General features: G+C 32.9%; 3 protein-coding genes and 1 pseudogene across 3 annotated transcripts; 1 reads left to right on the top strand and 3 right to left on the bottom strand.

Annotated features, from left to right (window-relative positions):
- Positions 1–5,964: 5,964 nt before the first annotated feature.
- Positions 5,965–24,348, bottom strand: LOC123662475 (glucoside xylosyltransferase 1-like). Its single transcript, XM_045597317.1, has 6 exons — positions 24,272–24,348; positions 18,377–18,683; positions 14,100–14,292; positions 7,734–7,849; positions 6,983–7,165; positions 5,965–6,555 (listed from the first exon to the last, which is right to left on the bottom strand). The coding sequence occupies exons 1-6, from the start codon at positions 24,346–24,348 to the stop codon at positions 6,379–6,381; spliced, it is 1,053 nt and encodes a 350-aa protein (XP_045453273.1). The 3' UTR covers positions 5,965–6,378.
- A 10,421-nt stretch (positions 24,349–34,769) lies between these two features.
- On the top strand, positions 34,770–37,704 carry LOC123662544 (optic atrophy 3 protein homolog). Its single transcript, XM_045597386.1, has 4 exons — positions 34,770–35,121; positions 35,210–35,378; positions 35,628–35,770; positions 37,190–37,704. The coding sequence occupies exons 1-4, from the start codon at positions 34,980–34,982 to the stop codon at positions 37,534–37,536; spliced, it is 801 nt and encodes a 266-aa protein (XP_045453342.1). The 5' UTR covers positions 34,770–34,979; the 3' UTR covers positions 37,537–37,704.
- Positions 37,705–39,235: 1,531 nt separating this feature from the next.
- LOC123662025 (probable DNA-directed RNA polymerase III subunit RPC6) lies at positions 39,236–45,104 on the bottom strand. Its single transcript, XM_045596916.1, has 4 exons — positions 44,629–45,104; positions 44,160–44,364; positions 43,557–43,808; positions 39,236–39,525 (listed from the first exon to the last, which is right to left on the bottom strand). The coding sequence occupies exons 1-4, from the start codon at positions 44,826–44,828 to the stop codon at positions 39,286–39,288; spliced, it is 897 nt and encodes a 298-aa protein (XP_045452872.1). The 5' UTR covers positions 44,829–45,104; the 3' UTR covers positions 39,236–39,285.
- A 244-nt stretch (positions 45,105–45,348) lies between these two features.
- LOC123662349 lies at positions 45,349–46,008 on the bottom strand (annotated as a pseudogene).
- Positions 46,009–51,302: the final 5,294 nt, after the last annotated feature.

Genomic DNA, 51,302 nt, shown 5'->3' with positions numbered 1-51,302 from the left:
GGTCGGCAAACAATAATCGTTAGGCTTGCCTGGTGGTTAGAGATTAAAGTAGTCTATAGACTCCTGTAATACCAGAAGCATCGTAAGCGCGTTGCCAACCCGACTTCCAATCGCCCCCAGGAATTCTAGGCACCTTACTTATCACAGGAACACAACACTGCTTGAAATCAGCATTTCATCATCAATTTCCCTAGTCGGGCTACTCCAGAATGTGCCTCAGTTAAATAATATGACTCCCAACTCAAATTGACTGAATCTTAATTAGATTCCTTCGACCAGCAAGTCCGTAAACTAGAGAATAGGGCGAATACATCACCTTCCGTTATTCCTGACATTATACATACCACAAATATTATCGACGTGGCTTTTCAAATGCATGCCTTCCTTCACCTTCACCGGTTAACAATTTTTTTATATATATATATATTAAGTTTATATTTTATAATATAAAATTTATTTATTATTTATACCTTTTGTAGAAATATATTTAACAACTATTCTGGTGTAGGGGTGTGCACAAGTGTAAGCACAGGTGGTTTGCGGGTTCGATTCCCGCTCGGGACAAATATTTATAGTGGTATATATTATACAATATATCTTTCTTTCTTTCTTTATAATATTAATAAAGAAAGAAAACGCTTCACACTCAACGGCCCCCACTAGGATTTAGTCCTGAGTCAGGAGTCACGGGTCATATTCGATATACATCGATACATCGAAAACATCGAATCGATCCGATGTTTTGAAAAGCTATCGATAAGATATTATATATAATATTTATGTGTCGAGGATACGTAAAATATGTATAGTTTGCTTTCAAAAAAATATCCTACTTTCTCGCGCTCTTTGGATGTTATCGCCCAAAAAATATTGTTTTTAGTTTTATCGTTGCGTTGTTCATCTTCAATACTAATTTTAATTAGTTTTTCTAAATGAACCATAAGGTACAAACCCCCATACCTACGTTAAGTGCTTTACAAGGTGTAATTGAAATGTCGTGTTTCGAGCGTTCGCAATCTAGACCACCTATTTTCAAATATAAAAAAGAAACTTTGCTGTAACATAATATATTTCTTTTGCTGTAAGAGCTAGATAGATACTATTGGGAAACAGAATAAGTAGAATCAACGAAAAATGTATCATAATACCATATTTTTTCGATACAAACATACTCGACATGCTTAAAATAAAACGCATAATAAGATAATAAATTTTATTGACAATATATTGTAATATCTAAAATATTTCTAAGCGTGTAAAAAATGAGGCAGATTACAGTAGTAATAATACTTAAATAATATAATTCAGGATTAAATGTAAATTTGTCAAAAATGGGTATGCTAAAAAGTCATGCGGAACTACAAATCATTAATAAGTATCATTTCCACCAGTAACGAAACTTGTTTCCAACCTTATACCATATCCATACAAATAAGTTCCTAAGCCGTTATCTGTCAGAGATTCGATAGTTTTGATAAGATTTTAGTAAGGCCCTTTTCGACGCATTCTTATACTCTTAGACTTTTTCCTAAAGTATGAACAATTGATGAAACCAATGGCTTCACTGTTTGCAATAAACACATGTTTCAGCAGAATGTTTCCCGTTTTTCTATCTTGCAAATCCTCATATCCAATATGCATATTAAAAAAAAATACAGTCGAATTGAGAACATCCCCCTTTTTTGGAAGTCGGTTAAAAACGTTATAAAAAGTCTACGGCTTAGGGACATATAAGGACATTCCATATTCACATAATCCTCTAAAATTGATACCTAAATAATTTTTCAGTTGTGCGTTATTTTATACCATAGAGAAGCATTACTTAAACGTTTGTTAACTAACAGATTTTATTGAAATTATAAAATAAAAATTATTTCAACATATAAAATTAAACATAATAATAATACTTCCCTAAATGAGATTTCTGACATTAGTTACAACAAATTATCGCATCTTTATTGAGTATTGAGGTAAAATATTATATGTCAATAAAAACTAACAAACATGAAATAAATTATGTATACAGGAATAATAATAGATCGAATAATTATAATCGTATTTGCAGGCAAACGAAGAAAAACCAACTTCAATTATATCAACAAGTAATACAACGTAGGTAGGCGAAAAAATAGTCAAGTTAATACGCATTATCAAAGATCCAAAAGTTTTAATCAGATTTCGACGAAATTTATGTTACCACATGATAAACATCGGCTTTCGATTAAATTAAAAATCATTAAAATCGGTACACCCAGTAAAACGTTATGCAGATTTTCGAGAGTTTCCTTCGATTTCTCTGGAATTCCATCATCAGATTCTGGTATATATATATATATATATATATACACGGTCGAATTGAGTAACCTCCTATTTTTGAAGTCGGTTAATAGAATAGAGAATAAATGTTACGACATTCAAGCGTGATTGACGAAATTTATAATTACAGGCAATATTTCTTTTTTTGCAATGTTTGTCTGTAATTCTCAGAAGTTTAGCACGACTTATGAAAAATCTATCCTATCTGAACTATAAAAATGTATTCATATTAATACTACAAAAATAAATGTTAAAAACATTACAGTAACTTGTATTGGAAATCTTAAATACCCATTGAGGGGAGGTAACAAAAAAAGGATGTAGTTCATGGGTTTTTGGCTTTACTATTCTTTAAAGTAGTTCTTTTAAGATCTTCAATATTTATAAAAAGGTGTCATTTAATTAAAAGTATTATACAGTACATTAACTCTATACTATTTCTTATTTAAAACATAATATAATGTCAAATACTTGAAACAGATTAAAAACGACTTTACAAATACAGTAACATAAACTTTAAACGAGAAAAAACTTAAATTCCAGATGATAACAGAATATTAGTACAGTTTAACTTCCGAAATTAATATCGTCATTTTTTTTGCTCATTGGACTACGATTATGCGATTTAATTTGTATAAAGAGCTAAATCTAGGTACTTGTGTGACCATTTTTTACACACACTATATACTTTACTCTTAATGGTCCCCAGTAGGATAAAAATCGACGAAAGTGGGGGAACACGTGATAAATAGACAAACACGACACAAATTCTAACACGAGGCAATCACAGACGTATAGACCACAACAAACATCTGTATAGTCTGTAGATATATTTGTCATGGGCACTGTCTTATACACAGGTCGTACAAAAACAGTAGTGGGGATACGTCGGCCTAATGGTTGCGTTTTACTTTTCAATTTACGGCCGCCAGAGGCATGACGATATATTGTTTTCAAATTTACCGAATTACAATGAAACGTCTCTCAATATAACCAATTACAATGAAACGTCACTCAATATAACCAATTACAATGAAACGTCACTCAATATAACCAATTACAATGAAACGTCACTCAATATAACCAATTACAATGAAACATTACTCGACCGGCGTGCGCAGTGCGCAGTGCGCACTAGCAGTGAAGTACAGCGGCGTTGACACGAACGAAAAGTTATGACACTATCATACTAATCTCTCACCATTGAAATTGGGTTTCGTTGCATGACCTGTATATAAGACTGTGGTCATGGGTCGCGCTGACACAGACGCCGGTACTGTGCCAACCAGTCGTTATTTCTCAAGAATATTACCCATACCCTGTTTTTTTTTTCGCTACGGACTAAATTGACACATGCAAATGTCAATTTTCGAAATAATGATACCAGCTTTTTTGTAATAGTATTGTACTACGATACTGGTTTTATGAATCGTAACTTTTTACTTTGTCAACATAATTTTATTATTATTATTTGACGAATCTTTAAAAAAAATCATGGTAACTATGGAGCACGACAGATAAAGAAAATATTTTTCAATTTTAATTACTCATTATATGGACTAAATATAAAAATTATTTATTTGTTGTTGAAGAATACGCAATAACAAGTTAAAAATTGGTCGCAAGACTGTAAGTAATGCCATAAAAAACGAAAACACGGCGCCATTTTGAATACATGGCATTCGTCCTTAGTGTTCGAATGTGCCCGTTGTCGTATGCGTGTTATTTGTTTCCTATTCGTTGAATTTGTTTGTTTGTTTTGTTTTTTTTTTTTTTTGAAGTGAAACTTCGCTAGGTTACGCGTCTAATTTGTCGGTTACGCGTCACATTTTTCCGTTAGCGCCATCTTTTTCTTGTCCCTACCAGGGTTGATTCGAATGGAGTTTTTACTCGGTTACTAAATCTTGTGGAATGTAAACAATATATTTCATATTTCAGTTACTATAAGCCATTAATAACAAAAATATATAATAGCGATAACAATGATAGTAAAATTCTATTACAATTAATGAAATGCTGTAATAATCTTAGTAGTAATAAAGTAAAATGAAATAATTGTATTATTTGTATTCAAGTCTATGGTAATAAAAGCCTTTTGTTAAACTTTATCTAATTTAACTTTAATAACCAATTTCTGTAAAGTTGCATATAGTAGATCATTTTTCGAAACAGAAGGTCGTAAAGAAGTTTCACTTCTTACGTGTGTACACTAGTACACACACGTAAAGAAGTTTCTCTTCTTACGTGTGTACACTAGTACACGCACACATTTTTTTTTTGTTACGTTGTTTGTTTTTGTTAAGATTTGTTATTTTATTTGAGCCATATATAATGGACGCTCAGCCCTCAACTTTGTCGCGTAAACGCGATGAAGAAAACTTTTCGCAAAGAAAAAGACATAAGCATATTTCTTTCACCGAAAGTGAAAGAAAAAACATGATAATGAACGCGTACAAATATACAACACCGAAAAGAGAACAGAATCTCCAACCGAAACGCCGAAGAAAAACGAATGTGTTTTAAAAACTGTTGAAATTTTAAACTAGCCAGGAGTTCGGTATACAAAGTACTCAAGGAGCACAAGGAGAATGAGAATTTGAGCGCTCCAAAAGTTGCACATAAGGCAAATTATAAAGAGAAACTGGTACCTCCGGTATCACTACCACCTTTCGGAACCCCATGGTTATGCAGATATTATGGAGATATCCATGGTTAAAGCTTTGAGATTAGAAGAAGAATTCCGCAGCTTTCACACGTTTATTTCACATTTCACATGTTATTTTCGAACAGGAGTACGTAAAACTGATCTCGACTGCAAGATCAACAAACGATACGAACTGACATAAACGACAAAGACAACATAGACTGAGATAGATAGATCTCCATAATATCTCCATAAGCATTGGTTTCCGAATGATGGCTCTGTTACCTAGTGTAGCTCCCTCTCCACCCTCCACCCTCCATCCCCCAAAACCCCATAATTCTTAATCTAAAGCATAGGCTTAATTTGCATGTGATTACTAAGATTAATAAATATTTAAAAAATAAGTGTGTTTCATTTATATCTATACATTAGCCATACAGGTACATATATATAGATATGCCTATAGGTACATTATGGTTGTCACCACATTCTAATGTTTTAAAGATACATTTATGTAATTATTGCTGAAAAACGATACTAGATTGTAAATTACGTATAGGTACGGTAGTGGCATATCACTATTAATGATTCGCAAAAAACTAGCAACACAGCTTAGCGAAAAAAAAAACAGACTAATCATAATGGGAATTTCCATTTTGTTGCTTTTAATATTTTTATTGGTTTGAATAGTTAAGTATTTATGTTAAATATGAAATTTGTTTTGGATAATATTTTATCACAACTTATTTTTTTAATATCATATAAATAATCGACCGTTCCAGCGGGGAACGAACCTGCATCTCCGACTAACCGTGTCGATGCTTTAGATAAATAATTAAGCTATGGAACGATTTACCCGTTAGATCGAAATTTTTGATATCATATCAAAAATCAACCGCTCCAACGTTTCTTCACAACTTGTATAAAAGCTAAATATTTCAATAAGTCAATAGTATGAGAGTAGTAGAAAATTTAAGAACCTTATATTTAATACACGTTATAAATATAAGTAATGGTTTACTCAATTAACAGTTGAATTGAAGAACTTAAACTTAAAGATGTTGATACTTATATTTTATGTATTTTTGTTCAGTTTTTAAAGATATTGTAAACAAATTAATTAATAATGTAAATACAGTAGTAATAAATAACAATTTGTACGTCATTTACAATTAATGAATAGTGACAATTAAAATAACATTGGTTTTTAATATGTTTCCATTTTTCTATGTTATTATTTTAAAAAATTTGATCATAATAAAACGATTAAACCTAATATTTGGTAAAAATTACTATTGATAACTATGTTTTAAGTAAATACATAATTTGTCTTTATGTCACATTATCTTAAACTACTATTGGAACGAGAAAATTTTACAATGTCATAGAGTTTGAGTTTTAATATAAATAAATTTATATTATGTATCAGATATTGTATGCTTAGGTTTTAAAATCTGTTTAGGTACTTTAAGAAAGGCATCTTTTAAATTACCGCAATGAGATTGTGGTCCTTTGTTCAAATATTTCTCCATGTTTGTAAACACATTTACTGGGTCTGTTCCGATTTCATACTCATCAATGGCTTTGTATACTGCCTGAAATTGTTATTAAAAAGTACATTAATTTATAGATTGAATATATAAATAACAGAATTTTATTTACCATTTATACCTATAAATTGGCATTGTAAGAAAATGAGAAATCTAACCATTTTCGTTAATATTTATTGTATTTAAAACATAAATTTATAAAATCCTGCATGCATGGTTGCATTAGCATATGCAGCTCTAGTTCAAAAGGAGTATAAACAAAAAATTATATAACACTAATGCATACATCATATAGCTTCACTGTTCATTAAGACTGTATAGTTTTATATTTTTTTCTGAAAACTATATTTGACATTGTATTAGTAAATGCAAAGGTGAGTAAATCTACTACATATACTAACAACTTACAACCACCTTAATTTACATTAAGTACATTTTTTTATGTTTAATACTAGTATATATTAATATTTACCTCTAAGGCTGGTTGTTTATGGTTGTGAAAAGCTTTCCGACTGCCGTGTAGTACAAATACACCTTTTTTTGTAGCATCTGCACACGCATCTCCATACATGCATTGATCTGAACGGTAATTATAACGACAAGACAACACATACACAGCACTCTCGTGATAGTGGAATATAATGTTTATTATATCCTAGAAAAAAGAACATCTAATATATAAAATTCTCGTAAAATTCGTCGGTAAAATTGTTTGTAGTTAAACTCCTCAGAAACAGCTCAACCGATTCTCTTGAAATTTTGTGTGCATATTGGGTAGGTCTGAGAATCAAACAACATTTATTTTTCATTCCCTTAAATGTTAAGGGTAGTCCACCCCTATTTTTTTTTTTTTTTTTAGATAAATTATTTATTTTTTATTTTATTATGATTTAGCGTTGAAAAATACATACAACCCTAAATTTTCACCCTTCTACGGCCAACCCCTATTTTTAAATAGCGTTTAGTGGCAAGACAACGTTTGCTGAGTCAGCTAGTAATCTATATAAATAAAAATGAAGAGCTGAAATGAATGTTGTAACTTCCTAGTATTCCTTTTCTTGTAATTGTTAGGATTGTCTTCCTTGTTTCTTATTGTTAGGACAGGGTTTTTATTAAAGAAAATTTAAAAAAAGTTGATGCAGTCACAAAAAAAAATGTTACAATAAATATACACAATCTAAGTAAGAGATGGTAAATTCTTTTACAGAATTAAAATTCCTTACTTGATCTCCCCAAGGAATATAAAGTTTCCACCTTAACATTATCGGTGTGACATAATCGACCCATCCAAAATCTCTCATCCTTGTTAAATTCATTAGCATCACTCCAGAGTTAAGACCTGGAAGTCAAAATAATTAATTAATTAAAATATTTGGAAATTACAAGTACACTGTATCTCTTCTATTGTATTGCATCCATGATACAATTATATAAAATTCTTATAACAAATTTTAATAATTACCCTAATCTATACGAATAAATAAAATTGGAGTGTCTATTTGTCATATTAAAATAACCACTTTTTAACCGACTTCCAAAAAAGGAGGAGGTTCCCAATTCGACTTTATTTTTTTTTATGTATGTTACATCAGAACTTTTGACCGTGTGGACCGATTTCGACAATTTTTTTTTAATCGAAAGGTGGTGTGTGCCAATTGGTCCCATTTAAATTTATTTGAGATCTAACAACTACTTTTCGAGTTATATCTAATAATGCGTTTTTACTTGACGCTTTTTTCGTTGACCTACGTTGTATTACACCGCATGACTTTCTACTGGATGTACCGATTTTGATAATTCTTTTTTTGTTGGAAAGCAGATATCCCTAGTTTAGTACCATGATAAGGAAACCAGGATCTGATGATAGGATCCCAGAAAAATCGAGGGAAACTCTTGAAAATCCGCAATAACTTTTTACTGGGTGTACCGATTTTAATAATTTTTAATTTAATCGAAAGCTGGTGTTTGCCATGTGGTCACATATAAATTTTATTGAGATCTGATAACTACTTTTTCAGTAATCCTTGATAACGCTTAGTTACTTGACTATTTTTTCGTCGATCTACGTTGTATTACTCGTCGATGTAATTGAAGTCGGTTTTTTTTTTCGTTTGCGAGCAAACACAATTATTACTAAATGCATATGGATGTATACACGGTACATAGAACAGATATAATCTCTGAAACAGGTGGAACGATTGTGACGGGACTTTCACTGGCAGATAGCTGATGTAATAAATTTTTTGTTAAATTACACGCGGAAAAAGTCGCGGATACAGCAGAAAATAAAAGTACTGCTCTTATAAACATACTTAATAACAAATCCACCTAACAAACAAAATTTTAACTGTTACCAGAAACTGAAAAAAATTTTTTCTTACAAACATAGATGAAGTAAAAAAAAAAGTAGATAAAGCGCGGCCTTTGTTGTTACCACGGGGGGTACACTCTATGTAATTGATCCAAACGGCATCTGGTGTTTGTTTAGTGTAGATTTGTGGTTAGCTCGACGAGTAAAACAGTTCTGTAACTAAGCATTGTTTTTATAGATATCGCTTTAACTTGTATCAAATTGTTGATAAATATAGATGTTGCCACTTGTTATAGTATATTACGCTTAAGGGTGTTTATAAAACTACCTTTACTGGGCCTACCGATACAAATTTAAAATTTAATCCTTTTTAAATACATTTGAAATGAATCGATGTTTCAAAAAATCAATTATACGCTATAAATGTAATTTGCGGTCCTTTCAACTAAATAAATACAAAATATGTGGGAAATAAAAATAATAATCTAGCAACATTACAAAACTAACACGAAGTTTTTTACATTTAAAAAGTGAAAAGAAAACGGTTTTCAAGTTGGTAATCCGATGAGTTCTCGTTTTGAATTTCAATTCATTTTTAAGTTTTTGTTTGATATTGTTGAGTTTTTGTTAAGTTTTTGTGTTTTTTTTTTTACGTTTTTATTTTATTATTTGTTGTTAGTTTCTGTTTTTGTCACTTTTTTTGTTACTGAAGCAATGGCGCGTTCAGCACATAATTGTGTTTTCGGATGTAAAACATTCGGTAAATTAACATTGTTTTATTACATACATATGTTTGCTACGTAATTTCTGTACGTTTTATGATGTATTTTAATAAATATTTGTTTATCATATTGGGCTACTTATGCCGAGGGTTACAGGGCTCACAATAGATATGTTGTACCTACTAGGAGCCCTATGATTTCCTGGTATACTTACTATACTCTGTGCCCTACTGCTACTGCTACTGCTACTGCTACTACTACTACTACTACTACTTCTACTTCTACTTCTACGACGAGTCTACGACTACTTCAAGCCGTTGACTGCATAGTAACCTACAGTCTGCTCTGTACATACATGGAATCGCTCTAGCAGTTGCGTAATTTAGGTACTATTAAGTCGTAGCTTGAAGTAGTCCATGACTGCTGTGTGCAGTAAAGCAAAGAGCACTTTTATTCAATTTCTGTTGATCATATGAGAATCCAGCTATAAAAATGTAAATATGATCGAATATTAATTGACTTTTATTTTTATTATTTTAGGTGTTTATATTCACCGATTTCCACACCCAGAGAAGAAACCTCAGCTTTTTCAAGCCTGGGTGGTGAAAGTTAGCACTCATCTGAATGAGACAGACCCTATAATAATTTATAAAAACAAACGAGTGTGTGATCGTCATTTCAAACCTGAACACAAGACTTCTGGGCATCGTTTACTTCACAACGCTGAACCTATTATAAATTTAGGAAGTTAGTATCATCATCTTGCTCTTAAAGTTATTACTTATTTATGTTTATTATACTACTTTTTTATGTTTTGAGATAATATTTGAATATTTTGAAGGATATCTGCTGAATGATGTTCCTATAAAATTAGAGTCTATATATATTTTTGTGTTAGTTGCATTTATATTCTTTTTTCAGAAATTTGTACATCACTACTAACAATAACTGGTCCTCACCTTACCTTCAAAGAAATCACTAAAAATATTGCTGTCACGCATAAGTATAAAATGTGGAATTAATAGAATGGTTTTTGATGAACTTAAAAATACAGTAGCAAATTTAAGTACTGAAGAGAGATTATGTACGCTCATATTTGATGAAATGGCAATTCTCCCACAAATTCAGTACAATGCTCAAAGAGATGATTTAATTGGCTATGAGTGTTATGGAGACCAGAAGAAAAATAAAATTGCTGACCATACCTTAGTATTTATGGTAAAAGGTGTTAAAGCAAATTTTGAACAGCCTGTTGCTTACTATTTTACACATGCCATGAAAACCATTCAGTTAAAGGAGATTGTTAAAGACGTTATAACAAACATCCAAAACACAGGGCTTGAAATAATTTCCACTGTTTGTGATCAAAGTATGTTGAATGTTAATACAATAAATTCCCTAGTACAAGAGACAAAAGCAATTTTTTGAGAAAAGGAAAAGAGTGGAAAAAACAAATGTTTATCATAAATCGCAAAGAAATCATACCCCTTTATGATGTTCCCCACTTGATCAAGGGGGTAAGAAATAATCTGCTAAATAAAGAGATGGAGTATTTTGATGAAAGAGACAAAAATACTAAATTAGTAAAGTGGGATTTTTTTTTCGTTTGGTGTATGAAACAGACAAATCATATGGCGAACTAAGATATCTCCAGAAAATCACCGATGAACATATATATGTCCAGAAAATGAGAAAAATGAAGGTAAAGCTAGCAGCTCAAATATTAAGTCATAGCTTTCCAGTGGCCGCGGAACATATGTCATCGAAAGGTGATGCATCAAGCGAATGCAAGAATATAGTTTCATTTGTGTTGATGATGGACAAAATTTTTGATTCTTTAAATTCTTTGACTTTTGTTATACCTAATGGTAAAATTTATAAAGGGGTAGTAAAAAGTAAGTCACCACATTACCTTTGGATAGATGCAATAAAAATGCTTAAATCCATAAAATTTTTCATAATAAATCAAAAAGGTGAGAGAATTGAAAGGTCTGTACCGACTATTCGCAATTTCATTAGTACCATTGAAGGGTTCCAGTCTCTTTGGCAAATTTTGCACAAAAAACATGGTTTTGATGCAATGCTGACACGCAATTTCAATCAAGATCCAATTGAAATTTTTTTTGGTAATATACGGGGTATGGGCTTCAGAAATAATAATCCTAATTGTATTGGATTTGAAAGTGCATATAAAACATTACTCCTGAATAATTTTAGCAGCCCACATTCTGTAGGGTCCAATTATGAGCAAGATTCAAACTCTTGCTTACAATCTTATCACTTTTTATTAAAATATGCAAATAAAAATGAAGCCAAGCCCCCACAAAATACTGTAATAGATTTTAGACCTTTGAATATAATAATTGAAGACAATTCTGATGTTCTCAACAAAGACATTTTGTTTGTGGTTGGGTCCTTAAAATTATTTACAAAATGTATCGAAATCGTGTCAGCAATGCAGAAGAAACTTGTGCGGAAGCAGTAATTCTATTGATAACTCTTTTATACGTGCCAAAGAATACAATAAAGCCAAAAAATGGCTGTGTTATCCTTCAGATGAACTAAGTAAAACATTTAAAGATGTACAGATCATTACTATAAATTTCTTGAAGTCAAATCCTCATCATATAAAAATAAAAGAAAGAATAAATTATTTTGTTGATTGCCTGGTAGATTTTAAGTTTGATTGCAGTAATCATAAAGATAAATTAAAAAAATACTTCACAGATATAACAATCAATCTGATTATTAATAGTTGGTGCAGATCTGTCAATAGAATTCTCTCTGGAAAAATTAGATATGATGGTGATGTCCTACAAAGACTGCTGCCAATGAATATTATCATAAGCATAAAAACTATAAAAATAAATTATATTAAGTTTTAATCAATTGTTTTATTTTAAACTGTTTCTTACCTTTTCTTTAATATGTAAATATCATCTAATCTATCATCAGGTTTGCTAAACATAAAATCCATTACATAAATCACTCCTTTTGCAGGACTGATTTTTAATAGATTTTATTACTTTAGCAAACCTGATTCGATACAAGAAAACTAATTGAATAAGGTACGTAGTAGGTTATGGCTTCGCAGTTTGCCGTAAACATCCGCTAGAGGCGCCACTTTCCGTACTTGCAAAAGAAATGGCGGAGTTGGCTCTCTTATCCCGGTATACTTACTGTACTCTGTGGTTGTTACTGAAGCCACAAAACTCGGCTCCTTCAAGTAAACACACGCGCTCACGCACACATATGCATCAAACTACGCTCATTTTCGTTAGTATCTCACGGGGCCTCGTACAGTAACTTTGCCTATAAAATGCCGTTCTTTTGTAATTAAATGGTGCAAAAACAATACCAAAGTGAACAAAAAGTCTGAAGAAATATCGTTTCACACGTAAGTACATACAAAACTTTATATTTTTAGTTATTCCAAAATAATATTCAGGTTATTCGGAACTTATAATTTCCATGCCCCGAAATAACGTACCGAGGGAGTGTTACCAGTAATTCTTATTTCCATTAGCTCAAAATACGGGTAAATAAATTGTAGGCAATCATAGAAAAATAATTAAGTAGAAAGTGGACATCATTATTGTGTTTTTTTTTTATCGTGTGATTTTATGTTTTACCTAAATTGAAGTCAATATGAATTTTTAACTCGTTTGTGTCTGTTTACATTTGTAAATTAACTACTCCTATTTTACTACTAAATATCATGATTTTAGGTTTCCAAAGAATATTTTAATAGGAGATGATAGAATAGGTAGCTGCTGTACGACTGAGCCGAAATGAACTATAACGACAGCCATCCTCATCTAATGTGGTTTGTTCAAACCATTTTGATAAGGCTGACATGTACGGTACAAAACGTGGACTTCACAGAGTACCATCACGTATATATTACTATTTACTACTACGTATTTTAATGTTGTACTTTTTGTTCTAGGACCTACCGGATGAGTCTAAAATCAGTCGATAACCAAGATTCAATCTTTGATACACCTAGAAAACATAAACTAAGAGAAAAGTTAAAAAAACAGGAACTTTATTTTAAAAAAAAAATGTAAAAAAATTAAATCATTACAGCAAAGAGTTAGACGTCTTTAAAACAGGATCTTGCCCTTCAGAGGAATCATCAATTACTTAAAAACACAATTTTCATTGACACAGATTTGTATAATTCATTAAATCAAAACATGGCTGCAATAGATTTATTTAACAATTTGAAGCGAGAAAAGGAGTAAATATATTTAAAACTATAAACATATTTTTATTTTCGCATACCCATTTTACCTATATTAAATTAATTGTGTTTAATCCCACTTTTTTTAAAAAGTGTCAACACTTCACTCACTCACACATATTTAAAAAAAGTGGCTTCACTTTTTTGTTCTAAGTGCGTTATCTATTTTTTTTTTACTTGATCTATGCTTACAAACTGTTACTTCAGAAATATAAAGTTACCATATATAACATTTCTCATCAAAATTTAATTACAATTAAGTCAGTCATAATTTTTTGTGAGGAATATAAAGTTATATACAAATTCTTACCATATTTTCCATAAAAAGGATGCTTGGCAAATCTTGGGTACCATGAAACATTAGGATTATCATCTTCAAGTGTCATAGCTGATATTTGTGATTCATTAAACTTTCCAAAGGCATCCCAAAGCTCATCTACAGGTCCCAAAAATAAGGTATCTGTGTCCACATATATCATGGAATCAATATGGGGTATTAATTTCTGTAAGAAATAAAAAATATACTAAAATGTGATTGATAAGTTAATGAAAATATACAGCACTTCGACATTAACAATTTATACTAAGCCAACTAGAATTTTTGATGATGTTTTTTTAAATGCGAACCGGATAAAATGTGTTTTTATATGCAATAAAAAAAATTTGGGAAATTGCAATGAATAAATTAACTATTAAAGATACGAAATCTTATATATAAAAATGAATCGTAAAATGTGTTCGTAAGTAGTCTTGGGTGGCACATGTACGATGTACTAAAAGGTTACGTTACTTAGTAAGGTACGAAATGTAATAGTACCAAACGTCAATCGCTATTCGGACCAAATCGTACACTGTGACAGTACTATCAACTATCACAGTTCACCGCGATCCGACGAGTTTATATTGTACGTCTATGGGTCCGAGTATCACACTGTCCGACTGTTCGATTGCTGCCCGACTGTTCGATTGCTGCCCGACTGTCCGACTGTCCGAGATGATGTTATTCGTACGGCGTTCGTTAGCTCTGAAATCATCATCATTATCATCATCATCATAATTTCAGCCTATCACAGTCCATTGTTGGACACAGGCCTCCACAAGTTCGTGTTAAAAATAGCGCGAACACATGTGTGTTACCCATAGTCACCACGTTGGGCAGGCGGGTTGGTGACCGCAGAGCTGGCTTTGTCGCGCCGATGACGCTGCTGCCCGTCTTCGGCCTGTGTATTTCAAAACCAACAGTTTGATGGTCATCCCGCCATCGGTCGGCTTTTCAAGTTCCAAGGTGGTAGTGGAACTGTGTTATCCCTTAGTCGCCTATTACGACACCCACGGGGAGAGAGGGAGGGGGTGACTATATTCTTTACTACCGTAGCCACACAATAGAAAGTAGCTCTGAAATGAAACAGAGCTATACAGCAGAACGGTACGAACCAACGATTAATGTTGAATTTGGTAAGACCGTACATAGTTACATCGCGTAGCGCATTCTATTCATTTCGCGTTTTAATGTCCCCTTTTTAATCAGTTTTATGAACATACATAAACTAATTCCTATTACGTAAAAGTATTTTTGTTTTGTTATAGTTTTTGTTTAGCGTAGGTAAGTAAGAATTGAGAATTTTAGTGATTTAAAAAACCTTTTAAATACACTTTCACGTAAGAGGAATTTGTTTACGTTATATTTATGGAAATCAAATAATGTGTATTTCACAATCGTATCTTTGGTTCTAAAAGACAAAAAAATATATCAAAATAATGAAAAAAAAAAGTATTTCGACCTGTACACTGTTTTGTAGCCAGGTATTATAAGTACTATTAGTACTAATAAGGTTTACTAGTACAGTTTTCGAATTGTACGAATAGAGTGCGCACCTGACAACGTCCGATTAAGCCCAAGACTATTCGTAAGCGTATAACTCAACAACGCCTGGACCAATTTTACCAATTTTTTTTTTTAAATGTTCGGTGAGTCCAAGGATGGCTTTTACGGCGAAAAAAATTCGAATAATTCCAGTGTAAACCCTAAAAACAGCCCTTTTCTTTATCCCATACAAACATTTTCTAACCAAAATGTAGAGTCAATTTGAACTTTATTCATATGCAATAAAGTTCATATTAAATAATATATTAGGGCAAATTTTACGTAAATTATTAATGAATAAATTTATCTTATTCGTAGACGGCATTTTAATTTAATTTACATACAGTAAAAATGGTATTAACTAGCAATTTCACATTACTTATTATATTGAAAATTCCCGTTTTTAAACTATCGACCCCAAATTTGATAAGGATTACGGGGGTGGGCGTTAAGAATGAAAATTCTAAATGTATTTAACTCTGAAACTACGGAACCAATATTTATCAAATTTTTTAAGTATCTGTAATTTGGTCCAACTTGGGAGGTTGGATAGTTTTTATCTCAATTGGACCCGATAGGTGGCGCTGCTATTGGTATGTAACTCCGATACTGCTGAACCAATTTTAATCAAATTTTGTAAGCATCTGTAATTTTGTCTAACTTGGAAGATATGGTAATTTTTATCTCAATTGGACCCGGTAGGTGGCGCTGCTATCGGTATGTAAGCTATCAAATTTGGTAGCTGTTTTCCGGGCAGGACAACGTCTGCCGGGTCCGCTAGTTGCAAATAAGTTTCTTAACATGTTGAACGCCATGGGGGCCTCACGAGGCGACATCGACATTGTTTGACACCAGTTGGGCCTCACTTGTCCACTTTAAAAGTCCTTATTTACAAAATTTTTATGATAAGTTTTTATTGTACCACCATACTCATATCTTACTTATTTTTCCTTACACTATATGACATATTTTTCTAAGACATATTTTTTAAGTTGACTGGCTCGGTGTCATGTGGCCACCCACGGCACCAACGAAAAAATCATGTGTGTCAACTACATGGTGTCTCCTATGGCCCAAACAAAAAAATGAATAATCAAGGCGGTTTAACATGTTAATTAATATAAAAGGTATCACGTTTTTTCCTTTTATAAGCCTCTATTGTACTGTTCACTTTTATGAGTTATTATAAATTGTATACTCTATTTCAGTTGTTAATAAAAATTCATTTAATTTATATAGCCTATAGCCTTCCTCAATAAATGGACTATCTAACACTGAAAGATTTTTAAATTGGACCAGTAGTTCCTGAGATTAGCGCGTTCAACAAACAAACAAATTCTTCAGCTTTATAATATTAGTATAGATTGGTGACACATGAACAACTGCTCTGGTGTAGTCGCGCAAGTAGTCACCTAAAACACCAACAGCTTGAATTTGATTCTGGCTTGGGATGGATATTTGTATTTGGTTATGGTATGGTTGTATGGTCAGCACGGGCTGGTTTCCGTAACTCGACGACTTTGCGCCTATTTTGCGTGTGTGGGAGTAATCTGATTCACTCTTGCCACCCAAGCTCCTCCAGAAACTTTACAAGTCTTTTTGGCTTCTTGAAGATCTCCAGAAGTGTCTTCAGGGTGCCAAGATGTTGTGCCCGGTAAGCCACTACACCTGGACAGTAAAGAAGTACATGCGTAGCCGTTTCTTCTGTTCCCATGCAAGCTCTGCACAGGGGACTGTCGGTAATGCCCATATTAAATAGATGTTTGTTATACGGACCGTATCCAGTCAGTGCCGCAGTTATTTATCTCAGTTGGCTCCTGTCCAGATTTATTATAATTCTTGCCAATTTGGCATCAATTTCTGGTAGCACCAACTTTTTTTTTTTTTTAATTATGTGATATATCCACAGGCTTATTATGCCCGTGCTTTTGTTATTCCATATATTGTTATTATTATTTTTTAACATGCATCGGTACTTCACCGCAACTTAGAATCTAGAAGCCTTAATAACTAGTCTTAAAATTTCAAATTTCTAAAAGTCGACGCGAGTCCACTGACCAAGACTATTCTACATATTGCTTATTTTATATTCTTATATACTAATTATTTTTATTATATTTACACTTATTTGCTAACTACAATATATGTACACTTATTTGCTACTTACAATGTACACTTAACCTATGTTATTGTTAGTAGTTAGGTACTTTTTTTTTTTTGTGGTTAGGAATCGTTTTATCCATTTAAATTTCATTTTTTTTTTTTAATTTTTATTAATATATTATATGACTAATCCTATCTTATTAAGTAAATATATAAAGCCTTATCATTACAATTACAGGTAGCGCCAACTTGGCTTGCCTACAGTTCTCAACTTCGGACCATAGTGGATATTTGTATTTTTACAAATATTTCTTTCCAGTTTGGATGTCTAATCATGTGGGTTTCCACACGTACCTCGGAAAGCATATTAAGTCATCATTCCACGTTATTTAAAAACCTGATAGCAATCGTAACTCATATTGAAGAACACATCCGCCAACCCGCAGTGGAGCAGCTTGATTAAGCTCCAATCCTACATGAAGAAAGATGAATATACCCTGATGTGATGATAATGATGATGATATAACAGTGAGAGGTTACAGGATGAATCCATATAAATGATATGTAGCTAAGGTCTGATTTGGCTGATTTGATTTATTAAAAATATGATTTTCACTTACTGGAATGAATAAGCGTTGTGCTGCACATTTACTGAACAAGTTTATCCAATCTTCCTCATAAGCCCCAGGAAAATTAATCTTGTGCAACTCAAAATCAAACTGACATTTAACTACAGTCTTCCAATCATTAAGAGTTTCATTGAATTTTGCTCTTAATTTATTATCAGTAAATATAACAAAATAGACTGGTGTTTTTGTAAAAAGTAACACAGATTTTATAACGTTTAAAGACTCATTAAACCTAGAGTCACAAACAACAAATGAAATCACAATCCTTTCTGTGGATGACCTCGGTTTGTTTTCACTTCTGGAATAAAAAATATAAGTAAAATATTAACCACCATAAATATTAAATGAACATTTTTAAGTGTGTATTTTGTTTACTTTTTTATATAGGCACATGAACAATTTGATATTTACTTACGTATATCCATGTTTTACTTGTTTAAAATATCGATTGTTGGTTGTGTAAAGATATATAGCAGTTACACATAAAAATAACAATATAAAAAGTTTAAGAAAAGGTAGTCGTCTCATATCGATAGAGAAAACAGGACTTTTAAATATAAATTACATCTCAAACTCAAAATATTAACTTTCCTAAACTTTTCTAATAATTACGGGTAAATTATTTTGTAATATAATACTGATATAAATTTTTTTTTAAAAATAAAACTTATGCTCAACTTAAAAGTCTTGAAAACATGTTTAATTATTTGTAAATAATGCAAGTTATAGTAAATGGTATTATAATAGTTACCCTTATCAGGGCTGCCAGGTGAACAAAAAGTGTGATCGTACGCAAACTACAAAAAAAAACGTATGCCAAGGAAATTTTGAAATAAAAAGATCGTACAGCCCTTTAAGGTACTAATTTTTTATTATAGATTATCAAAATTCGTTTAGTTTTAGAAAATAAATGTAATAAAACTATTTGTTACACTCATACAAAATTTTCGGTGGTCATATTTTTAATAAAAAATTTGTTGGATTAAGCTTCGTAAAATTTTCGTTTTTTCTTAATTAATTGCTTCACTACCTAGCATAAAACAAAGTCGCTTTCTCTGTCCCTATGTCCCTATGTATGCTTAAATCTTTAAAACTACGCAACGGATTTTGATGCGGCTTTTTTAAATAGAGTGATTGAAGAGGAAGCTTTATATGTATAATAACATCCATTAAATAGTGGAAAATACTGTTTTTTTTGAAGTTTCTAATGTGATGTCGTAATCGTATAATTACATTTTTTCCGTTTATATTGCAAACGCAGCCTGAACCCTACGAGATTTATCAGAATAATGTACTAAGTATTGTACACATTGACAAGGTCTACAGAAAACTCCGCTATGTTATATGTCTATCTCTTATGGATATCCCACAATAACATTTTTTTGTCATTTACTTTTTACGACAAATAATGGCTGATTTTCAAAGTGATTTTAACTAATACAGCATTAATCCTTATCTAATTAAATACCTTAAATACATTGTTAATTTAATATAGGTCTATATGGCCCTTTACAGCATATAATTTAAATTCATATGTTCGAAGATATTACAGATTTAAAAATTGCGGTACGTAGCGTTTGCGGCGGTTCCGGCCGGCTTTTACTCTAAAGTTAACGCCTGCAGGCCACGGGCAGTAATGAATAAATCAAAACTACTGGATCGATTTTAATCATTTTTTCAGTGAATGACATAGGCTATAATTATATTTTATACCCGTGCGAAGCCGGAGCGGGTCGCTAGTAGCTAATAATTTGCCCTTACGTGTATCATTGGATAAACTGTTTCTAAATTTTGTTTTGATTAAATAAACTTCGCTGAATGCTCGTTCACAATCTACACTGTAATGGGGAAAACATAACAAATTTAAAGCAAATTGAGGCAGTGTTTTATAATTTTCAAATTATTTTTTATAGAAAATATCTGTATTATATATATTAGTTTTGTTATAAAGCAAACAAATACAGCTCTTATATCATTATTCAAAGAGACTTCATTCAAGTAAAAGATCTAGGCAGGCGTTAGGTAGTTGGGGTAGTTCTCCTAAATTCATGTTTGCCGGTGGATGACGTTTTTTTAATTATGAAATGCTTCCAGGTAATGGGAATATAAAAATCGTACATTTTGTGTATGATCTTGGTCTAGCGATCGTACATGACTAAAAATGCAAAAAATCGTATGAGTACGATTAAAATCGTACATCTGGCAGCCCTGACCCTTATATACCTATTCAACCAATAAATGTCAAACTGTGTTGCCAACCCCTAGAAACTAAAAAACAGCAGTACACCAATAAAAAAAAAACAGGAGAAAACAGTAGGTAAAGTAAAAAAAAGGCAGATTTTATACTTTCCTCGTATAATTAAAATAATTACTTACTTTTATTAGTTATCAGGACTCACATACATTTTTAAAGTAATATTTTCCACTTTCATCCTCAGTTGCTTCATCTTTAGTATTTTCAGGCTCACTTTCTTTCTTAAAATCATACATATTGTTGCTAAATTTCTATATGTGCTTTTTGTGCCTTCAAATGAGTACCAATCAGTTATTTCGGATTTAACCGTTTGCTACTTATTTGAAGATTTAATGTGTACGGTCGATATTATTATGCGTAATTAAGTTTTCATAATATTTAAGTATAGCAAAAAGAAAAAGAATAGAAAAAATCTTTACACGGTGGCGCTGCAAGTAACTACAAAGGTTTATTATGTAATTCACACAATACATACAAAGGTTTAACGCTTGTGAATGCTTGAAATGTTTTGAAATATCCAAAAAATACGTTTTGGAGAATTTTGTACGTGGTTAAGAGCCATTTCACAATTTTACGCTCTGCAAGTTTAGGTAAATTTGGTCGCATCGCGCGAGTCGTACGAGCCGCGCGATCTTTGTGCTAGTAAATATAGTGTGACAACCAAAAGACCATCTTGATCATTTTCTGATGTATAATAAAAATTATAACTATGGTATAAAATGTTTTTTACATAATTAATTTGTTAAAAATTTCAAGTATGTTATATAACAACAGTCAATAAATTTAAAATAAAAATAAAAAATCAATTTTATGAAACAATTTTTTTTTTAATTGATTTAGTTTTTTCAGTTTACGAATGAATCTAATATTTACGATATGAATAAAATAGCATTTTATGACATCGACACCGACAAACATAATTAACAAATAACAAGACAAACAGATTGAAATGCCTATTTGTATTGATAATGTGAGAAAAGAAAATTAAATTATACATTTGTTTACAGAAATTATCATTATATTATTTTATAGTCATTTTCGTAATATGTTTATTTTATTTATATTTTATTACGAAAGTATCAAATGCGGTTTATCCGCTATAACAACAGGCGCTTGGCGCGTGTGAGCGAAAGAGACGGCTGCGCAGAATTTGGCGTGGACCTTACCTCTAAGTAGCGCTCGACTGATTTACCGGGCTTGATGCGTGGCAATATATACTATCTTTTTATTATTTAATATAAAATGTATTAGAAATGATTACATATTTTAATTATTTTTTTTTTTGTATTCCTTAATGATTTAAGTTTACTTCGATGAAGATAGTTCGTTAAAATTTCTTAGTTTTCTAAGAAAAATATCGCTTTTAAAATTGTACTTATTTGGAAAATATTCGTAACTTTAATTTTTTTTTATAGATTAATAAAGATACAAATGGAATAAAAATCTGTTCTATTGTTCAACAAAATTATATTCCACATATTACGATATTTTTTTAAAATGGTTTCAACGTAGAGGTTATTGAAAAGTAGGACTTCAAAGTATACATAGCGACCGTTTACCCAGGGAGGAGGCTGATGAAAAGGTTAATAATTTTATACACATAATATAAATCAAAATTCTGATCTGACTATGGACTACAACAAAGGTTGCTCTATTATATTTCAAGAATATAAATTACATTATTGCATCCAACACTGAGATTAACGACGTCAAAATATTACAATTTCACGGATTGTTACCGATTTTTGTGAAATGGCTCTTAATATTGTATAAAATTTGCACATGATTCCCTGTGTATAAAATATGAATGTCAATCAGTCAATCACAACTGGTCGGGGAATTCCCTTGAATCCCGACAAGAGTAAATAATGCCATTTGATATCATTGTGTATTATTATTTAGTGATCTTCTTCTTCTTCTTTATTTAAAGACTATAGCTCCATCAGCTTTTCGCCGATAATTTTGCCAATGACAAGTACTGAAAGTGTATAAGTACGGAAACAGTCCGTTTTTGACAGTACAATAGTGGGATAAGCCGCTTAAGCTGCAGTTAATTGAAAATATTTGACATGATTATTTAATTTTAATTTATTAGTAAATTATAATTTTATATCATTGATTCTAATAAACTTAGCTAAGACAGCACAAAAAGAAGATGGCACTAAAGTTAGAAGAAAACAAACATTAACCGGCCGCGGAATGTTTTTGGGAAGCATATCATATACAGTTAATTTCAGACAATTAAAAAACAAATGATCGAGAGATCCTTCCTCTAAGCCACATTCACATAAGGAACTGTCACGAATGCGTAACTTAGCCAAGAACACAGGTGTACAGGAGAAACCCAATCGTATACGGATAATTATCGACGTAGCTATTTTACCTAGGTCGGAGTATTTAAAAAACCATGGCTTGATAGGCATACACGGATGGATATTGCCATAATATTCACCTGTAACTAGTCTTGAAGATTACCATAATCTATCCCAAGATTTATCCAGGCATTGTTTAGCCAAACTTCTAAAGTCTCGGGAAAAGCATTTATTATATTTATCGCAGCCTAGGTGAATGGCGTCTTTTGCACATATATCTGCCATCTCAGTACCTGCTATACCGCTGTGACTCGGTATCCAAGCAAGCGCTACTTCAATTTTCGACTGATGACATTTGAACAGTGTCTCTTTTATCTTTAGAGTAATGGGAAGATTATTTTTAGCATGAAATGGACTTTTCAATAAATCCTGGAGGCAGCTTCGAGAGTCAGTGAATACTACAGATTTATTAAGACCATGTGATTCAATATACAAGACAGCTTCCAAAATGGCAATACATTCACCTAAGAAAGTTGAGGAGAGAGGAGGCAGTTTGTAATTCAAGATAATATTGTATTTAGGTATCCAGACAGCAGAACCAACGTTTAACTAGGGTTTAATTTTAGATGAGTCAGTGAAGAAATGCAACTATTCTGACCAGTCCGAATTGATTATTCTATTAAACTCAAGTGCAGCGTCAGGTGATTCTTTAGTAATTGCTAGGTTCAAGATAATTCTAGGATGATATATCAAGGAATCGTAGCTATACGTGAATAGTGGATTTTTGTCAAACTGATATATACCATTGATGTTGATTTTAAGAAAAGATTTAGTACGCTTCAGCCTGTAATATCCCACTACTGGGCATAGGCCTCTTTCCCCATGTAGGAGAAGGATCAGAGCTTAATCCACCACGCTGCTCCAATGCGGGTTGGCGGATATATTCCCGACTACGAGTAACGATCGCTATCAGGTGAACATGATAACAACCGGGACCGACGGCTTAACGTGCTCTCCGAGGCACAGTGGGGAGACCCACAAGGATTGCACAAACACCCAGACCACGGCAAACACCTGCATGGCCAATACAAATGTTTGTCATTAGCGGGGATCGAACCCGCAACCGCCAACGCAACAAGTACAATCCATGGCTGTAACCGTTGCGCCAACGCGGCGGTGATGTTGATTTTAAGAAAAGATTTAGTAAGGGGAGGTTTATCTTTATAGATCCAAAAATTTGAATTATTAATAAGCTGATTGAGATCATGGAGTTTATCAATTAAAGGGTGAGAAGAGTTTTGTACGGCATTAATAAGGAACCTGTCACATAAGAACTGTCTGCGTAGATGTAAAGGAGGATCAACCAATTCCACTTGAAGGGCATTAGTAGGAGACATTTTCATTGCTCCAGCTATAATTCGTAGGTATTTTGCTTGTAATCTAGTCCAATATGAGAGAGCAACTTTATTACATGGTTCCAAAACGAAACTTGCATAGTCAAAATAACTACGTATAATCGCATTGTACAACAACTTCTGCGAATAAGGGTGCGATCCCCATCTAATGCCCGAGAGAGAGATCTTAGAATATTAATTTTTTTTTCACTTTTGTTAGAAATATAATTTAGATGTTGAACGCCCGAGATTATGGAGTCCAGTATGACTCCCAAAAATTTTACGTGATTCTGAATTGCAATAGGTTGACTATGGATGTGAAGAGACACACTATCTGGAACAGAGCGTTTTCGAGTGAAAACGATGCCAGAGCATTTTGGGACAGACAAGGTAAGACCATGATCAGTTAACCAATTATTTAAGTAGTACAGGGCAGAATTAAGTTTAGAAGTGGCCTCGGAAAATGTTGAAGAACAAGAGTAAAGAGCAATGTCATCAGCATATTGTAGAATATTGCAAAAACAGAGGACCGATTTCGGTCCAACGATCGACCGATTCGACCAAGGTCGTAAGTATTCAAATTGTACAAAAGGGGACTCAGAACGGAGCCCTGAGGAAGCCCTTTCCAGACTATTCTTTTTGGAAGTAATAAACCTTGGACACGAACCGTGATGTATCGGGCAGAGTAAAGATTAAAAACAATATTGATCATTCTCATTGGCAAGTTTAAGTTCAACGTTTTCTGACGGAGAATATGTAGCTATTTAGTGATCATCAAAACATATTACATATTGTAATAGATAACTCTGAACACCAATTTAAAAACAGTAAAATTAGGAATGAAACAGAAAACAGGGGTCAATGTTTAAACAGCAAATCTACTGTTAAAACAGTAGGTTTGGTAGCACTGAAGGACATCCACAGGGATTGTCTTTTTGGCGGGCAAATAAGCGAGAGAGATAAGAAACGCGCCTTTTTAAAATTGTCCTTTAAATAAAAAATTTTTTAATAGTATTTCTTAGTAAATTGAATAGTTAAATAATAAAAACACAAGAAGAAAGCGACGGAGATGAGGAGCAGAGATCGGTGAAGTCCATATCCAGTATAAAAAGAAGAATTACGACTCCAACTATCGATAAGTATAAGCCACAATAGCTCAAATGGGGACTTTGTAGTTTATGTAGAACATTTAGATAAGGAAATAAAACTTGGTAACATGAATCCCTTGAACCTCCCCAAATATTTCCAAAATAAAGAGAACATATACCTGCATCCTCTGTGGAAAGGGTAGGCGTTATTAGGTATATTCCTAAAGAAATAAGAAACAATAGAATTATTTAAAAAAAATTGCTGTGATGGAGACGTTGTTGTAATACGTAGATTTATGAAACGCGAAAAAGACAATTTAATCCCATTGTCAACCATAACAATAACATTTTCAGGTAAGTACTTCTCAAATAATATATTTTAATAGGCGGATATATTTTATTAGGCGGATATATTTTATTAGACGGATGGAGATATAAAGTACACACTTATATCCCTCTGGTATTACAATGTTTTAAATGCTTAAAATTCAATCACTCAGCTAAAATATGTCGTAGTGAACATGTTTGTTCTAAATGCTCTGAAAATCATTCATATAAAGATTGTATTTCTGAAATCATCTAGCTATTTCTAAAGATTGTCCAATAAAAGCAGCTAGAATATTGGAACGAAGTTCCTTACAGCAGGCTTGACATTGGCAGGGCGACTGAACTGAAAAAAATGTGATACTAAAACCGTAAGAAAAATATATATAACGGAAGTGACGTAATATCAGTCACACGAATGTATAATATGACGGTTGTAAGACTAAAATATTACTAGTGAACTTTTTTTTAATTTTTTTATGTAATTTTATACTGTCGACAATAATAAATAAAGCCATATGATTTTTTATTTCACTTAATAGTTTGAATTATTATTATTATTATTTCTATTTTGCTTGATTTATTTTATTTTACGGTATTTGTTATTTTCTAAAATACTAAATTTCCTAAATACTTTTATGTACTTAATTAAAAACCAATCAACAAAATTAAAAAAAAATCAAGAATTAGACAATATCGATACCTCGGGGCTCAAAGGGCGTAAGCACCAAAACTCGATTTTACAGGAGAGCCAAAAAACTAAAAAAAAAATATTTTCGACATAACTTTCTCGATTATTGTCCTAAATAAACGATTCTAGGACCAAAAGTTTTTTTTTTTTTTTTTTTTTATGCAGAACTTTGTATAATTATATCGCACCTTCGGTGGAACAAGGGCGTATCTTACAAAAAATCGTAAAATGAGTTAAATATGCAGAAATGCCCAAAAAACACTTCTGGACACACTGGGACAAAGACTCCCATTAGATTCACTTTAAAAGTCCCTACACGGCAATAGTGTCTTTGTCATTTTGGATCGAATTGGTGGGCGTTTTGGCGCGACATCGTCTTATTGGTCAGTTGCGCCGTTGCCCCCGCGCGCAATGTTTTTATCTTGGAGCGCCAAAGCCGCGAAGGTAAATATGCCTTTTGATATTTGATATTCCTGGAGAGACAAAGTCATATTTAGCACACTTATGCCTTTTTCGTGAGCAAATGTTTGGAGAGACAAAGCCATTGCAACATTTGTGACTTTGTACTTCCAACATTTTTATTATTTTATAGTGTTATGAACAAATGTGGCGTTGTTATTCCAATACATGTTTTATAAAATAGGCATAAAAACAATTTATACTTTCTCATACCGAATTCCTTTCTAACTCTGAGTAGTTACACATAATAGTTGACAAATAATTTTTTTTTTTTAATTTTAAAATGGTGTTGCTGTTTAAACTCTGAAGCTTTATTCTAAGTTATACAGTTAAATTTTCAGGGAAAAATGGGATCCCGAAGTCGAAAAGTTTTGATGATGTTAAATGATGACAAAGACATTCAGAATATCGAAGAAATGCATGTGCCTCAAATTGATAGCATCCCAGCCATCATTGAAGACCACCAAAATAAAAAAATCATCATCATCATCATCATACCAGCTCATGGACGCCCACTGCTGAGCATAAGCCTCCCCTAATGCTTTCGACGACGATCGGTCCTGCGTTGGTTCTTTTTTTTTGGCAGCGGGTCTTGAAGAACTTAGACACCACCGCACGGGCAATTTCCACCAGCCCGTCGTGGAGCTCGTCCACATCTACGCAGTCGGCCAGGCGACAGGCCAAACCGATTTTGGAGTTCGAGTTGAAAGCTCTCGGGGTTTTGAATCTGAGCAGGCGCAGGTCGGAGCGCAGACCCTATAAGCCGACCCCTCTCAAACTTGACATCGATATTCAATGTGCCTCGGACAAGTCGGTGATCACTTCCTGTTTTCACAGCATTGATCATTGAGACATCACTAAATATGTGCTTATTCGTCGACATGATAAAATCTATCTCGTTCCTGACGGTGCCGTCGGGACTCAACCAGGTCCTTTTACGCCGTTCCGGCTTCCTGAAGAAGGAGTTCATTATAAAGAGTCCCTCCTTCTCCATGAAGTCAGTCAGTAACCAGTCCCGGGAGTTCCGTTGCTCGTATCCAAATTGCTCCACTCACAACTTATCACCGCATCGTCTGCTTAGCTTCGCATTGAAGTCCCCCATCACAGTAGTGTAGTGGCATGTAGAGCTATGTATGACTGTAGAGATTTCCTCATACATAGCTTCCACTTCGTTATATGGATGTGTCCAGGTCGGTGCGTAAACCTGTATGACCTTTAGCGAATACCGCTTGGATATTCTGAGTATAAGGTACGCCACCCTGCTCGACACTCTCCTGACGACGTCGATGTTGTTGACGAGAACCTTGCGGACGAGGAACCTGACACCACCCTGGGACTGTTGGTCGCCCTCCCGATAGTACAGCAGGTTGCCAGACTTGAGACATCGAGTCCTTTCCCTCTCTCCGGACCTCAGATAAGCCTATAATATCCCAGCTCAACCTGCTGAGAGCTTCTTTCAACTCAATGAGCTTCGCGTCGGTCCGCAGCGTCCTAGCGTTATATGTTGCCAGGGCCAAGTCTCCTCGTTGGGTGTGGTGGCCTGGCTTCTGCCGGAGATTATAGCCTCCTGCCCCGCCGTTATCTAGGCCTCCACCGTAGCCAGGACTAGCGGGGCCGCCGGGGACTGGGGGACAATTTTTTGTCGTGTCTGCCATTTAGGGGGATTTGGCGTAATCGCCACGCTTGCTAGGCTGTGCTTAGAAGGCGCTGCTGCCCACCCTCTAGTGGTTTTTCCTCTATCGCCTCTTACGATACCCACGGGATGAGATGGGGTGAAATTACAGATGCCTTTTTAAGGGATAGATCTCGTGCTACGTTATTCATTTGTTTTCTATGAAAGCATAGTTGCTATTATTATTTTAGTTTCTTACATACGTTTTCTTTTTATCGTTTTTTTTTTTTTTGTTAAATATTTACTGTAAAATGCCAAAGTGGTCTGTACAACAATAACTATGAAGATTGTTTGTAGTTTTATGTTTGTTAGTTTTGATTTATTTAAGTGGAGTTAGTAAGTGAGTTTGATTTGTAAGAGTAAAGTAAAAACGGACTGATTACTATGGACAAAGATTTTATAACGTTAATATTGACGCTAATTTTAAAGGCAAGTTCCAAAGAGTTTCGCTAGAGTTTTTTAAGATTTTTCAACAGAAGTTCCTAAAAAAGATGTTTAATTATAAAATAAAACATTTTTTGCAACAAATAAACTAGTTTCTATTTTTCAAAATCTTTAAAACACGAACGATAAATATGGTCATAATTACAAAACGATTTAAATGTTGGTGGAACAAAGGCATAAATGTACACCTTATTTTGAAAAAAATATTAATAGTAATTAACAAAAAATATTTGGCACTTGCAAACTACATGGCCATATTCACAAATAAATAGGTCGTATTTCATACAAAGAACAAACACTTTGAAGCAGTACAAAGACGAATAATACGACTCGGAATGTAAAAAAAACTTTAAAATGGCTCTCCTGTAAAATTACAAAAAGTGGAGTTGAGCCCTTGTTCCACCGAAGGTGCGATATTTCAAATAAATTTAAAAGTAACAAAAATAGCTTGTCTATACGCCTCGGAAAATCGAATGATTGGGGCGTTTACGCCCGAAAAATCAATGGATATTTGATTAGTGATGGTTGTAACCGTATATAAGTGTATAATCTATGGTTGTAACGGTCAATTTTCTCACTATTTCTATCAGTTTGTAGACAGCTGCTTTGTTTTCTTCATTTAGGTAATCGATTTAAGTGCAATTTTTATGAACTTTATTAACTTTTGTATATAATTATGTACTTTATTAACCTTTTTATAGATTTTATTACCATTTATCGACTCAGATAACTAATTAATTATACAAATACCTAATTATTGATTTTATCTATACTTAATAGCCTAACCTATCTAAAACCTATTCCAAAACTCATTTATTATAAAAAAAAATGATAAATAAAATTCACTTGTTATTGAAAATATTGTTTATTAAACAAAGTAAGAAAAAGACTCTTATTTTTATATAATTTCAGTTGTAACGAAACATCTTATTAACGTAAAGCAGAATGAACGATTAAAACTAAATTGTACTGAAATGGCAAGTACTTAGGTATCGCTACAAAATTTTGCGCTAATGTCTAATCTTCTGTTTAAAATGTATAGAAAATACAAGGAACTCTTGAGATCAATTATATATTATTTATGAAGTCTTTTGATAAAAGTTATTAGGTATTATTATTAAGTATTCCTACCTACTAAAACAGCAGACTCATTAAAATTTGACCATCCTTGAATAACGAATGTTTGACAAACATATTTATTATAAACAAATAATCTGTGAGGCTAATAAAACAACTGCTACTATTAAATATCTATCTTACAATGAGAAAAATAAGTGCATAAACAAAATAAATTTCTGAATAGGATTCAAGGACAATGATAAATTCAATAATTTTTGCGTCACCTGCGTTACATATTATTTAAACAATTTTAGTCAATAATAGACTGTGGAACCATTAACATTACACATACATTTAATAAAATGACCAAAACTTAGGTACCTGCACTTACAAAACTAGAAATATTAAATTTGGTTAAAAATATTATCACACTATAACGTTTAACTTAAACATTAATGACCCTTAATCAAGAAATCACAATCACAAGTAAAGCTCTCGCAATCACATAATATATAGGTAGATATGGTTGACCAATTAAGGGATAATTGTTAGACGTATGTGTCATTTTATTTTAGAGTACATAAATGTTTAAGGGTGTATCTGGTAAGTTGATTCTTTAGAAATGGTTATGTTCGGGCTTAAGCACCACGTAAGAATATTCGTATCATCTACGGTGTCGTTTACTCCCATCACGTTTATGATTATTAACAATGATTGCTGTTACGACACAAAAACTGAAAAAATATATTTTATTTTCTACAAAAAATTAGTCACTTTTTGGCAAATAGGAAGACTTTAAATATACAGATCGATAAAGGAGAAAAAAATAAGTAGGGCTGCATTAAAAAGTCAATTTCGCCAAAATGGCGGTTACGCCCTTTGAGCCCCGAGGTATCGATATATATAAAATTCAACATTTTTTTTTCAAATTGTGTTGCGTCTATACTATCCGAAGGAACGTCGTTCCTACCTGTCGTCTCCCATAACACCACATAATTTAAAAAAATAGGCAATCTTATGCAATGATTACTATAAATAGAGATATTGTTAATTTTCCAGCTCTTCGTAAGAGTAGCATACAGAAATACACAGGAAAAGTTGACAGTAATAAAAATCAAGAAGTAGCTTATATACCACCAAAAACAGATAACTTTAATATCTCAGATATTTTAAATAATACAAAACTCATGAATTGGATAGTAAAAACATTTGTAGCATTAGGAAATTCTAAATCCGTTAAGACCACATCTCATATTAAGAAAATTTTTATTAAAAACTTATCTGAATAATGGATAGTTTAAATCTAGTACAACATAATATACAAATTATTAATAATAAAAAACCTTTATTACAAACACTTTTATTTGATAATGAAATAGATATATGTTTATTAAATGAAACATGGTTAAAAAGTTCCCAGTCACACTTTAACATGCCTGGGTATGATTTTATTTTTAAAAATGCTGAAAATTTACATGGTGGTGTAGCCTTTTTAATTAAAAGATCTATAAAAATATGTCAAACTTTCAACTTCAAATTTCCAAGATGTTCAAACGATTGCCATTTCTGTTGATAAAAAAGTAGACCTCTAACTATTCTGTGTGTATATTTTCCACGTAAAATTAAAATTAATATTTCTAAATTAAAAAATATTATAACCAGTCTCCCTAAACCATATTTAATATCAAGTGATTTTAATGCGCATCATGTAGCATTTGGATGCACTTTAACTAAAACGAGGGATAAAAATTTATATGATTTAATAGATGAGATAAATTTGTGTATTCTTCATACTGGTAGTGCCACTACCATACGTAGGCCAAATGACAACATATCTGCCATTGATGTTACTTGAGTTAGTCCAGAGATAGCACAAAGTCATTTTTAGCAGAAAGTCATTTCAATAATTTTAAGATAACCAATGAAGATCCTTTAGGATTTTATAACAAATTTTATAATATCCTAAATAATTTAAAAGAGGAATGTGTTCTGAAATTGAAATATGGCAGAAATAATTGTTTCAACTTTTAATTCAGAAATAATTTCTTGAAAATCCGCAATAACTTTTTACTGGGTGTACCGATTTTAATAATTTTTAATTTAATCGAAAGCTGATGTTTGTCATGTGGTCACATATAAATTTTATTGAGATCTGATAACTACTTTTTGAGTAATCTTTGATAACGCGTAGTAACTTGACTATTTTTTCGTCGATCTACGTTGTATTACTCGTCGATGTAATTGAAGTCTGTTTTTTTTTGTTTGCGAGAAAAACACAATTATTTTACATACATATTTTTTTTACGGCTGTAGCAGCTGTGTCACGGCAAGACTTTGAAATTTGCTGTAATACCTTATTACGGCTCTAGCCGTATTATAGTTATCTCCGTAGCGTCGTTTAATATATGGCTACGTATAATGTCCGGCTAAGGCCCTTGTATTATAAAATAAATAAAACATTAATTTATAAAAAAATCAACAATATTTATTTCAAAAATAAACTAAGCATCGGCTCCGAGAAGCCTGTGAACGCCCCAGGAGGCTTCTGAGCTTCTGGAAGGAGCTGGGCTGGCTGAACTAGTCAGCCCACTTTTCACGCATAATGGACCACCTTTGCGTCTAAATGCGGAAAATCGAGCCCAATACAAATACAAAAAAAAAAACTAAGCATCGGCTTACTATACTATTCGAAAAATAAACATAACGTAATTTCGTAAAATAAACATAACATTATTTCTGGCCAATGGTTTTTCGCTGTTTGACTAGCTCGATGGCGCAGTTTGTAGTGGCCCTGCTTTCTATGTCGTGGGTTGCGGGTTCGATTCCACCTGAGTCTGGGTGTAATATTTGTATTTATATATGTATTATTTCTATGTATATTTATAAAAAAAATATAGTTATCGGTCGGATGTTACCTGTAACACAAGCATAAGTTGCTTACCATAGGAACAGACGACCGTGTGTGTGTTATAAGATATTTATTTATTATTTATGTTCGCGGTCGGCGCGTCACTAGTTCAAACTCCAACGGATTTTATTTGAGGCGTCAACGGTCATAGCCGTAGTGTCGATATGCCATTAACTAAGTATGATGCCCCACGTAAACAACTGAATACGTAAAAAACAGTGATGTAGAATGACAGTAGGGCCTATAAAAGTCATTGTAATATGACAGTTTAAATGTATTTTATGGTCATTCTGTACATAACCAACTGCTAAGTCCGTAGGTTAAATTATTACTTTTTAAAATGTTACTGCTATACCCGGTATGTCGTATTACGAAGTATCTTATCCACGACTATAACCGTAGTGTCCAGCAACGTGTTAAATATGAAAAATTATCTTAACTATAAAAAAATGGAAGCTAAGAAAAGAGGATTATTAAAGAAGAAAAAAGGAAAAGTTGTAAACATTTATGCACTTCATTTAATAGACACACTTCCATTAGCAATATATGGAACTTTATAAAAAGATTTAATCGCATAAAAATAGGTTTTAATAGTAGAAGTGATAGTTTTATATCAGACTTTTTTGATAAATATACAAAGACTGAAGTTAAAAATAATACTTGTTTAGATAATTTATTTAATAAAACAAAGAGGATAAAAATAATGAATTTCTTCTAAAACAATTTAGTTGTGGTGAATTTAATAGTGCTTTACTGTCAAGGAAAGATTCGACACCTGGGTTTGGATGACTTAACATTTTTAATGATTAAAACATACATTACATAACGTAGCGCAATTAGTTCTTCTAAATATATACAATCTTTTATGGTCTTTTCAAATTGTTCCTGAATCGTCGAAAACACAATATATTCTTCCAATAAAAAAAAATAAATAAATGATATGTGAACCTGTTTCAATTGATCAGAGTTTTGAGTGAATTAAAAATACCTGGAAAGTTATTAAGATGGATATTCAACTTTTTTTATAATCGTACACTAGGTATATGAAAAATTTAATAATATTATACTTGGGCCTAAGTATGTACTTAAAAGATTAATGCAAGGTGCTATCTTATCAACAATTTTATACAATCTATACAACTCTCAGATCCAAAATAATGTAAAAGAAAATAATGTAAATATCCTACAATATGCAGATGATTTTGTCATGTATTCTATTAATCAAAATATAAATATAGCCAAATGTAGTATAAACCAAGTCTTAGTCAATTGCAAACTTTTTACCATAATAAACTTAAATTAAATATTAATTCTTCCAAAAGTTCTCGGTTTTATAGTTATTCGGAAAATCAAATTGTAATGTTCAAGTTACAGACTTAATTGTAACAATGAAAACATCCCTATTGTAAAGGAACGAAAATTCCTTGGTGTAATTATAGATAATAAACCTAAGTTTAATAGCTATATTGATTGTATATTTAAAAGAGCTTATAAAAGAATCAATACATTAAAATATTTAGCAGTAGTTTTTTGGGGCGCTGATGCAAAGATTCTAAGTATTTTATATAAAAGCATAGTAAGAAGCCACTTTGAATATAGTTGTATGGCCTATATGAATGCTAAACGATCTCTGCTAAAGAAACTAGATATTATTAAAAATAGAGCATTAAATACACGATAATAGTTGTCCGGGGGGTATTCTAAATACACTCGTACTAATCAAAGTGTGACCTAGCCTTTAGGTAGAACGATAGAATGGGCGCCACAGGCGTTGCAGACGCTCAGTGGAACGCGGCCTTTATGTCAATCAATTGTACTCTTAGAACAAATGTCATTTGATTCCACCGAGATTTTTTCCATGAGATTTCGAATGGCGCAAGGTCGCAAGACCCTACGTTACGTTATCACCCTAATAATTCAAACATTACTTTAAGTTAGTTTAGACGAAAATATTTAAACAAAGGCAATAATTTATTGACAACTACCACAATGGTTGTTGGTGCATTTCCCATTGCTAAATTGTCCGTGTTATTAGTCAAACAAATTAGCAAACCTATTGCTAATATTTGCAAAGAAAGGGCCAAAAATAGTCCATTTTTTAGGACTTACGTATGTATGCCACCAGCACAATGTACGTTAATTAATTTAATAATAAGTGTATTCTACTATTAGTTTATTATTCTTAGCAAAAACTTTGATGATGAATTGCTTATTTTTAGTTTACAACTGGTGTGAGGTAAAAGCGAAAATGTGGATTTTGAATTTAGGAAAACCAGTAAATATTCCCGTTTTAAGTCAAGAAATGGCGATTGAACTGGGAGCTAATCTGCTTGGTGAAACAGTGATATTTGTGATTGGAGCTGGACTACTGGTGATTGAATATAATAGGTAAATTAATAATTACTTTACTAACTACTACCCTTTAAATAATTATCTCATTTATTACAAAAAAAAAAAATGTCAGAAACAATAAATCCAAATGAATGTGTAACTAATAATTAAATGTTTAAGGTAAATAAAAAAGACAATTATTTTATTATTTCTTTGAATAATAAAAAGCCATTTGTAACTAAAGAAAATATTTTACCAGAAACAATTAATCCAAACAAATGAGTAACTAAAAAGTAAATGTTTAAGGCAAAGTAAAAAGGAAGCAGCAAAAGAAGCAAAAAGAGAAGAAGAAATGAGGCATATTACAACTACAATAACAGACTTGTATTTCACAGTTCAACAACAACAGACACAACTAAAAGAAATGGAAAGGATGATTTATTCATTAGGTAAATCAATATAGATTATTTTTATTAGGTTTTTTTTTTAGATAATGAAAAGTATATGATTTAAGTTATTGATAAATCAGGTTTACTCTTGTTTTCATTTACAAGATTTTATTACTTATTGTGTAGAACACAGTGAGTAGCAATCACTTATGAAATAAATATGTCTAAATTATTGGATTTTTTTGTATGGTGCATTTTGTATACTATAGCAATCATTATTTAATATGTATTTACAATTAATATAATATGTATAGATAATTATCTATACATAAAGCTTATTGATTTATTATATTAAATGCCTTCCAAATTATGTATAGATACAGATAAAAAAAAAAAAAAAACAATTTAGTTTCACACTAACTTAGGATATTGATAACTATTTAGAACTAACTGCCCGAACAGACAATGTTCTATCAAAAGTTAATAGTAAAAGTTATTTTTTTTTTTTTGTATTTTGTGAGCCTTAAGGATCATAAATTAGCCTAATTGGTCGAGCCATTTTGGAGTTAAATGCTTAGCAACATTTATTTTTACTTATATATAAGATTTGAATAATAAAATAGAAGAAAAAGGAAAACCAAAAAAAGTGATGGAAATAAAATTAATTAAATACTTGTTAGTTCGTTACTTAGTTGTGGGTTTGATTTTCCGCATTTAGACTCAAAATTGGGTGATGCGTGAAAAGAGGGCCGACTAGTACAGCTAGCCCAGCTCCTTCCAGAAACTTAGAAGCCTCCTGGGGCGTTCACAGGCTTCTTGGAGTGTCCTTATTTCCCTAAGGATAGTTGCCCGGTGTGTGAACACTCCCTCGCATTCCAGTATCACATGTGTGGCTGTTTCTTCAGCAGCCAGACATCCCTTACAAAGAGGACTGTCCGTTGCATTCATAATGAATAGTTGGTGATTGAATGCCACATGGCCGGTAATTGTATTAACAACTATTCTGATGTCTAGATGGTTTAGACTGAGCAGTCGGCACAATAAATGCGGTGATACTTCCGTGAGTATCATTTTGGACTGTCTACAGCCGGTTTGGTTAGCCCAAAGGGTATTGTGAGTTGTACGTGTACGTTGCCTTACCCCTGAGTGCAATTGTCCAAATGGTAGCGGCATTAAGATGGTTGGGCCAGCAACCTTTGTATTGGACCCCTGTCTTGCTAGCATAAGCGGCAATCGTTTCTGTGTGATTCGCAATTATTGCAGAGCATGCTATTCTCTGAAACCGCTGGAGCTTATTTTTAACGGTGGTAAGTTCTGTTCTCTGCCACCAGATTACCGCATCGTAGGTGATTATAGGCCTGACAATGGTTTTGTAAAAGCCATAGAGTAATTTTATATAGTAGGTGATATGCCCCAGCTTTTGCCGAGGAGCTGTTTGCTAATTAAATACTAAAAGGCTTATAAATTACTTTTTCACAGATGGCGAAAAGCCCAAAATACCAGTGAAAAATGGACCAGCAACACCAGCTTCGCTAGCAGCACCACCTTCACCAGCAGCACCACCGGTTTCTTCTAAACCTCAAAACATTAACTATGTTGGAGACTATGATGTTTACACATCTCCAGCACTTTACCCTGATCAAGGTGTCATACTTCAATCTCTAAATTACATTCAAATGGACGTTTTCAGTTCATTTTTTAGTCCATCACAAAAAAGAGAAAACAATCAGAGAGTTGATAAGCCTCAGCCCCAACCGAAGCGAAAACCAGCTGTCCTCTCTGAAGCATTACATAATATAGAAAATAATTTTAGAAGTTTATTTTAAGCAAACTTTTGTTGTTGTATCTGACATATATTGTTTGAAAGTAGTTAATTATTTATTTGTTACAACTTAAGATAACTGTTTTTTTTATAATTATTTTACCTAAGTATGGATTGTAAACTTGTAAAATATTAAGTTATGTGATATCCAATAAATATTACCGAAATTAGGCTTGATTGTTTCTTTTTTCTTCCTATAAATACATACATAAAACTATTACTACATAAATTTTATGTATTTAGTGACACCAATTAAGTGTAATCTATATATGTAAAAAAGAATGTTTATCTGTATGTACTTTATAGAATCGTAAACTATGCGTTTGATCATGTCATGATCTTCAGCAAAGTATTGTACATGAGCGCACAAAGATTTCCGAGTTGATATGACCAAAAAAAAAATAGGTAAAAAAACTTTTTAAGTTAAACGGTTTTATGTTAAACATACATTGCAATGTTTAAGATAAATGTACTAAAAACGAAAAAATAATAAAATAGATACAGTCGTGGGAATTATAAACATATGCATAGACTAGACTAAAATAAAACCGTGGGGCACGTCAATTGTCTACAATCGTTGATTAAAATGTTTGTTTTGTAATGTTACACTATAATTAGGCAGTTGTTCAACCGACAACGATGGACGTGTGATAAGTAGGGCTTGAATGTGGAAACAAGCTAGCAAGCTCGATTATAAGAGAGTTTTAGGGTTTCATAGTGGTGAGCGAGTAGTACTTTTATCATATGTTTTGTCGATTAAAGACAAACTACGAGCAGTGAAACGATTCCTCGCCAGCCAGCAGTGTGAATGTCCAACGATAAACTAGTTGAAACATCTCTTTTATTTACATGGAGTGTATAACTATTGGAATTTCCATGAGCAAGAAAATAGTAAGTAATTTCCTCACCGTCTGCAAGCCAACTGCCTATTTTAACGACGAATTAAACGATTCTTCTATCGCACATTAAGTCGATAATTTGTAGACAATTGACGTGCCCCACGGTTTTATTTTAGTCTAGTCTATGCATATGTTTATAATTCCCACGACTGTATCTATTTTATTATTTTTTGGTTTTTAGTACATTTATCTTAAACATTGCAATGTATGTTTAACATAAAACCGTTTAACTTAAAAAGTTTTTTTACCTATTTTTATTTTCTAGTTTTTAGTTTTTATTTTGCATTCTGTTTAATTCATTTAGTGCTTCATTATTGCAAGGCCCATCTTAAATATTGAGGTTGTATAGTGCACTGTATTCTTCTTGTCAAGCCCTTTTTATTTGATACCCATATTGGTGGGATTGATAAAAAATTGTTATCAGACATTTGGTAGCGGCGGCCAGCTTAGATTTCAATTTTGCATAGTAAATTGTATTCTACTTGTTGAGACCTTTCATTTGATACCCATGTTGATGGGATTGATAAAACCTAACTTATCCGCCATTTTGTAGAGGCCGCCATCTTGAATTTATAATGATAATGAATAAACATAATTGTATTGTCACCAAAATCCAAAGTGTATACAAAATTTCAGATTAATCGGTTGACAGGAAGAGGGTGAAATTTGAATTACTAAATTTGACCCAAGAAAAAAGAATAAAAAATAAAACAAACGGGGTGAGCTAAATAAAACCGTTTAAAAAGCGTAGCAACGCGCGCAGGGTACAGCTAGTTATATAGAATAGTTCAATAAATATTCTTATTTAATTTTAAATACATTTATTAATGTAACAAGTAATACCCAAGTACATTTTATATATCCAGCCATGCACTCATGTATTCACAGTCTTGAGGAGTAATGAGTCCCGTTGAACAACATTTATATACAAGTGGGCACACTCCGCACGGAACCTGCACTATTCCCGGGGGTGGTATTAAAGGCTCTATAGCTCGATACACCTTGCTCCCATCTGGATAAACGCTGCTTTCTGCTTTCCCATCGTAAACCAATGTATTTAAAATAGTTATTACATCTTCTACTTCAAGTTGAACCTAAAAAAGACAAAGTTTGGGATACATATAATTTCTTTAACAACTGATTCATCACCGTTATGAATTGCCGCACCACAGGTGTCATTGGCACTGTTAAACGTTGACGCGCCATTGACGTCAGTGGCCACTCGTCATAGTAGTCATACTAGTCAATGGCTTCCGAGAGGGCGCAAAAATCAGCCATTTTACGTTGGATGAAGCCCTCATGAACCACTTCGGGGCCATAGTGATGGCAGCCCGATTATCAGGGGCCAAGAAGGTGGTCCTCATTGGAGACATTAAGCAGCTGCCGTACATCGACAGGGAAAACCTGTTCAAGATGCGATACAGTAGACCAACCCTGATAACAAGCATATCGTGGAGAGTTGTCTTGCACGCACCGAAACCCCAAGGATGTCGCCTTCGCCATCAGCGAGATCTACAATGACATCTATAGCTCAAGCCCAATAATCCGTTCCCTGCGTGTGGAAAGCTTCACGGGCGCGCGAATCTCTGCAAGACAGAACTGGACCCTGTACTTGATTTTCACGCAGGAAAAGAAGAAGTTGCTGGTGGACTAAGGATACGGGAAAGGGGAGAGGTCGCGTGTCTTGACTATCCACGAGGCGCGGGGCCAGACGAGTGAGAGTGTCATCGTCATCCAGACGAGGAATGGGAGGCTGCAAATACACGACCGCGTTGCGGTTGTCGCGGTGACTAGACACACCAAGGCCTGTATCTACTACACCGACGACAGGGATGACACGATCTGTCATTTCGTCAGGCGGAGCCTACAGAAAAAGACATTCTCGAGCATAACCTCAAGATGGCGATTCATAATAGAGACACCGCCGTCGTTGAGAGTGTTCTCGCGATGTTAAAGTAAAATGCGAATAGGTTGCTTTGCTTGGAGGCAGTAGGTGGTGATTAAATATGTATTTTTAAGAAAACGTTTACGCATGTAAATAATGCAAGATTAAGTTAGATATAGGTATATTATTATTAGGAAAATGTATTGTTCGTTAGATAATGGAAGATATCATTATATAAAATAACTTAAACAAAAAAGAAAAAAAAATTAAAAAAAGGAAAGAAAAAAAATGTATAAAAAAACAACAAAAAAAAAATAAAAAAATCATAGATACATTTATACATCTAGAATAAATAATAGAATAGTTACAAAAAAAAAAAATTTGTATCATATGTTAGAATAAGAACCGGTTGGTGGACTCGTGTCTCTGTTGGAGACATTAAGTTAGTCTTACTTAAACAATGATGTTGCTGAATAATGCCTACCTTGATTTGAAAAAAATAGCATGTTTTAGAAAAAATAATAATTAAAAATAAACAAAAAACCCGCCTGCGTGAAGAATAACTAATAGAAAATCAACTGAAAAAGCTGGAACAAGATAAAAATTCAATATGCACACAAAGTCAGCGAAATAAATAGAAACAATATTAAACATTTTGTGCTGTACATTTAAAATATATTAATACGGTAGTCCTTCGAAACTTTATACAACGTCGTACATAACATGCAGTCGGAGACATGCACAAAGAGAGAATGATTTGACTTATCCTTCAATTTCATGCCTCTGACTGCATATTATCTACGACGTTGCATAAAGTTTCGAAGGACTACCATATTAATATATTTTAAATGTACAGCACAAAATGTTTAATATTGTTTCTATTTATTTCGCTGACTTTGTGTGCATATTGAATTTTTATCTTGTTCCAGCTTTTTCAGTTGATTTTCTATTAGTTATTCTTCACGCAGGCGGGTTTTTTGTTTATTTTTAATTATTATTTTATTTATGTCTTTTTAGTCAGACAAATTACGTAATCGGTTCAATTCATTAAAACAGTTTACATCATGTGGTTGATTAAGTAATTTTTTAGGGTCAAGAGAACTGATAGCAAGCCCGGAGAAAGATCTCACTCTGCTCAAAGCAACGTAAGCCTGACCTTTAGCAAATAGGTGACTGCTTAAGTCAACAACTATTAGTTTTAATATAATGAAATTATTATTAAAATTATTTGTTTGTATTTGGTATTATGTATTTGTTACTGATTTTATTAATGTAATTGTAAATTGGTGTGACATTTATTAATTTTTATTTGTAATTTTAATTGTGTGTTTTTTTTTAAACATTGTATTTTATTAGAAAGGCTACACCCCGAAGTTGATCGTCGCCTAGGAGGCGAGTTTGGCATGGCATAAGCGTGGTAAAGAGCAAAGTCCACATTTTTTAAACTTTAATATTGTATTTCTTTATTAGTATTACGGTAATAATAATCATGATAAACCTTTTAAAATCCTTGTATTGTGCCCTTCAATTTGATACCCATATTGTAATATTCGAAAAAAAAATTTTTTTTTCATTAACTATAATGGCTTCGCGCAGCCGCCATGTTTGATTTTTTTTAATGTCACCTATCTAAGAACACTTGGGCAGCTAAGACAAACCTAACGATACCTCAATTATGTAAATCCGTTCAGTGGTTCTGGAAATATGAGGTAGTAAAGAATATTACATACAAATATACATACATACATACAAGATACGCGCGAAAAACATAACCCTTCCTTGGCAGTCGGGTAATAAAAAAGGACATTAGTTTCAAAAGCCCGTGGATGTATATTATATATAAAAAAAAAAACAGACAGACAAAAATTGTAAAAAAATGTTATTTTGGTATATGTACTGAGTATACATCCATATGCATTTAGTAAAAAGCGGTTATTTTAACATTACAAACAGACACTCCAATTTTATTTATCTGTATGGTTTTGAAAAACTTCTTAAATAATAATTATCAAAATATACATTTATTTTACATTTTAATACCTTGTGTAAGGAAAAAAGGTAACAAAACTCTGCATAGGTGAGTGACCTGATATTTGGTTTGTTTAAGTCTGGTATCTCCTTTTGTTGAACGCACTTTAAGTATATTACAATATTCTCAGTATATTGTACTATTTAGGTAAACAATTAAGGCAAGAACATTGTTTATTATATTCATAAACTAGCAACCCACCCCAGCTTCACACAGGTGCATTGCTGATACTAAATATAAAATAGAAAATAAATATAATATATATGCTCAAAATGTGTGTTTATTTACGACATCACATTAGAAACCTCTAAAATTATCAGTGTTCCTCTACTACATTATGCATGTATATGTAGTAAAGGTACATAGTACCTGGGTGACCAAGCTTAGCTCGGTATTTTTAGTAAATCGTGTTTTTTGGAAATCATATTTAAATACGAATTACATATTTATAAAATATGAATAATATTATTTTTAATATGTACGATTTTATTTTTGTGTTACCCACACATTAGGAATTCTAAACACACGTTCCATAGCTTAATTGGCTAGAGCGCCGACACGGTCAGTCGGAGACGCGGGTTCGAACCCCGCTGGAGCGGTCAATTTTTGATATGATATTCAAAAATGTTTAATATTATTTTACCGACAATGATAAAAAATATAAATAAATATAAAAAATTAAAAATTAAAAAAATTATAATGATAAAACATAAATAATATTTTGCGATTTTACACACATTATTAAATAAAAAATAAGAGTGCAATTAGAAAAAATAAAAAGAAAATATATCCATCAAAGATTTGAACCACGGTCTTTCCGTTTGACTGCGACTGGCCGATTTCCCACCTGAACTATTAAAACTTTACTGACATTCACTTTCGTATTCTAACGATATTTCTTCATTGTCTAAAAACTGGGATAAAACGACATTTTCTAAAAATGAATCTTAGCTTGATTTATTTATTTTCCCCGAAATTCCCTACACACTAAATTTCATGGAAAATCGTTGGAGCCGTTTTCCGAGATTCAGATTCTATATATATATATATATACAAGAATTGCTCGTTTAATAGTATAAGATAAACCTTCTTCTGGAATCACTCTATTTACTAAAGAAAATTGCATCAAAATCCATTGCATACTTTTAAAGATCTAAGCATACAGACAGCGGGAAGCGACTTTGTTTTATACTATGTAGTGATAAACTTACTTTACTTATACCTAATTCTGTAATATACTTTTGAACCTCTGCTGCTGTAGCATATGATTGTGTTCGTCCTACAATAGGTCCTCTGGGATTATTTTTTATCTTATCTGCTCTCTGCTGTAGAAATCTCAGAGACTGACGATTCAAGATATCAACAAACTCTGATTCAAAATCTTGGTCTTGGTACCAGGCACCTCCTGTTAATGAGCGATCAGGCTCTAAGTTATACAGCATATACACTTTCTTTTTAGATGCCTGAAAGTTTAAAAATTAAATATTTTTAATTTAATAAATAAATGCTTCACACTCAACAGGTCCCACTAGGATTATCTCCTGTTTCGGGGTTCCGCAAGCACACAATACGCGAGCACATACACCCAGACCATAGCCAACATCTGTATGGCCAATAACAATGTTTCCCATGTGCAGGGATTGAACCCGCAAACGCCAGCGCAACAACCAAAAACCAGTGCTGTGAATGTTGTGCATGAAAAAATGTGACTTATTTTCTCAATAATTATATACAATACTCACTTTAATAACAATAAAAAAGCTACTATTATAAAATATAAAATTTAAAGAATATAAAGTTTTATTTTAACATACATTGACACATTTTACAGCTTTAATAGCTTTCTTGCCCTCAAGACTCTTCAACACTTTTGTAAGCTGAGTGTTGGCGAGGTTTGAACGGTGTCTGATATCTCTTATCCATATTCCCTTGTTTCCGGCTTCTTCTATAAGGTTAAAGACAACCTTTTCCTCATTATCTGCACCTTTAATAGCAGCTTTGGAACTTTGATTTTTAAATCTGTTAAGAAAAAAGGACAGTTTTAAAGAAAAAGTAAGATAATGTATGGTTATGGCAAGCATAATATATGAGCACAATGCTTTGAGAACTAAGACAGCCTTTGGAAGTTTTAAAATTTATTATACAATAAAGCATCCTTGATAAATAAACAAACACATATACTAATTAGCAACTCATATTTCTGGCAAGATATATATTAAAAAAATTAGGTGTTTTTAGATTAAGACCCGTCAGACTAGCCAAAAATTAAGATAAAAATATTACTTGTAGAGGAGAGTGTTGCCTTGTTTGTATAAATCAATACTGCCCTGCTGTAATAACTTGTTGATTGCAGCGACAAGCTCGGCCGACGAAAGTTCCGGTACTGCAGCTGATATATCTTTCGCAGATACTCCCTTAGGATTGTTCTTTGCGGCATTTACTATTTTCTCGGTAATTACATCGTCGCTTTTGGAATCACTCATTTTAGATACTCAAAGAAACCAAATTATTCTTCATATATTATATACAATCAACTTATAGTATATATTTTGTGTTTCTTTAAATTAAATGTGCGTCAGATCATTTTAAGATACACGAAGTTGACATTGAAACAAATGCAACTAAAGAGTATATAAAAGTAAATGCAACCGAAAAAAAATACAAATTTATAATTTTAAAAATTATGTGAATCAATGGAGTATAATAAATATCAATAAATAATAATGCTGTGAAATTGTGAATGTCAGCAAAATGATAGTTTATCATAGATCATAGACGTATCCACATTCCACGAACTCCACTTCCACGTCTATGACTATAGTGCGTTTCATCGAATAGTTCCTATGGCGTTAATGTGGCAGTGATTCACACCGTATCAAAATCCGTTGCGTAGTTTTAAAGATTTAAGCATACATAGGGACATACGGACATAGGGACAGAGATATTTACAAATTATTCGATTGTTGTAATTTTAAAAATCAGGACGGTAATGAAAAGCATAAATAATTTAATAATTTTTATTATAATTATGATCAGGCAAAAGATGCTCATCTAACGGACTTATACCCAAGAGATCGTCGTCATCTTCATCTTCCATATCATCTTCGTCATCAGAAGTGTCGCTATCGTCTCCCACTTCAATTATGAACCTGTCCATCTCGCTGTCAATAACTTGGCCATCAGCGTAATATTTTTCTTCCAATTTTTTCACGTGCTCACATTCTTTTCTCCATTCTACTTCGGTGATCGTTGCAAATGCTTCTTCTGTGATTTGGACGATTTTATTTGCTTCCTGACCTAGGTTTTTTTCAGCAATTCGACTTTTTAAGACACTCCATATCAGCTCGATGGGGTTTAAATCGCAGTGATAAGCCTTACCACTTGATGCCCATGCGCCTCCAACATTACATCGGCTTCATAAGCAGGCGGTTGTTTGTGCTCCTTTATTATTTGAAATAACTGGGCTTTTACCATACTTGGCAAGTAAGAAAGACCATTACTTGTTATCCAGTTTTGCATTTCTGCCTTTCTGCTTGACATTGTTGGTGCTTTGTTAAGCTGCACTGTGTGGTAGGAGGCGTTATCCATCACCACAATTGATTAAGGAGGCAGATTTGGTATAAGCTTTTCATTAAGCCACTTATTAAAATTCGTATTATTCATATTGTCGTGATAGTCGGCCGCTTGTGACTGAGATCTGAAGATCAGTTGAGCATTTGGTATGAAACCCATTGCACCACCCGCGTGGACGATAATCCAACGTGGCCCTTTGGAGTCTGATGATAATACACCTTCTTCTTGCTCGCTTTGCCAACGTTTTCCGGCGCAATATGTTGAATGTATATATGTTTCGTCCAAATATACAACTGGGCGGTAACGGTAACAAGGTATCGATAACGCCAGGCGACAATATCGTATCTCTCCATTAGGACTTTTCTTTTGGATCCACATTTTTTAAAATAAAATCCCATATCTTTAATTATTCTCCACAAAGTAGTACGACTTCCTTTGAAATTTATCTCGCTTCGCATTTCATGCAATAACTTTGTTAGAGTGGGCAACTCCTTTTTTACGGAATAAAATTCATGTATTTTATGCCTTATAGCACACCGGTCGAAGTCATCCAATTCGATTCTTTTAGGCCGGGGGCCGGTTTTGCGTGTTGTTGAAACCTTGGTCGAAGTGCTGGCTGTGACCTCACCTTCTTTGGTGATTTTAGACACGGTTTTTTCGGATATACCTAAAAAATATATTTCGGTTTATTAATTATTTTTTTTTTAAATATTCGGTTTGTCTATTGGCAAAGTAATACGTAAACCAACATTAGTCACAAGTAGACATGCTTGCCTAGGTCTTAAAAATAATTACCAGCGACCCACTGCTTCGCAAAGGTATAAAATATAATTATAGCCTATGTCATTCACTGAAAAAATGATTAAAATCGATCCAGTAGTTTTGATTTATTCATTACTGCCCGTGGCCCGCACGCGTTAACTTCAGAGTAAAAGCCGCCCGGAACCGCCGCAAACGCTACTACCGCAATTTTTTAATCTGTAATATCTTCGAAAATATTCATTTAAATTATATGCTGTAAAGAGCCATATAGATCTATATTAAATCAACAATGTATTAAGGTATTTAATTAGATAAGGATTAATGCTGTATTGGTTAAAATCGCTTTGAAAATTAGCCATTATTTGTCGTAAAAAGTAAATGAAAAAAAATAATATTGTAGGATATCCATAAGAGATAGACCTACCTATACCATAGCGAAGTTTTCTGTAAACCTTTTCAATGTGTACAATACTTAGTACATTATTTTGATAAATCTCGTAGGGTTCAGGCTGCGTTTGCAATGTAAGCGGAAAAAATGTAATTACTTACGACATCACATTAAAAACCTCAAAAATAACAGTATTTCTCCACTATTTAATGGATGTTTTTATACATATAAAGCTTCCTCTTCAATCACTCTATCTATTAAAAAAAACCGCATCAAAATCCGTTGCGTAGTTTTAAAGATTTAAGCATACATAGGGACATGGGGATATAGGGACAGAGAAAGCGACTTTTTTATACTATGTAGTGATAAATATAAATAGTTTGAACAAATTAAACTTGTATATAATAGATAGGTGAGCGCTGAGCATGCGCACAGACAGTGTGTCGGATGCTCGGTTGATGCTATGCGGTTAGCATGGTTCTGCTTAGTCCCTCGTTCAGTGGCCTTCGGAAGCTGCTCAAAATCTGTGAGGAGTATACGGAGAGAAATGGACTCAAATACAACGCCAAAAAAGGGAGTTCCTTGTGTTCAGGGGCAAAACAAACCCACCAACTTTCAGCCCATCGTACGATTGGTCGAATCTCCCCAGAAACAGGTGGCTGAGTTCAAGTATCTCGGCCATATAGTTAACGAGCGCCTCGTGGACGACGGTGATATAGAGAGGGAGCGAAGGGCGCTGTCGCTCCGAGGCAATATGTTGGCCCGCAGATTTGCTCGTTGTAATGAAGAGGAAAAATTAACGCTGTTCAGAGCATACTGCCAAACCTTTTACACGTGCAGTCTGTGGGCGGACTATACGCAGAGGGCCTTCAGAACTCTTCGCGTGTAGTACAACAATGTGCAGAGAGTGGCACTGGGGAAGCCACGTCACTGCAGTTCATCTGCCATGTTTGCGGATGCTCGTGTGAACGACTGCGACGGAGATCTTCCGGAAACGTGTATCTTCTATGATGAGAGCCAGCTGGCGAATAGTACCAATACCCTTCTCGGCACATTGGCGTGCAAACTCGACAGTCCACTCTGCAGGCGCTGGAATGTTGCACACACATATCGACGCTTGAAAGGCAATCCTTACTAACCGACATAAATCCGTAAAATTAGTTATAATTAGAGTTTAGATATTTTTACTTGTACAACATATTTCTTTTTTATCCTCAGTTCCTTGTTATTATAGTAATTAAGGACAGCAATTTTAAGAACTATGTCAAAAAAAATTACACTTATCATCACTCCAACTAATTTTGCTGTTATTTTACAAGAATTTTATTTGTTTAGTTTAATATTTTTAATAGTTAGTTTATTAAAAATTCATAATTCATTTACTAAAAATGTGAGTTACATTTTTTTTGAAAGTCAGCGATAAAGATGATAGTGTAATTTATAACTGCGTCTGTGATAATAATTTTACCATAAAAGAAAATGATCTCAGACTGAATACTATTGCATGATTAGTTACATAATTTATTTTGTATGGTCGGCACTACGGAGCATATTTGTTTAATTTTCAATAAAGACGATTATTCAATAATAATTTATTTAAATTATTTTCGTGCATGATAAAATTACCTAGAGCTCTTGGTTAGGTTAGTCAGTTACGAAGTTACGTTTGGTGTAATTTTAATAACTAAGATAGAATTTCCTTAATCAAAAAATCATTAATAAATGCTTAGGTAAATTTACTTGATTTATTTTAAACTATCAGATATTTTTAGATCAATCTTTCTGTATCAGTAGTCTAAGTAAGTTTACCTATTTTTGCATGTTACTGCACATATTACAGTAATTATTTAGATAAATTTACCTGTTTATCAAATATTCAAATAAGGTAAATTTTATCTAACCGACACAAACCGGTGTTTATAAAAGTGTCAGGTATCTGATTTTATTTTAACAATGTGGATAGTTAGAAAAAAAAAATTACTTCTACGAGTGTTAACATCATTTTAATCAAACAGTTAGGTAAATTTTTATGTTTTTTTTTTTATTTATATTTGTATTTTAAATCGCTCTCCAGTAAAGTTTACTGAATGTCGCTTAGTAAGGGTTGCCTTTCAAGCGTCGATATGCAAACAAGCGTCTGTGTACTTAGCCTTTGTTAGGAAATTTTGCTTTAGTTACCTAGTTCATATGTTCATGCTATTTTTCTTGAATGATAGATGTGGCTAATCGGATCACTTTTAAACCAAAAAGACACTTAAGGACTGATTAGAAAACAATTTATTTTAACTTAAACATTTTAAATTTATTTTTGATGCAACGTAATCATTATAAAATTTATATAAAAACTAGCTGTGCCCGCGGCTTCTAAGATATGCATTACTTTTTAACATGTTTAACGCAATCTATTTTTTTATTTCAGTCACTTGAAATGCTTATCACACTGAGTAACTTTTTAAAAAGCACAATTTAGTATAATTTAATAGTTATTTTTATAAAACGTAACGTTTATGTTTCGTACAAACTATCATCCCCAATTAAACCCTCTTAGCGGTGGAATATCGCAAAATCCGTTCTTAGCGAACGCCTACTTACTATAATCTACCTACCTACCAAATTTCATCTTTGTCCATCCTGGATGGATTAAAAACCACTAAATGGTCCCAGCGGTTTTTGAGTTCTCGTGATGAGTGAGTCAGTGACCTTTCTCTTTTATATATATAGATTACGATACGTTATTTGGACACCTCCTCACCATCTATAGAGCATACATTTTAAATTTCAAGTCTCTTACTCAAAAACATAGGACTTTCATATAAACTTCCAACCCCCGTTTTATCCCCTTAAGGGTCAAGTTTTGTAAAAGCCGGTCTTAACAGATGTTTACACCCAATAAGGAACCTACCTGCCAAACTTCAAGTTTGTGGCTATTATAGTTTCGGAGATTTCGTGATGAGTGAGTCAACCTACAATCCCCCATTTTAACCCCAAAAGAGAGTTGATTTCTAAAGATACATTATTTGAACACCTTCTCACTATATATAGAGCATACTAACTACTAAATAAATAAATAAATAAATACCTTTTAATTTTCAAGTCTCTTACTTCAAAAACATAGGACTTTCATACAAACTTCCAACCCCCGTTTTATTCCCTTAGGGACCAAGTTTCGTAAAATCCGTTCTCAGTAGATATTTGGGCCCTATAAGGAACATATTTGCCAAATTTCAAGTTAATAGCTATTATAATTTCGGAGATTTCGTGATGAGTGGGTCAACCTACCATCCCCCATTTTAACCCAAAAAGGGAGTTGATTTCTAAATATACATTATTTGAACACCTTCTCATCATTTATAGAGCATACATTTTAAATATCAAGCATCTTACTTCAAAAACATAGAACTTTCATACAAACTTCCAACCCCCGTTTTACTCCCTTAGGGGTCGAGTTTCGTAAAATCCGTTCTTAGCGGATGTCTAAGCTCTATATGGAACCTATTTGCCAAATTTCAAGTTTCTAGGTGTTATAGTTTCGGAGATTTCGTGATGAATGACCTTTCGCATTTATATATATTACTAGCTGTGCCCGCGGCTTCGCCCGCGTTGAAATCAATGTGTCACAAAGTTTTCCCGGCAAACTTCCAGTGAAACTCTCATCAAAATCGGCTTAGCCGCTCCGTAAACCTTCCTCTTGAAGCTCTCTCTCCATTGGTGAAACTGCATGAAAATCCGTCTAGTAGATTTTGAGGGAATCGATCACATACATTTTTGGGGACTTTGTTTTATAATACACTAACTGTTGCCCGCAACTACGTCCGCGTGGTTATGAAGATATGTATTATTGCTATTAAGATGCTTAATGCAATTTTTTTTTTATTTCAGTCACTTAAAATGCTTATATCACACTGAGTAACTTTTTAAAAGGTACAATTTAGTAAAATTTAATAGTTATTTTTATAAAACCTCTCTATATACCACATTTTTAGATTTATTTTCAGGATGCAGTATAAATAACCTATCAGGCGAACTTGTAGCTGCTGTGTATGTTTCGTACAAACTATCAACCCCAATCAAAGCCCCTTAGCGGTGGAATATCGCAAAATCCGTTCTTAGCGGACGTCTACTAACTATAATCTAATTTTAAATTTAATCTTTGTCCATCCTGGATGGATGGACCATCCAGCGGTTTTTGAGTTCTTGTGATGAGTGAGTCAGTGACCTTGCTTTTATATATATA

Source organism: Melitaea cinxia, chromosome 18, assembly GCF_905220565.1.
Source record: "Melitaea cinxia chromosome 18, ilMelCinx1.1, whole genome shotgun sequence".
NCBI classification, from domain to species: domain Eukaryota; kingdom Metazoa; phylum Arthropoda; class Insecta; order Lepidoptera; family Nymphalidae; genus Melitaea; species Melitaea cinxia.
This window is presented reverse-complemented; position numbering and strand designations above follow the sequence as displayed.

Bases quoted from the DNA above. Each gene is read 5' to 3' on its own strand.
- LOC123662475 (XM_045597317.1), bottom strand. From the start codon at position 24,348: ATGTCTCCTACTAATGCCCTTCAAGTGGAATTGGTTGATCCTCCTTTA. The intron at 14,293-18,376 runs GTAAGTGAAAAT...TATTTCTTACAG, and splicing joins CACAACGCTTATTCATTCCA to AAATTAATACCCCATATTGA. The intron at 7,166-7,733 runs GTAAGGAATTTT...TCTTTTTTCTAG, and splicing joins ATATTCCTTGGGGAGATCAA to GATATAATAAACATTATATT.
- LOC123662544 (XM_045597386.1), top strand. From the start codon at position 34,980: ATGGTTGTTGGTGCATTTCCCATTGCTAAATTGTCCGTGTTATTAGTC. The intron at 35,122-35,209 runs GTACGTTAATTA...GCTTATTTTTAG, and splicing joins ATGTATGCCACCAGCACAAT to TTTACAACTGGTGTGAGGTA. The intron at 35,771-37,189 runs GTAAATCAATAT...ACTTTTTCACAG, and splicing joins AAGGATGATTTATTCATTAG to ATGGCGAAAAGCCCAAAATA.
- LOC123662025 (XM_045596916.1), bottom strand. From the start codon at position 44,828: ATGAGTGATTCCAAAAGCGACGATGTAATTACCGAGAAAATAGTAAAT. The intron at 44,365-44,628 runs GTAATATTTTTA...TTTTCTTAACAG, and splicing joins GGCAACACTCTCCTCTACAA to ATTTAAAAATCAAAGTTCCA. The intron at 43,809-44,159 runs GTATGTTAAAAT...TTAAACTTTCAG, and splicing joins AAGCTGTAAAATGTGTCAAT to GCATCTAAAAAGAAAGTGTA.